The sequence below is a fragment of the Ornithodoros turicata genome, unplaced genomic scaffold, assembly GCF_037126465.1.
Source record: "Ornithodoros turicata isolate Travis unplaced genomic scaffold, ASM3712646v1 Chromosome42, whole genome shotgun sequence".
NCBI classification, from domain to species: Eukaryota; Metazoa; Arthropoda; class Arachnida; order Ixodida; family Argasidae; genus Ornithodoros; species Ornithodoros turicata.
The window spans coordinates 1,068,291-1,140,379 of record NW_026999372.1 but is presented as its reverse complement, the minus strand read 5'-3'; the positions used below and the strand labels follow the sequence as shown (position 1 = coordinate 1,140,379).

The 72,089-nt window shown below is 45.4% G+C and overlaps 2 protein-coding genes across 2 annotated transcripts in view; one reads left to right on the top strand and one right to left on the bottom strand.

Moving 5' to 3' along the window:
* Positions 1-1,864, top strand: part of LOC135374086 (uncharacterized) — a 44,776-nt gene extending 42,912 nt beyond the window's left edge. Inside the window, exons 10-11 of the mRNA XM_064607084.1 lie at positions 435-576; positions 1,511-1,864. Coding sequence (XP_064463154.1) covers positions 435-576; positions 1,511-1,751 — 383 coding nt within the window. The 3' untranslated portion in view covers positions 1,752-1,864. The remainder of the gene's footprint in view (positions 1-434; positions 577-1,510) is intronic.
* Positions 1,865-11,961: 10,097 nt separating this feature from the next.
* On the bottom strand, positions 11,962-40,684 carry LOC135374089 (uncharacterized). Its single transcript, XM_064607086.1, has 10 exons — positions 40,562-40,684; positions 35,848-35,981; positions 35,372-35,516; positions 34,231-34,364; positions 31,335-31,494; positions 23,827-23,956; positions 22,270-22,399; positions 18,897-19,030; positions 16,178-16,334; positions 11,962-12,248 (listed from the first exon to the last, which is right to left on the bottom strand). The coding sequence occupies exons 2-8, from the start codon at positions 35,978-35,980 to the stop codon at positions 18,987-18,989; spliced, it is 876 nt and encodes a 291-aa protein (XP_064463156.1). The 5' UTR covers position 35,981; positions 40,562-40,684; the 3' UTR covers positions 11,962-12,248; positions 16,178-16,334; positions 18,897-18,986.
* Between the last annotated feature and the right edge of the window lie 31,405 nt (positions 40,685-72,089).

Below are 72,089 nucleotides of genomic sequence, written 5' to 3'. Positions count from 1 at the left end.
ACATACATACATACATACATACATACATACATACATACATACATACATACATACATACATACATACATACATACATACATACATACATACATACATACATACATACATACATACATACATACATACATACATACATACATACATACATACATACATACATACATACATACATACATACATACATACATACATACATACATACATACATACATACATACATACATACATACATACATACATACATACATACATACATACATACATACATACATACATACATACATACATACATACATACATACATACATACATACATACATACATACATACATACATACATACATACATACATACATACATACATACATACATACATACATACATACATACATACATACATACATACATACATATATTCGTATGTTCTGTTTCAGGTGGGACTGTACCGAAGTGCAACGAGAAAACAGTGACCGACGCCGACACTGAGTGCGGCACAAAATACAAGCAGGAGCACGACGCTAGTACTCTAAAACCCAATGAAGACAAGAGCAACGAGATGCGCAAGCAACAGTGCTGGTATGTGGTTTTCTACTTGTGCAGTCCGGCAGTTATGATAAAGGAAGTGGACCAATTACTCTCAAACAGAGTTCCAGGTAACGAGTTACAAGTAACTCGTTTGGATTGAGGCATGGAATCCATGTAATGGCATATTCGCATACATTTACTGTAACTAAGTTCCTTTTTTTGGTAACTTGTGACTTAACTCGGTACTTTTGCGCAGTGGTAACTTTCAGAGGAACACGTTCCTTTTTCAGGCAACCTTGCCACAGTAGGCTAAGTTAAGTTCCAAGGTACTTTTAACTCGCTTTTCACTCACGTTCAGATACTTTTTTGTTACTTCCTCTCCGGTTCCTTCAATGCATTGTTTGCCATGAAACGTGACATTCAATCAATGATAGTATTCTGTTCAGGAAGTAATAACCGCTGCCATTGAAATGAAGCTGGACCATTCTGCGGTTACAGGGAGTAAGATGCAAAATGTCCAGAGAAACGTCATCATGATATTGGTGGACAAACTAGAACCGAAACAAATCGGAAGGAGAGGGTTGGGTTCCACGGGTTGCACTCCTCCGCAAGCAACTCGAGGTTTACCTCAGCTGCTCATGCGCGCTGCACGTGCGTAGTGCGAAGTAACTCGTTATTTTTTTACGTAGCTCAGTAGCTGCGAGTTACGCTTCCGGTTGAAGAACTTCGTTATTGACTTAACTTGCAACGAGCCTTTTTTTTTACGAGTAACTTCTCAATCTATGCTCTCAAACATCACACCAGTAGTGGAAACCAATCTTGCAAATATTGGGCCAATGTGGCAACTGCAAACTGGTCCCACATTTTTCTACACACCTTAACCCGGCCTCATTTCGCCACACGCACAACTGACGCTGATTTTCCCGTTACACCAGATCAAAGGCTATGTCAGAGTCTGCATGCATTTGAATGTCATCTTTTCCAGTTCCATGGAATACAGCAAGCACTGTGTTCCCGAAGTGCTAAAAAGGAAAGGATGCAGTGATGAGATTGCTGCGTCTTTCATTGCACAGAGGAAGAAGCTGATGGTGGTAATGTGTGGAACGTCGATGGGGCACTGCGACAAGAGCAAGAGCACTGGCCATATAATACATCCCATACGGACTTTGTCAACATTCATCTTTGTGATGTCGGTGGGAACAAGCGGCTTTTACGGTCGGTTATGATATCTGCAGGGTTAACTTACCATTATAAAGTATCATTATCAGTTTTATTTTCTTTATATTTTCAATAGTTGAGCATCGAGGCACAACGACAGGCAATAAATAGGTGCTATGCGGCAATGCCTTCCCTCTCACTTATGGGGTGTTGGGTACTTCTTCCCATTATTTTTCTTTTTTTGAGGGGAGGGGATATGCAATGTCTAACGATCATTGTTATCGAAAATATACATGACTGACGTTCGGGAAACGCACGTGATCTAACGACGTGGCTCCAAGATCTGGGGAACACATGGCTGCGGCAAAGGCAGGGCGGGAAAGGTAATAGATTGAAGGACTCTTTCCATACAGTGATATACTCATGACTAGACATACAGAACTTGCGGTGAGCACCCTGTAAGTGTGAACAATGAACAACCCTGTGAACAACGAGATACAAGCATCGCGGCTTGTCGCGATGCTTGTAGGAGACTATGGGACACCACTGAGCAGGGACACCACTGAGCAGCGCTCGTGTGACCCGTTCGACCCTCAAAGGCCTGTTGGAGCGTCTACGCGTTAGCCTCGAGAGCGTCAGAAGGATAAATTCTGAATTCCTCTCGAGGACGACGAACTGGAGGGGGCATATGCAATTATGCTGAGCAAGATCCTTCCTGATCGACTACTGCTGGAACTAATGTGGGGGTGGTGTTCTGTGCAAATAACGAGCACGGGAATGATTTCGCCCCCTTATTTCCTCTTTCCTTGGAATACCAGACCCTCACAAATGCCGACGAAATGACAACATCTAAGACAGCCAAATATTCCGTTATGGAAGTCCCCCACCAAAGATGGGGGACTTCACCTCTGACGTCATTTATTTAAAATTTTAGTAGTCCGCGCAACGGATGGATGGCGCTGACGGTCTTTATCGAAGCATCATACTGGAGACTCAGTGGCCCATGGGAGTTACGCTAACTGTTTTTGATTGTGGGTATCCGCCTCTGATTAACGGACGCATGTGCATCTTTCCTGGAGGGAAAGATAATGTTTGTGTGATAGGAGGAGACGCTCCTATTTCCGATACGTTATTTAAGCAACGGCAGAAGGCAGTTGGAGGCGGAACGTCGCTGCACTGCTTTGGAAAATGTAAGGAAATAAACCACTCTTCTCGTTGTTCAATTGCTCTGTTCGTGTAATTCGGGATTACGGCGGATCGAATACGGGACCAATCCGGGTTTGTGGGCCGCGGTTCCCAGAAGATACACATTGCACGCAATATTCAGGCGAAAGCTGTATACGTACTAACAATCTTCGTAAAAAAATATCGGGAACAGTGATAACACAAATTGCGAACATAATTACATTTGGTATTCGGTTCATATGGCACCGTGCCGCGTTGTCAGTGCATTCTGAGTGAGGTTCGGGAGCTACAACCACGTAAATCGTAATCTCGTAACATCGTTGCTGGCACATTGATGACATACTTTGGACGTCCATTATGATCCACGTGCTGTCGTAGAGATCGTCTTCTCGATGCTTTCATGCCGCATCCACAAGATATATTCATGGACGACGTCTTTGGAAAGTCACTGATCGTTTTAGCTGTGGAATTATGACAGGAATCTCGTAATGAAGGCGACGGAAACAACGCAACTTTCCACATACCACAGACAGCCGCAACTTTCAACCCTTTTACTAGGACATCACATCACTGGATACACCCAAAGCTGCATCCCTTCATGTGATGTCCCAGTAAAAGGGGTGAAAGCTGCGGCTGTCTGTGGTATGTGGTTGGGTTATTTGTATTTCTCCTGCCTTCATTATCGGTTTGTACCAACTAGCCAACAGGTCTGACAGACTCATTTATTGTTCAACAAGTATCATTAGTACGCATTTTGGAGCACATATCAGTGTCAGTGCCCATTCACTGCAATGGTAACCAACGCGTACTTTTTAAACACGAGTTACCTCCTGGCAGGATTGCTGGGATATTTCGTTCTTGGGCACCAATCAAACATTATTAATATTATTAATACTCATCTGAACTCAAGTGAGTCTAAATTAGGGTTTTGCTGCAAAACTGAGCAAGCAGAACTAATTTTTATATAGCCATTTCGTTAACGATATCTTCTGGACGACGCATGTGCCATGAAATAATTGTGCCAAATTTCCTCCAAATTGGACCAAAACCATAGGTGAACAAGATCTGAAGCAATGCAGGCCCACACGGCAGGTACACTTACTAGACTAATCGCAATATTGCAGCATGAGTTGAATGCAACAGATTATACGTGCCATACCTGAACTTCACATGTAGTTTCAGCATCATTTTCGTAGAATCTGGGGCATTGTTAATTTAAAGCATGTTCTTGCTTGGTGATTTGTGATTTGGAACAAGTTTGAGAAGTATTATTTACAATTCTGGTAATTCTGTTATTTCTGTTCTCTGCGATGCGTAAACTTGAAATCATCTCGCGGATCACTAAAAACTCTCGGGATCCATCTTGTTTCTTTTCCTTATTCTTCTCCACTGTACTCCCTCTTCTTCAATTTGCATCAGTGGCCTGGAACTGCCTAAATATCACTCATCTCAGCGACGCTTCATCTCTGTTTTTCATCTTCGTCATCTTCGTTGCAGCACATACTACAACTACTACCATATTCTGAACAAACTTGTTATCCCACATTGTCTCATCGCAGAACGGTTCGTGACTGTCATTTCTTATATAAGCTCATACATTCTATCATTGATTGCCCCAAATTACTATCGAGCATCAACTTCTGATTGCCCTCGCCTTCTCTGAGGTCTCATCTTGTTTTTTATCCTCACTCTTTTGCAAAGCTTCATCCAAGCAACCGTTTACAACTAATCCTGAACTCCTCGTCACAACATTATCACACTGACATTTTCGCTCATTCTCATGAGTTTCTTACAAGTATTAGTGCCATTGTTTCTGCTTAACTTCGCGTTTCTCTGTTAACCTTGTTGCCTTATTGTATATTTGAATGTCTTTGTCTTTGTTCCTATATAACCCTTGTGGTGCACCAATAAGAAGACCCTAGTGGATGTTTTTGGGCACCTGAACAAGAATAAAATTCAGTAAATAAAGTTCAGAAAAGTCCTTATCAATAATCCAATTTCTTAATTTAAATATTTTTTCTAGAAAGCTTCTCTACGAGACTAAGTAAAACCTGCAAGAGTTATTTGGTGGATGAAGCAATGGATAACACATGTATATTACAGTATCATAGTACAGCCCCTTGAACTGACTAGGTCATAGGTAACAGTATGCACGCTACATTCTGCAGAACAGTATTTACTCAGAATCATATTATCTTGAGTCACAGTATCAAACTATGTCTCTACCACGGATGTGTGAGAGTATGACAAAGGTACTGTAGTAAGTTATGATGGCTTCCTCATAATATAAACGAACAAAACAATGGTAAAACGTGTACTGAAAATCATGCTGAGAAACCCACCAAAGATAATGCTCCCTAGATTAAACTCATAAAAATTCGAAATGATTTTGATAGCTGCTTTGAAGAATAGCTGAATACCACTCATGTACAATGATCCAGTTCGCATCAGTTCTTTTGCTCAAATACACAGTTTTAATGTTCTCCTTGAACCTCCTGGTGCTATACTAGCATCACAGAGAGTAGTAGCTGGGTTTAAAAAGATATATCGGTAGTGCTAGTGGGGTTCAGCTGCAGCCAACTGTCAGGTTGCTCAAATGTAGCTGACCTACCGTACACGCATTCCTCCGAAGTAGGTTCGCTGTGCGCGGCCACTACCTGGTGCGGAGCTGGCACTGAATAATCAGTACCGCTCGAAGACAGAGTACTGGTCTTCAGAAACTGAAACACTGCTGTCCTCCGTTCCAGCTGGAGTGTCAACAAGATGCAGTTCCGTAGATATCTTTCTCAAAAATGCGAGCCAATGCGCGCTGCATTGGCGTGCTGTTGTATAAATGCGGCGCTTGTCCCTTACTTTTGAAATTTCCAGTCTTCTCGCGGGAACGAACGTACGAACCCGCAGTACACACATTATAGGTCAGATACACTGGAGCGTGACGCCAACCACCGATCGTGCAGCCAGAGGCGCAGCAAGTAAGTATCGAAACGCAGTTATATTCTATCGTGCTATTCCAAAAACAAACACACGCGAAATGCTTACATTCCTCAAATGCAGGCAGTTGTAGCTCGGAGAAACCAGAAACACACACACACAAAGAGAAAAAAAACGTGAGGCGGCAATTCATGACCATGAAAGGTGAAAGGTGTCGATGCCGGTGCGGCTGATTTGCTAACGCGAGCTTCTTTGCTACTGGCGTGTGTACTGGAACGTGTTTGCTACTTGCGTGATGTTATTAAAATCGTGTAAGTATGGCGAGTTTCTACAAAAGCTGTAATTGCACGAGAAGGAGCTGTCTTATTTAGGGGAAAAAGTAATATTCAAGGCGCACGTTACTCCACGTACAGCACGTCCGTATACAGGATGTGCTTTTTCCTTCGATACAGTTTGTCCATTAAAAAAAAAGAAAACCAAGGGTTATAGACATCCCGTTTTCACTGTCATCATCTCTGTTGCAGCGGACGTTCTTGGACGTCTGTTGCTCAGCTGTCCAATAACCAATTACCTAAGAATCATTAACTTTTTAATTGTAAAAGTTATGAAGTTGCCCAGTGAGAACACCTGTTCCTTTCGGTCACCCGATATCGTAGCCATTTTCAGAAACAAAACGCGTTCGATAGACCGTCCGTAAAAAATTCGTGCTATTCCAGCTATGGAGGTTAGCTACAGAGGTGGAGGTGAGCTATGGAGGTGGTGGTGGAGAGGTTCACCCTCTCGCATTGGGGGTGATGGAAAGACGCCTCTCTGAACATGCACCATGAACGAAATAAAGAAAAAAAATGTGTTACTTTTTTTTTTTGCGTACGATCTATCGGACGCTTTTTTGTTCTGAAAACAGCTGCGGTATCACATGACCGAAAGGAACAGATGTTCTCATTCGTAAGTTTTATCATTGAAAAGTTAACTATTTTTAGGTAATTTGTCATTCGACGGCTGAGCAGCAGATGGCCAACAGCCAGGATCAGGACGCATACCAACCCCCCTGCCCCTCACTCCTTCCTGCTGCACACAGAAGAAATGATTCTAGAGATGATTATAGAAAGTCAGGATGTCCATAGCCAATACAGTTTTTTTATGAAAAACCTGTATCGAAGAAAAAATACACCCTGTATATATTCGGATACATGATTTGTTATTAAAACGATGGCACCACAATTAGCACAGTTAAAAGATATTGTATATTGAATGCGGTTTGGAGGAGCCCAGTGAATGTTAGTATGACGCTTGTATTATATCGTCTATCATATTGCTTTTAATGACATAATAGGTAATATGCAAAATTACTTTCACGTCGGGCAACACTGGTTAGGACTTTTTGGTCGGCCATCTTGGTGGAGTCAGGATTTGGGAGTTGCGTATGGGACGCCGGCCGGTTCAGCTGGCGGCCGAAATGAATGAACTGCGACGTTTCCCTATGTATGATGACAACATGTGGAAAAATGACTTAGGCGCTCTGCCACACCTGTCAGAGGATACGTTAGAGGTTTTGTGCTCTTTCGGCACCGCAGTGACGGTAGCAAAAGAAGTCCTACGCCTTCGCCGTGGAATCGTACACACTGCCTTCTTCACTACTCACGAACAACTGTGACTCGAGATACGTGAACTGCTGTTTTGTAGTGGAGCACCTTGTCCACAATATTGACTAGCACGCGCAATCGAGCGCTAGCAACCGCCCGGCATTCGGTGTTTAGTGCATGCGCCACTCACGTGTGTTCGAAGTGACGGCTGTTTTCCTTCTTCACCACTACGGTAAAATGTGCGTCCGCCGGAGTTTCTCGACACGCTTTTGTGTATCGTACGCTATACGTAAGCGCTCTTTCTATGACGTTCTGAGTTAAAAAAGAAGAGAAGCAAATTAAACACTGTGCTATCAGCGCAAGGATGTGAAGAGTGTGTTGGTTGAAATTACACATAGCTATAAACGAGAAAGACAGAGGTGGGCGCGGATAGCCCGTGTCCGTCTGTCTTTTTCTGTCATCGTGTGCTATGAACTTCGTGTGACTAAGTTACGTCTCGCTTGATGGCAATAATCCACTTGTTTAGTGTCTCACCATTTTGAAAACGGTGAAAGGACACCTACAGAAGACAGAACACTGTTAGCATGTAACATGTTTTGCGTGCCAGCAAGGCTCGAGGAGAACAATTGTATTTATTATTTCATTCTGAATAAGCTGCCCTTGTGGAAGCCCTGTTTGCGCGATCCATCCACAACGAGGTCCGCACATGAATGCCTTAGTTAACACAGCATCGCAACATTGCGCGATCGCAAAATTCCCCTCCTATTCAACACCTATCTTTTCATTCGCGTGCGTCACGCGATACGTGACCGTTATGCGCGATCGCTCGATCATAGCCTCCTATGTACGCAATATAAAGGAGGCTATGGCTCGATGAGAGCAGCAGAGGTTCTGGGGAGAAGCTCAAGTACAGTTGGAAGACAAAGGCACAAGCTAACTGACACACGAGACAGCACGTAACACAAGTACTAGCTGTTTTTCTTGCTAGCCCTGTTTCCTTATGTTCGGTATTATCAACGTACGTGTGATCCTCATCACTTAAAAAAAAGAAGAAAAAAACGTTGTATACTGCGTGCGTACCATTCACTGCATTTCACGGCCGCTTCTAGGGTTACTACCAGGCACACTGAACAGACCAACCCTGTTCCCGTTGCAGTCTTTGGTTCCACGTTTACACAACGGAACGCAGCAGTGCGTGGGCATTCTTGTGTCAATAAATAAATAAATAAATAAATAGAATAACTAAAAAAGGTACGATCCCGCAGTGTATGTGCACGTATACAGGACGATACATGCATTACAGCAGCAGCCTAACGCGCGCGTTTCTTGACTCTACCAATATGGCCGCCCTAGTTACAACCGTTACCATGAGATGGCGCGTCGCATTTTGCATATCGCCTATTACCATATGACATGCATCCCAACTTGCACTTGAAGGGATATTGGATCGACGTCAGCGCAAGGACATCTTTTGTCCAATGACACGGGAATGGCGGATAGACGTCACCACAAAGACGTCTTTTCGAATACAACATACTGATGTCTTGAAGACGTCCGTGATGGACGGGGACGTCCATTTTGAGACGCCCATGGGACCCTTGTGGTTTACTTGTACAGCTACATACTCCTGCAGCGGTGTAGCTAGATATTTACCGGTGCAGTTAAGTTCACAGAAATCTGTTTACACAGGCTCTAGTTAAATTTCATTTTAAAAAAATGGTTCGTATGCTATTACGTTCGCTCACGGTCCATGAAGCTCATCTGTGCCTAACTCCAAAACCCTACCTATGAATATGACGGGATTATATTCTGGCAGTTTTCTTTAAGGTTTCCTTACATTGAAAAATAACTTTACCGTCATCTCCATCATTGCGCATTGCTTCTGAATGATGCCTTTTGCGTGACAACAGTGCTAGGCACAGAGAGTAGTGTCGTGTGTTTTCTCTCCAGGGAAGTGTTGATGTCAACTGGATTATTTTGAGCATTATTTTGTCGTACTCACTTGGCATGATCTTCCACATCTGGTCAGCGACTAAAAGCACGCCAATTCCACCTTCACTCTCTGCACCTGGGAAGCGATGTTCCTTAGCTAGATTATCTTCCCTTAGAAGAATAATAGTAGTTGTTACCCAGTGGGCATGTCACAAGGTCCTCACAAATGAACGGTGTCTCAATCGATTCCAAAATATTTTCTTCCTTTGCGGTGCGCACTTGAACAAAGCGCCGACGTATTCGTCGTGACATCTGTTGCCCCTGCGGAAACAAGGTTCACTTTTCTGGCAATGCCTTCGCGCACGAGGCTTCTTTGTCTTCCTCCGTCAATGGTTCCCTGAAGTATAGACGGTGGCCATCACTGCTGTGAACGTCTGAAGCAATACGACAGGATCTATCTTGATGTCTTAGTTACTCCCACTCATGTGCGTACTAGTACTGTAGACTTCTTCCGACTTTTTTTTTCCGATTTCGTTTCCACAAAGGGTCACACATAGACCTTTACCAGCTGCAGTGGCATAGTGGTTAGATGATCGCTTTCCACGCCCAGACTGGGATGTGACACGGGTTCGAACCCTGTCGCCGGTTGCGCTGTCTGACGTTTTCCGGGGTTTTCCGAAAACTTTCCAAACGAGTGTCGGCACAGTTTCAGATGAAATCATACCAGGACGCATACCAACACCCCTGTCCCCTCACTCCTTTCTGCTGCCCTCTCTCCATCTGTCCACGTCTCTACGCCGCTCATAACCACAGTCGCTTCGCGGCACTAACACAGAATAAAAAAAAAGAATCTTGCGTACCTCCCCTGCGTGCAGACCAGGAAATTTTCCCCCGCACATTCTTGCACGATGACCCCTTTGCTTACAGCAGAAATATTGCTCTTGAGCCGCTAGAATGGTTTCCTTTTCTGCCAGAAGGATCACCGCGTCGCATAGCGCCGTGATGCGTTTGCGATGCGTAGCAGTATGAGCGTTCATTCGCCATTTCATGAGCACTGGTGCAGAGAAGGGACTCTGCCCGTAGTGCCTTGAATCCACTGTTCGACTCTTCTGTTTCAGTTCAAGTCTTCGATTACGCTCGAGCGCCATGCCTTTGACCCCTCCCGTCTCGTTGTCCTCATGGGTTCATCGAGTGAACCTGAGAAGTTCCAATGTTTCGACTTCAAGTAGGATAAACTTTCGAATTCCCCTGTCTAATTCCATAGCTCGAACCAACTCTCACCCAGTAGTCTCAACTCTACACTTGTCCCGTCTCCGTCGCCCTTCAAACCGGCTGAGCCGAGCGGTTGACTTCTGATGGTAATAATCCACGGCCACCTAAGTGGGCAACGTGGAAAGGATGGTAGCTGTAAGCATTATAGGAAAGGAGTCCGTTTCCATAGACAATGCTTTGACACCTAAAACGTTTGATTTTGCTCCTGAGCGCTCGAACCTGCTTGGCATTTTTCCCTCGAGGAAGTGTCATCAGCTTGTCATTACTGTACATTCAGGTACTGTCATTCAATGCGACGCTCGTCTCCAAATCTTTCCAACAGGACTTCCATGGAGTCCATTCAGCACGCTTCCGAAGCTGATAAAACTGATATGGCTTCTGCAGTTGCTTCGTCCAGTAACGATCTCAAGTAAATTAACTTATCCGACTGTGTAATGTACGGCTCCTTTCCAAAAATCACTGATATGTCTGTCGCCTTGGCCAGCCGAATTCCAGCGGGACTACTATGAGTTGACGACGCTTAAACCGCAGACACACGCCCGTGTAGTACACGCTTCGTTGAAGCTGGCACTTGAGCGGTAGCCGTTGCCATCAAGCATGGATCCTGCGGAGAATCTAGAACTGACATTCCCTTTATGCAGCAATCTCCATATTTCACAGTCACTTGATATTCAGCGTTCATCGTCATTGAGATGGTCTGCAAATTCCCTTCTGATGTAAGCCCCTCGAGTCTGACGCGTAGACGTTCCAACAAGCTTTCGAGGGTCCTCCATGCAGTCAGAGTGCTGCTCAGCGCAGGCCTCTCTCACAAGCCTTGTCGCGTGGGCCTTTCGAGACGCCCTGTTACGTCCTCTTTACGTTCTGTATATCCAACAACGAATACATCACTGCAGACAAACACTCCGTCCGCCTAGCCTTTCCCAGGTTTTCGGAATCATATTGCCAATCTTTGAAGCGACCACACAGCAACAACAGGCAACGCGGAGTTGAACGATGGGCTGAAATCCACGACACGCCGCGCAGCGAGCGATCCTTCCAGAATCACCTGTTCCTTCACTTGCATCAGTCTCAAGGACGGGTCAGGTCACCTTGGAGAAGCTTCCATATTTTCTCCTCTCCACCGACGCATGTTTTCTACAATGTTCACCGCTGTGCATAAAAGCTTGCGAGCTCTTAGCGGGAGCAAATACCCCATGCAAATACCGAAAACCGAATACCGAGCAAGTACCGAAATACCCCATGAGTAACAGGGAAAATGCTGTTGCAGAATCCCATCAAAAACGTATTCCCAATCTTTGAGCACTGATGTTAAGTGCGACAATACCATCTGTATTGTGATCAAGAGTGCTCAACAATTGAAATTATAAAGAAAATGTGACTGACAATAATCATTATTTTAATGGGAAGTTAATCTAGCAGATGCTTTTGTAAGAGCCGCTTGTTACCACCGACATCACAAAGATCGATGTTGCCAAAGTCCATATGGGATGTATTATATGGCCAGTGCTCTTGCTCTTGTAGAAATCGCAGTGCCCCATCGACGTTCCACACATTACCACCATTAGCTTCTTCCTCTGTGCAATGAAAGACGCGGCAATCTCATCACTGCATCCTTTCCGTTTGAGCACTTCGGGAACGCACTGCGTACTGTATTCCATGGAACTGGAAAAGATGACATTCAAATGCATACAAAACGCTAATCAATTAAACTCTGACATAGCCTGGTTGCAGAGGGCAAGAAGCACAGAGATAAAGATAGACGCACAGAGTCGCATAGATAATCTCCGTAATGCATTTTCACTTTTTCTGCCTCTTCGAAATTTGCCGCAGGTCACCGCGAGCACTGGCATGAAAACGCGCCTTTCGACATCCTACAGCTAGGAGCGACCTGGACGTGTAAATCGCTCATCGCAAGGGCCTGAACCGGGTCCTGTACTATGCTCATACAAAACGTAGTAAGGGTGTTTTGGCCCAGGTGCAAAAAGAAAATCGAGTCTCAAGTGGGGTATACTGGAACTACTTGGTCAGCAAAGTGCTCTGAAGGCGAAGTGGTTTGAATTAAAACCATTTTGTGTGCTCTTCGACATCCAAGTGGGTTTAGACAGAACCGCTGTGGGTTAAACTGGAACCACTTGGAGTCTTCATGCATTGAAGTAGGACCACTTTGAAAGTTAGTCAGTTATCACGGGAAGTGCGCCTTGGCAAGAGGAACGCTAGCTGTAACCACTTGGAAATCAGAAATGGACGACTTTGGTGAAAGTAGGAGCTGGAAACATGGCTAGCGACAGCAGGAAGAAGGCAATCCGACTGAATCCCTGTTTTTTCGTGAACCCAGTATTACATTTTATAGACCAACTCAATCCGATAACAAATAACTGGAAGGTGATGCTGCTGTACATTTGTTGTGGTAACTAACATGCATCTTGTAGATCTGCGAAGGCCATTTCATTCGGGCTTGAAACTGAGTAGAAGGTTGTTGTTATAACGAGAATCACGCGAAAACCCCGAGCACATGCTGAAATCAATATCTCTATCGATAGTCCGTATGCGTGCACATCACTGGCAGGAGCTCTTAACGTGACTAATTTATGTCCAGGGCCGTCGGTTGCTGGGTGCAGCGAGGGCAGTTGCCCCCTCCTGAAGTTTAGCTCTGGTGGTCCCGACAGCCCATTCCGAAAGAGACTCGCTTTTAGCTGTTACCGGCCAGTGTGAAAATACAGTTTAAAAAGTTGAATGCGAAATTCGCCCGAATAGGTCCTATGTACCCGGTTACGGTATACACTCTTAGAAATGAACTTCACCGTATAGCACACTCCCAGCCAATCATCATTTCCAATGATATCGCTATCTGCCCTCATTTGTCGAAAGAGGGAGGCGTACGCCTTTTTTGTGATACGTATGCTGTTCATAATTGTCACAAAAATGGCGTACGCCTCCCGTTTTCAACCGATCAGGGCAGGTAACGATATCATTCGGGATAACGGTTGGCTAGGAGCGTGCTCTGCGGTGAAGTTCATTTTGAAGAGTGTACGGTACTGTATGTGCGGAACCGCTGTACAAAGAGTACCGACACGCCGTTCAGTATGGCCTTGCTCTGACGATAGTGGAAAACGATTTTGTGTCAACTACTGCCGCTTAAATCAGGTGTACACTCTTAGAAATGAACTTCGCCGCATAGCACGCTCCTAGCCAACCGTCATCTCGAATGATATCGTTATTTGCCCTGATTTGTTGTGAACTGGAGGCGTACACCTTTTTTGTGACAATTATGAACATCCTAAGTGTCACAAAAACGGCGTACGCCTGCCGTTTTCAGCAAATGAGGGAAGATAACGATATCATTCGAGATTATGGTTGGCTAGGAGCGTGGTATGTGGTGAAGTTCATTTCTAAGAGTGTAGATGACAGTGTTCTGCTTGCCTGTTACCCACTTTGCTGTAAAATTTGGAATACACACTCTTAAAAATGAACTTCACCACATAGCACGCTTCTAGACAACTATCATCCCGAATGACAACGTTCTCGTCCCTGATTTGTTGAAAACGGGAGGCGGAGCCTATTCTGCGCCGTGCATAATGGACACAAAATAGGCTCCTCCTCCCGTTTTCAACAAATCAGGGGCGAGAATGGTTAGCTAGGAGCGTGCTATGTGGTGAAGTTCATTTTTAAGGGTGGAGGATCGCAGTAGTGCCGCTAACTGCATCTTTATATTATCCGTGAAAGCTTAAGATGAAGTGTCTGTTATCTATTCCTGGCTTTGTGATTCAATGCTGCTTTACATTGCCGCAAAACCAGCAGCGAACTTAAAAACCGGAAACAAAGGTACTATGCTCTTAAGTACGCGTGTATGGCTGACAATAAGTGGGCTACAGAAGTGGAACCACTCGCAAATGGCTATGCAAAGTGGGTGATTTTGGTTTCAAGTGGGTGATTACCCAGTTGTTCTCCAAGTCGTTCTTTTCATAAACCACCTGGGGGATATTTCGTGACTTGCGGTGTGTAACAATGGGGGGAGGGAGGAGAAGGAAATAGTTCTTTCATTTTTTTTCTCGCTGCGTAGTATGTTACGAAGAAGCTGAAGAACAATGACCCTTGTATGTTGTTCCAGCCTCAGAACATCAGTTGTCTCATGCTGCAGAACAGTTTTTGTATTACTGTGCGCTTTGCTGTAGGTGTGTGGTGTAGGTGTAGTCATGTTTTTGCGTCCCTCGTTAGGTTTATTGGAAAGAAGCGTGTGTCTCTGTGCAAAAGCATTATTTCGCGAAGGCAGTTCCAATGAGGTCGCTCGAATAATTACGCTTCCTGAAATCAGCGGGTATTTCATCAGCGCATCTGTGGAAATCGTCGCTATTGGAACATATGCGCTTCAATCGTGAAAAGAAATATTTCTTCTCTCTTTCATTCGTGTGATAAATATTGAAATGAAGATGCTGACGTCTGCCAGTTGGCTTCTTGTAAATGCCAGTGACTGGCTTTATTGAAATATTATATGAAACAAATGTTATATTATTGTCTGCTAATATGGGGTAATACGACTATAACTAATTTGAACGAACTACATGTTCTCCAAAGAAGGGCTATCCGCTTTATGATGAATGCTGACTGCTTTACTTCCTCTACCGAACTTTTTCGGCATGCTCACGTCCCTGCGATTTCAGACATATGTACATACTAAAGCTGGGAATAGACATTTTTAAGGAAGTACGGGAAAGACGTATATACATCACACATAAGAGGACCCCATATCCCATTCGAACGGCAAGAAAGTTCATGAATCTAATCCTAAGGACTAACTACGGTAAACAGAGCATGCCATATCTGATACCACTCTTTCAGAATAAGTTTAACCACCTTCTAAAACAACGGCTGGTCCACATTTCTGTAAGACCAAAAATGGAATAGTAATAAAAAAATGTTGCAGGAGAATTGGGTAGTGCTTTCCAGAGAATTAAAGAGGACTTCAACCAAGAATTGTCACCTGACCAAACAACAAAAATGTGGTCGATGTATCTCAGGAAAATGAGCTGCTTGAAGGGGAAGGATTCAAGGGTATTTTTTTTAATTACCACGTGAAGAGGCTTGTATAACTAAGGAACACGCGGGATCCCATCCCTGTGCCGTGTACATGAAGAAAATGTCTACTGTTAAACTCAGTTATACTGTAGAACCAATTTAAGAAGTGGCAAAACAGGACATTGAATTCGGGACATTCAATTGAAGCGCGTTAATGCGCAGGACATCGTCAGGACGCCATTGTAACATGGTATGTATGAATCCTGGTCAGAATTGCTCCTAAAGCTTAAAACACAATAGGCTGGGAAAATTTGGCTGCCGCTATAGGACCATCTTACAAGATACAGGACAAATACCAGACACAGTGACAGAGCATTGCCAAAACTGGCTGGCCGGTATCTGTTCCCAATAATGGTCCAATATGGGGCCACAGTTACCATATAGGACCACTCTACGCAATATTGGTTTCCAATATTAGAGAAACCTTTGTCCAATATTGGTGTGCTGTTTGGGAGTATTGGTCCACTTCTCTATCACAACAGCGGAACCCCCGTTGCCACATGTCAAAAATCACTTACCAGCACTGTTGTTTGTGCATCTCGGGGCTCATATCTGCATCGTCTGGCTTTCCGTCAGGTTTTCTAGTAGTAAGTCCACGTTCCAGTCTGTATTTTTTGCCGCACTCAGTGTCGGCGTCAGTCACCGTTTCTTCGCTGCACTTCGGAGCAACGTCGCCTAAAAAAAAAAGAAAAGATAGATATGTGCAGGGTGGTCCACCAACCATGATAGAAATTCATAGTAGAAAAACATGGGCCCCGGAGAGACATGCGGTCAAGGGATTGTATGCGGGACACATATTGGTAAAATTTTTATTTCATTTGAATTGACGGAAAGTTGATTTCTTGAATGGAACTCCGAAATTTCCCAAAACAATCAAACGTTTTCGTTTTTTTTTTTTTTTTTGTTGTTGCGGAAATGGGTTCTCCATTGTCACTTTTTCAGTGTAGCGCATAATCCCAATCGTAATGCAATTGTAACTCCCGAAATTAATTCACCGAGACGTGGAAGTAAGCCCTTGGCTCCGCGGGTGACACGCCTGAGGGGGGAAAGGGTTACAAGCCTTACCCACGGAACAAACACTCGCGGTGAGTGCAGGAATATGAGCTACCTTATCAAAAGTGTGGTCACCCGACAGCTCCCCTTCCTGTGGCGTGTCAATGTAGCCTCCTTTCTCGTTAGCTTTGTGGAGCTTGGCGGAGCCTAGGACTCATTTCCACGGATTTTCGGCGAATTTATTTCGTTAATTGCCGTAGCAGTACGAGTGGTATTAACTGCTATACTGAGTAAACGTGACCACGGGGAACCAATTTACGCAAATAAAACATTAGGTTGCCTCGGCAAATTTCGGAGATCAATTCAAGAAATTAAGTTTCAGTGAGTTGAAATGAAGTAAAAATGTTACCAATTTATGGCAAAAGTCATTGACAGAAAAAAATCCCTTGACCGCATGTCCCTCCAGGGCCGACGTTTTTACTGTTAATTTCTGTTATGCTTGGTGGACCACACTGTATATATTTCTACACATTGTGTCTTCTCTGACGTGTCCAGGAATTCTATTCAAGAAACGAGTGCTACTTATCGGCTACTTGACTAAGAAACTACTAGAGAAGCATTACCTGTTTCTTACTCACATAGCAGAAAGGCACCACTTGCTTTTCTTTTATTGCTCGCTCCAAATATAATTTCTGGACACGTTAGAGCAAACACCCTGTATACAAGCGCTATAGAAAATTTATATTATGTCTACGTTACGGCGGAAGCTCCACCATCTACTGTACAAGTGGAAAATGACAGCTGGTCGTATTAAGTGACCTCATAGGGCTTCCAAGAGTTAAGGGAAGCCCAAGGCCAGTAAGGTGCTGGTAAAGTACCGCAGTAAAGTACTGGCTTCGCACTGGGTGAGTCGCTGGGTGAGTGAGTGGTGAGTCGCTGACACGGCGGGAGGACATCGCGTGTCACTTGATCTTTCGGCGCCACTCGCTCAAACGTCGCATGCCTGCGCACGGCTGACGATCACCCGATAAGCCCGAAACAGCTGTGCAGTGCTGGTATGGCTACGTTCAGCATTTCTGAACTCTAATGTAGTTGGTACCTTTTTAACTCCGCCGTCGCTCGTACCCCTTTCCTTCGGCATATACAGTCGACCCCCGTTTATCCGGACTGTGCCGTTCCCGGCGAAATCATCCGGATACCGGGGCATCCGGATAAATGAAACGACCGAATAGAAACGTCCTACAGAGCAAGGTTTAATTAAAACACAGAAATCTCGTCAATGACAGCTGTTACATAGTAGTGTAGGCACTCGAATCCTGCAAACTTTTGCTAATTGCATAGAGTTGAGCCACGCTCTTGCGCTGCTCAAAGAATGTCAGTGCGGAAGCAAAGTGTCAATGTCGGAGCCTTGTTTCTCACCGGCGTCATCGGCACCGTCTTGCTGCACATCATCGGATGCAACAGCAGCAATCACACCGTCATCAGTCATAGCTGCACACGCGTCATCAACCTTATCAACGTCAACGTAGTCAGAAACCGCAGCATCATCTACGGCAGTCGCAGTGAGCCTCTGCATCAGGGATCGCAGCTCAGCTAGGGGAATGTCTCGTCGGCCAACGGGCCGTAAGCAGCAGGCCCCCAGGTTGGAGTTTTCCCCTCTAGAACCGGACAGTTGCTCGAGATATTTCCAAATGGCTCGACTGGTCAACGTGACCCAACGCACACAAATAGAAAAGGGCGTCATCGTGCACGGTTGTCTACCCTACGGAGGAATGTAGGTCCCTGACGTGTGACGGGAATAACCCCAACGCAGCGAAAAGGGTGACGAAGCGGGGTCAGCGTCTCCTCTTACTCACGGTAGTCCGGATATCTGAAGCTGGATTACAAGAATTTTCGACTTTCGTTCCCTGGAACTCTTGTCCGAGTCCGGAAGCGGAAGTCCGGATAAACGAGAACAAAATACATGGAGGAAAATCCGTTCCCGTGCCTTTTGTCCGGATACTGCGGGATCCGGATAAATGAAGTCCGGATAAACGGGGGTCGACTGTATAAGACACCTTCCTTGTTCGAAAGTCGGTTGAAGTACTCGATTTTTTTTATTCGCGAAATAATGTGTTAATGTGAACTGACACCAGTCCTGTATTACAGCGAACCCAAAAATGTGGACGTCTTCATCACGGATGTCACGAAGACGCTACGGAGGACAAATTACGCATCCAGCAGTCTTGCTACTGCGGTACTCACACTTCGAGGTCGATGGGTCACATGCAGCCAATATTCGCTTGCTCCACATTTCTTCGGAACTTGCGAGAATCCAAGCATCGCATCCTTTCTCTACGAGTCGAAGGGGAACGCAGTCCTTGCCGTAAAGCAACATACTGGAAGAGATGGTTGAAACACGAATTCAATTATTTCCTTGTGGTTGTAGCACCATGAAGTCATAGACGGGGGGGGGGGGGGCAATATATACACGATACGCACACAACGCAACTGCAACGTGTTTCACCAATGAACGTAAATGCAAAGATACGTAAATCCCCAGTGCATAAGTCACGCACTGCACATCTGTACGGTCAAAAGTATACAAAATATACCAACATTTATCGCTGTTGGAAGAATGACAAGCCGCCTGGCAAGGGACCTCGCGATGAGCGCTGTTTTAGAGCCTTGATGTGTGTCGCGCGAGAGCTGCCCTTGGTCCGTTAAATTCAATTCAAATTCACCTATCTCATCTATGTTGCATCACGTTACAAAAATAATTATGCCTCTTCCTAAAGACGAAGTACAGGCGCAACGCAGGTATTGTTCTAAGATCCAGGTAGTCCGGCAGAACTACCCACGCAAAACACCCCTCATGCAAAACATCATGCCACACCCCTCAGAAGCCTTCGTTGGGATAGCAATACGTGGACTTGCATGCACATGCATGTCTTCGTTTCGCATTTGGGGGATGAAAATAGGCGATGGGACATTTTTTGACCAGGTTCAGAACTGATTAGAAGGGTACTATGCTGCATAAAAGCGCATGTTTGGAACGCTACGGCATAGTTTGTATGAAAATGCATGAATATAGTGCATTCTTTCAATAATCCGATATCGTCACCTGCCAGAGCACCAGCTTATCCAGGAACTTGCTTCGTTGCACCGTTGTCGTCGATTAATATGTTTTCGTCTTTATCCCGTTAATATTCTAGTTACTTCAGTATATTTGTTGTTTCAATCGTACAGTCCCTATACTGTCCACTTTGCGAAATTGGTTCGGCTTTAAAGTGGCTCGAAGCACACACACTAACACATACGCCAGACGTGCCTGGATAACGAGGGTGTTTAAATTCTCGTTATATCCCAGAAATCTCGTAATATCTCGTTATATTCTCAGAAATATGACCGGGACAAAACGAAAGAAAAAGAAACCTCTTCCACTGCGGCCACTTTACTTCGCCTCTTCATTTATCGGCAGTGTTGTGCCGGTTACTCGAAAAATGAAATCCCGATATCGTTACACGCACCTAAAAGTTGCGGAATACCGCTACCGTTACCTGTAAAAAGTAACGCGATACTTCATGTGTACTTTTGAGGAAAGAAACAAACAGTATCGTTGATGGCGTACTTCACACGTCTTAAAATAATAAATAATAAAAAATAATATCCCAAAATAATAAATCGACGTCCAATGGGTGTTACACGTAGGTCGCCTGAGGGCTAAAATTTGGAAAACCGTTTTTTATAGATTTACTAAAGCCTACTCGATATCCTGCATATATTTTCCTCTTCCTCTAAAGCAAATAAAGCACGAAGCAAGTCTACCGATAAAAGGTTCAACAGCTTTGTCACAAAAAGAACTCAGATTGCCCGGAACGAGAAGCTAGTAAACATATCATATTGTGCATTTTCAAATTGGACGTTGACTTCCTTGACGCACAGATAAAGCTTTCCCACCAAGGCGCATAGTAGACATCCAAACATCACGTCTACTGTTTTGGTTGGTTGGTTGGTAGCAGGCCATGGTCCCTCCATTGCAGCGTACAAGAAATGGCAACGGTCAAGCACCTAAGCGTACGTGGTGCAATGTCATGTGGAATGTCATGACTGTCTGACTGTCATGTGAATGTCAGCGAGGACGGTTCCAGAATGCAGTAGGAGTGACGTCAGTTTGAAGAAAACTCCCACAATACACCAAATGTTCAAGAAGGTTAATCCCAAATAGGGAACACGTGGATGACAGTCTCTTTGCAAGATAACGGCCTCTGTGCCCTCCTTTTGGCTATTTGCCCGGTCTTCGCAGAATGAGTTGTGATATCGGGCAGCTTGTTCGAAGGCAGGCACAGTGGAGGCTTAATGATAGGTCGAACATGAGAGAAATGATCGCTTGATGATTGCCGCTTGCGTTGATCCCGTCGTATGAATGTGTGCCCAAATGTAAGAGTGAAAGGAGGATGAGTGAGAGAGTGTGGCTGGTTTGTCCCTGCAGATGACGCTCCCCGAAAGTCGGTGGGGAGGCGTGTTAGCTTCGCTCAATTGGTAGAGCCCTGGACCGGTAATTCAGAAGATGTGGGTTCGAGTCCTACAGCAGACTAACCTTCTCAGCGACTTTCATCTTTCATCGATAGGTCGAACTCGAGTTGTCGCGAACCCCACCTCGGAAAGTAGCGGCAGCGCTCAAAGATCGCGCCACCGCAAATTTGTAAGGCAAGTTTTTCTTTAGTTACCAGTTTAAAAAAGTAGCGCGATCTCTACTCCGCTACCGAAAAAAGTAACAGATACGGTACCGCCGCTACTAGTAGCGGCGCTACGTACAACACTGTTTATCAGTACCAAGACGGATGGTGTTCACCCTTCAGCGGGTACAGCTTGGGAAAGAATTGTGGGAACACAGCGGTGTCGCGTTCGTTCATTCGAGCAACACCGTATATAGTAGCAAACAGGAACGGACACGTGCTGACAGCCGTACCGGGGAATTTGCGTCCTGGGCAGACTTCTGAGGGAAGGGAGGGAACCTTATCTGAGGGAACCTTATTCTCGTCAAAGTGTGCGACCTCGATTACTTTGTCTTTGCCTGTCATTTGTTGTTACGTGAAGAAGGCGCGACCGTCAAGGGGTGACGACCAATGGCAGACGAGACACACAGTAATCGAGGCAGATTACTTTGTCGACAATAAGGCCTCAGGCAGCACCACCAGCACCGGTATTCAAACCTGTCTCGGCGTGACCTAGACAGCACGTTAACCACACGGCCACGCGAGCTGCCCTCTTTCCAAGCAGCACAACATCTTAGCCCAAATATTGGACCAACATTGATTCACCCTTGGTTCAACGTTGAGCCGACATTGCCAATATTGGTCCAATATTTGGCTCTCCAATGTTGTGCTGCTTGGGTTGTGGGGCTAAAATGCAAAGGAAACCGTGCGCAACCCGCATCCTGTTATTGCAACCCTCTCTCGCTCTCCCACCGTTCCCATGCAGTTTTGCCCTGTGCCATTTCACAGTCGCTTTGTGCGCTGCTACGCGAATCAAGCGATTAGCAATAGAGCTCTGCACATAACAGCTTGCCTTCGAAAGCGCCTCGGTATGATAGTGGTGCTTCGGAGCCCTTATTTCACTGGGAGGTAACACTTACCAGCATCTGGTCGTATCGGGAACCAAATCTGTGGGTTTTCCGGCAGTGAGACCATGTTCTTGTCTGTACCTCGCATCGCAGTCAGCGTCGGCCTCAGAAAATCTCTCAACCATATCTTCTCTTTTGCACTCTGGTGCAATAGAGCGAAATATTATATCGAGATGCATTCGTATACGCTCGAAATCAAAGGCAGTGCTTTGCATTTGCGTAAAAAATAGTATTTTTGCCCATTGAGTCATTGCGCACACCCGATACAGCGCTGGGAACGAAATGCTTTTGATTGAGTAAGGTTCGTTTTCCCCTTTATAGTTCGCAAAAGAAGCAAGTTCACTGCATCGCCCTCTACTACATTTCAAACAAACAGGATGTTTCGTATTCGTTTTCTAAACCCGACAGCATTTGGAGTCACGGGATGAGCGGTAAGTTGATTAGCTGCAAATCATATTCGTGGTGGAAGCAATATGCCTACCTATATACCTTAAACATCTTCATTACGCTTTTCGCGTTGCGTGTTCGTGGTTCCATGCCGAATTTTGTGATCCAAGTATGACGTATAAAAAGCCAGGAATCGTGCGAATACTAGCATACGTAGTGCCGGCATGCAGACACTTTGGCTCTAAGTGACCTTAACAGGAAGTGACCAAAATGGCGAGCGACACCTGTGTTTCTCAACGAGGCGCATGACAGCCTTCTGTAGTTGCGTCTGGCGCGACTCATGTAAAGCTCCAGTCAAATTTAATAGTAACACAGGAGAAAATTCGGTCCCAGTTCCCAGCGCGATAACAGTCACCCTTGGGACACTGGGCGAATGTTGAGTGATCAAAATCCTTGCGTTAAACTAACGAATAATTTTGTTCAATTAAGATTTCCTCATGACCCCAAGGGTAGCTGTAATCGCGATCGGGAACGAGACCACATTTTTTCCAGTGTTATCATTAAGTGTCATACCTCATGCTGTCAAGATTGGGTTAAAAAATGTTGCCAATAAAATCTTACTTAAGTTACTTAAGTTACTATATTGTTTTTGATGGTTGGCAAATTCGTAAAACGAAAAGAATTTTGAAGCTAATAGGCAATTTTAGCAGACCGTTGGTAAGGTTATAGTGTATATCGGAACCCAACACAGTCGCGTGTGACTCAGAATCTATGAACTGGTTGGTCCTCATGATGGACACCTCATGATGTAATATTTCCTTTTCTTGATTGGCGGATGCCGTCACGACGGAAATCACTGGTCGCAATGGGGCAACAACGTGGCTCACACGTGTGAGCACACTCGACTAAGCCACCTTCTGTACTTTGGCTTGACATGATTCCGTTCTGTCTCACGTTGGTTGGCACATTTCGTCCCTTTTCCTACTCTTTTGCTTACCAGTCACGTTTATATCGTGTGAGTTGCTTCGTGAAAATGAAACTTAGGCTGGTTTGAGTCGCGTGTGCTCTCGTTGTGCCCCATCTAAAACTGTTTACGTCGCGCAGAGAAAAAAAATTACTGTGGTCTCTTCGCTAGGTCCTGTCTGGTTGTTACAGTACGTCGCTTTCCATAATATCGCTTACCTGTACAGTTCCACTTGGATGCTCACATTCGGTCCGTATATTCTCGAGAAAACTCTCAAGAAAATCTGGATCACTGCATCCGTGTTCTTTTAGATATCCCAGAACGCAATCCCTGCTGTATTCCATTACACTGGAAAAGGTAGAGAGAGATTATTATTAACATACTGAGGGCTAATAAATTGTCACGTCGCAGTTGATTGCATCCATAGAGTAGACAGCAATGTGCGCGCTTCGCAGGAGAGAAAAACAGTTTCTCTCACTCCTTCTCTCTCGTTCTCTTTTCTCTTTCTTTTTTTTTTTTTGCATTGAAGCCGCTGGCTACATCAAACGTAAATCGTTATACTTCAGCGGGACCAGACAACATCACTTACGACGCACAGGGTAACCTTGACGTCTGGTCACGCCGAGCGCTCTTCATGTTTACAACACATCTTTGTAACAGGGAGCCCTACCAACTACCTGGAAGGAGGCGTTGTTTGTTGTTCCTGAAATCAGGCAAAGCCCCAAATGCCCTGTCCTCTTTTCGCCCAGTGAGCCCACAGCTTGCAAGCTGTGTGGTTAAAATTACGGAGAGAATTGTTTTGCGTCGTCTCGACTGGTGTCTCGAAAAGCAAGGTGAATTCCCTCTCGAAATGGCAGGCTTTCGTCGCCACCGTCACGGATGCAGTGCTCGACGTCCTCTCAACAGTCCAACATGGTAGTGCACATCGGAGGCTCGTTCTATCAGTTTTCCTCGACATCAAGCACGCCTATGATACCGTCTCGCACGTTTGTGGCTGCATGCCTTCGGCTTTTTTTTCTTTTCTGAGTATCTGGTCGACTCTTCAACTGGCTCCACGATTTCTTTACGAACAGAGCTTTCGCTGTCCGCACATCCCTCAGCCAACGCCCCGAACATCTGTTCATCAAGAAGTACCCCAAGGAAGCATTCTGAGCCTTACACTCTTTAACGTGGTAATCACAGTCCTATTAATTCCTCGCAAAGTAACCTTTTCTGTGTATGCCGATGACGTTGTTCTTCTGAGAGTATTAAATCACAACCAGCCATTCAGCGCAGTTTGCAGCTAGCCTTAAATGTACATTTGTACCCCGCGCTACTTGGGATGGACTTTTCGCCGGAAAAGTGCGTCAGGCTCCCTTTCATCCGCAAATTTCCCTCGTTCGGTTGGTGAATAAAAGCTCGAGCCTGTACGTCCCCGTCGCTTCTTTGGTGTGGTCATGGACTCGGACCTGTGGTGGGCTCGCCACATCAAGCACCTTGAAACTAAAGTGCAGCGGCGACATGCAGAGGACATGCCAGGCTGTCAATGGCTTCATAGCTAAGGACGCCACACCACCGGACGCCCCTGGTTTCTGTCTGTGCCACCCACCTTCGAAACTCTTCCGTACCTCCTGGAACGGAGAGATCAGGTTCCTCCTGAAGTACATCCGAGCACATTTTTATGCTGCGTTTTCTATACCCCTGCTGCAGCATACACCGTTGGCGCATCTCGAAATGGGAGGTCCTCTTCGGCATTCGTCATCCCGTCCGAAGGCGTAGTAGAAAGACTTGGCCTTTCACATCAAACCACATCTACAGCTGCGGAACTCTATGCCGTACTTCTATTTCTGCAGCACAATGGGTCGTGTTCACTGACTCCACATTTGCGCTGCAAGCAATTGGACATTATGGCATCTCGTAGGCCATTATCGCCGTTGCTGATGAGTGTGTTGGGGGCTTACAGCCTTGTCTGCGAAGCAAGGCGCGGGCCGGTTCTCCAGTGGGTTCCAGCCCATTGCGGTGGCGAAGGGAATGAACAGGCCGATAGCGCCACTGACGCAGCTCTCTCAAACCCTCGTCCACCTCTCAAAATTGTTTGGTCCCTGGCCAGATCCAACCCACCAACGCTCTGCCCTCAACGTTCTGGATACCATGGGACTTCGATCTTTATTGTGAAGGAGCTCATTATTTCATACTCCGCATCAGCACCAACAATATGATACAGTATCGCTCTTGGTGATGAAACTCCCCATTCATAATCTCGGAAATTTGTTGTTGTACCTCATTGGAGTGGCTTTAAAAAAAAAAGAATATCGTGCCTGAAAGGAGTTGAAGCGGAAAATAGATAGCCAGTTGAGGCTTGGCAGGGAGAGGTCAGTACCCGAGACAGGGAATGAGCACATAGACACACAGAAAAGTTCTCTTAAATACAGCAAAGTTTAATAGACGAGGAATCCATACATGTTGAGAAGCATACTGGGGGAAGTGGGGGAAGGCGAATAAAAGAGGGATTACTTACGCAATTGTCACGTGTGGTTACCTGAACAGTTTACTTGAGCAGTCCCCGCAAGCTGCCTTGCCTTACAGATATGATCCAATAATGCCACAATACGTGTCCACTACGTTGTTTCTAATGTATCAAACCAGCGCATGGGATTGTTTACTGAAAGTTACTGCAGGAATCATAATGGTCGAAACATTTGGATATAATAATAGACGTGTTCCCCTCCACACTATAACAAAACGGCCCATTCATCTTGGTCGTATCTCAAAGAACACAGTCATCCCGGCGACATACCAAGGCCATAACGCGTTCACAGGAGTGATATACCCAGGAAGGTCAAATCTGATCCTCAAATCTCGTCCTGATCGTGTCAGTATGGCACTCTATAGGGTATATATCTTCCTTAAGGAGGAATTTAGTGCAGTGTGATCAGGCGCGGATGTAGGGAAGTCCAGGGGTCCGTACCCCCTAGGGTTCAATGGACCAATCCCACCATGCACATGGCACTTGTCCATAGCGCCCCCCCCCCCCCTCTTTGGTAAAATCCTAGATCCGCCCCTGAGTATGATGACACATGCCAGGCACAAGTGCGAAGACGGCGAGCCCCGCTGGTCGTTGACGGCCGGAGATAACAAAGTGGCGGTCCAGATGGCGTCCGGATTTGGTCAGGATAGACGTTAACGAATAAAGGTACGGGACAGCAGGTGTGTTACCAAAGGCAAGGGAGACGTTTGTTAAGGGTTTAGCTTGATTGCGGGCCTAATTAAAGAGTTTATAAATGTTGATGCGTCGTTGCTGGCCGGAGGACTCCCGCAGCTTCTCTCGCGCCTATCGCTGTTGTGGACAGACGTTGCCACGATGATAAATTCTCAATTTGCAGCGGAATCTATTAAAAGTGACATTGGGGAGAAATTAATCTCCATGAGTGTTTTCGTCGACCTGTCGAAAGCATTCGATCTAATCAATCGTGGTATCCTACGTATTACAAAAGTTTCAAATGTCTCGAATAAGACCTAACCTACCCCGCAGTTATTTAAATGATCGTAGTCAGTACGCAGTAGCAAACAAACATAACTCAAACATCCGTCCTACTGACACAGGATGGCCTCAGGGCTCGCTCTTAGGACCACTTTTATTTCTGATTTACGTAAGCTACTTACCAGACTGCCTCCCAAAGCAGCGCTATCTCTATGCCGATGATACTACGATCTTCTTTAACGCGAACACTCTAACCACGTTATACACTAAGGCTCATCTCGTCCTGGAGAAGCTACACTGCTGGCTGAACATGTTTGCAGGGAATTATAAAAATAAATAATCGTCTCCTGTCAAGGGTTCAAAGCATCAAATTTCTCGGAGTTGTTTTCCGTGAAAATCGTCACTGACACGAACACATCCTGTATGTTCGTGGAAAAATATCGCCTGGCTTATACGCTTTAGCCCGACTTGGCAACCTGGCTTCCATTAACGAGTTTCTTACTGTGTGGTACGGCATAATCTACTCACATATCTCCCATGCCCTTGAACTATATGGTATCACCTATCGGCATAATCTTCACCCGCTTCTTGTGCTACAGAAAAGTGGAATTCGTATCATGCTAGCAATAAGCCCCAGGGATTCAATAACATCTGCATTGAACTTTCTGCGAGTTCGTGATATTCATCTGGCTGGATGGCGCCGTACAGATATAGCAGGCCAAAAGAATGATTTATTGGCACGCGCGTTTAGTCTGCCACGTCGTTCTCCTCACAATATTAATGCACAAAATACTCTACAGCTCTGTAAACATTCCCAGTTTTTTAGCCAGTCGTCATGACACGAATTACGCTTTGAGAAATAACACGCGATTCTTGAGGTCTCTGCACCGAGAACTAATTTGTTTTGTTTTTTTTTTTCTCTCTTTCAGATCCTACAGCTGCAAGGTCTGTAATAATTTACCAGCGAACATCAGAGTGCCACTTCTATCCATCTATTTATAAATAAGGCTCGAAAATACTTCCTCTGTCACTAGTTATATCCGTAAATTAGCCCATGTTTATTGTGCAATTAATGTATTGTTGTAATCAATGTATGTAATTAATGTGCGTGATGTAACTATTTTTCAGTGTCCAAAAGTGCCTATTTATGCAGTCTGTGGTATCGAATACATTTGTCCTCTCAGGACTGTAAAACATGTTCCGCCTTAACATTTCCTTATCTAATTATGTATTCTACCAAATCGTCTACCAAATAAATAAATAAAGAGAGAACGATTGGTAGGTGGCAGTGATGCCGCCGCTGCTGTCACACACAAAACTTTTACACCCTGTTGAGTGTAAGGTGGGTGTTCCATAATTCACACCTCTTCGAATGTAGAAGTTCACAGGTGAAATGAAATACTCTTACCTCTCAAGGTGTATTTAACAACACACACACACATACACACACAGCTCTGAAAGGGTGCAACATCTACTTAGCGGATGTTCGGCTTGTTGATCTACACTGGTAATTGAACGATACCCTATAACAAACTGATTCAGTTTTTGGTGTGGCGTAACGTGTGCAGCTTTGGTTCTATGGTAAGTGTATCATGCACATCAACCAAAGTAAATGGATAACATGAACATGTAATGCATTGTCTCCTCCCAATATAGCAATTACGAACTGGTGTCAAAGACCAGTATACGGTCTGATATACGGTGATGATGATGATGATGATTCAGGTTTTCTTGGCGCATAAGCAACGAAGGCCATAATGCGCCAAGACAATGATAGGGAAAGTACTAGTTAAAAGTATAGTGATTCAGCTAAGATAAAACTGTACAGTTAGAGAATAAAAGGACATAAAGCTAAAACTACAATGCGTTTAAAACACTGATATACGGATAAGGATATACGCGCTTAAATTTAGAAATCAATTTGAAGCATCACATACATGGGATGGCCAACTTAGAAAGGCATTTCCTTTCTAAAAGCAAAACAGATTATATATTCATTCCCTGTCTTGTAAGCGTCTGCGAATTCGATTGCCCTGCTCGCATTGCAGTCAAAACGAAGGGTGAGATGTCAAGTTTAATTTGATTACGCACATAAAAAAACACTGAACTGTGGAATTGTATGGTGTATCAACTCACCATCAGGATAACGTTTGTGTTCCTTACTTGTTTTGGCATGAGGGAAAATTAAGACTCAGTATACACGTCATTCATATTGCATGATAATATTAAGCATTTTACAATAGGGCAACGCAGCCTTAAACCACTGCACCCTTATTACACCCTTAGTACACGCTTAACACGTCAATATAGTTGTCCACGCACTTCACACACATCTATGCGAGGATCAGCCTCGAAGGGACGTAATATGAGTGTGATCTGGGTGTATTTTGTAAAATACACCCGTCTTACACTAACGTAGGTGCAAAACAGTAGTGCGCACGACCTCCAGGCTGAAGAATGAACTGTCCTCAATTCAGAAAACATTTTAGGACAAAGCGCGTAGGGCACGGAAATCTAGCGGTCGCGATACACTCTTGCTGTCTTGACTCGCTGGTGAAGTCAGGTCCCCTTCAACGTTGGCGTTCTTGACTATTCTGGCGGGAGTTACAAGTCACGAGAAGAATTCACATCAAGTCACCATCAAACCCATATTAAATCACAAGAGGAGCGATTGCTCCCTCCAAGAAACGTCAAGTGGCAAAGTACTCCACCGCAACCGCTTACGACTAATGTGGAAATCCAGCCTACGGACCATCTGCTCTCAAAGATATTTTATAAGATATATAGATGTATAACTATAAAGATATATAGACTTCTCTGGAGACAATAGGACCTCGATCCTCATTGTGAAGAGGCTCATTATTTTATTCCCAACATCACCGCCTGCAATGGGGTAGAGTATCGCCTCTGTCGATGAAACTCCTCATTCAACATCTTAAAATCAAGTTGTTTCTCCTGTACATCCAGCCTCAGAACATCGATTGCAATCGTTTCAACAGATACCGCTTGCGTCGCCGTGTCGTATGAATGTGTGTGACAGTGAGAAAACATGTAAGAGTGAAAGTGGGATGAGTGAGAGAGCGGAGCGGATCTGGTTTGTCCCTTCAGATGACGCACCCTTGGGGGTCGTTGGGGGGGTGTCAGCTTAGCTCAGTTGGTAGAGCCCTGGACCGACAATCGAGAAGACGTGGGTTCGAATCCTACAGCTCGCGAACCTTTTCAGTGACGACCTTCTTTCATCCTCAGCGTGTTCTGGGATACACATCGAAAGAAGAGTACACAATGACGCTGTGGGGACATCCTGATGGGAGTGTGTGCGTTCATGGCGTATGTCCCTTTAACTCGTCACCAATGGCCAATTAAAAACCATGTCAATAGTGAGGACGGTGCCGAGCAGATGATTCGCTGTTGGAAATATCGCAGGTCCCGCCATGAGGCATTTCCCTTATACTTCCTTAGAGGTAGATTGGATTTTCTATCCTTCTACATTTGGACATCAGGATTGTGTTCTGCGATGCTTTTAAGTTGAGTTAAGTTGGTTTTCTTCAGTTTTTCATGTCTGTGCTGCAACTGTATTGTCATCTAGCAGACGAGTTACCTACGGAGGTAGTGCTGCAAATCAGCGCAAACAGCGTCTGTTGCAGCTAGTTCGATGTCTATTGTACCCCGTTTAAGCGTTTTTCGGGTTATGAAGTCCAGAATGGACTGAATGAATGATCGTGTCCGTAAACAGCAGTTTTACACTGGAAGAAGCCTAGTGAACTTATCCTGCATCTCCGTGGATGTAACAATTGTAAACCCCTTCTCTGTAAAACCAGTATTTTGTACAAAGAAAATACCACTTGGCAGGCAATCCTCGAGGAAACTACAGCGACGACCATACCTGTAATTGCGTAAGCAATCCCTCTGTTCTTCGTCTTCCCCGCTTCGGAAGTTTATGAATCTATAGGGTTTTGTCATGTACTGAACTTTACTGTGTATGAGTTTGTGTCTCGTCCCTGTCTCGGGTGTGGTACCTCTCATTATTCTGCCTCCGGAAGTGCAAGGACCGAAAGCTCAGTCACAGTCAAGCTTCCCATTGTCTCCGGTGTTTCTCAGTTACTCGTCCATTCAAACACGTAGTATAGTGCAACGCACGGGAAATACCTGAGGAATATTTCCTGTAGCCAGGGGTAGAACTGATGAGAACAGTTTTCATCCACATTCATTACCATGATGTCGCAGCGCGACTTAAACGGCCGCTTGCACGCGGAAAATGCCGCTTACCAGCAATGTTCTTTGTGCATCTCTTCCAGGCTCTGATCTCTAGGTTGTAGGTCTACACGACGTTTCGGAACTGTTGGTTCGTGTGCTTCTTTATATCTTTGCTCGCAAATGAGCCTGGCGTCTGATAAGGTTTTATCATTGCACTGTGGTGGAGGGACGCCTGAAAACGAAATATGTGGTATAAGCAGAGCTCCCAAACAAACATGCGTCAAGGATTTAGAAGAGATTGTACTCCATAGGATTGTACTCTGTCCCAAATGTCAGTGGCCCTCTCCGTCTTCCTTTAACTCTCCTCATCGGATATTCGAAGTTTATTTGAGAATCCCTCAAAAACGTTTAGTAGTAGCTTTCGTCAATCTCAGGCCAATAGGAGAATATTTCTTCTCAGAAGAAAACGCTGCGTTCAACGTCCGTCTCGCACCTCCCCCTCCAATATTGTCCTGTTTTCGTCCTTTTAATCTCAATAAGGTGTACATTAGTCCTCAATCTTGCTACTTCAGATGTAGAGCATATTGGTACGCGACCTGTATATACAGGGTGTCTTTTTTTTATGCGATACAGATTTTTCATTAAAAAACTATAAAGGCTATAGACATGCTGTTTTCACTTCTATCATCTTTGGGCCAGCGGACGTTCTTGGCCAAATGTTGCTCGACCGTCAAATGACTAATTACCTAAAAATCGTTAATTAACTTTCTCATTATAAGAGATTCGAAGTTATCCCAATGAGAACATATCTTCCTTTCGGTTACCTGATATCGAGGCCGTTTTCAGAACAAAAATCCGTTAGGTAGATCGTCCACAAAAAAATCGTGAAGGAACACCATATTTTTCTTTATTTTGTTCATGGCGCACCTTCGGAGACCCGTCTTTCCTTCACCCCCAACGCGAGAGGGGGAAAGAGCACACTGCCGCCTCTTGCGTCCTGGAAAAATATTAACAGAAAATGCAGCCCAAGATAAGGGCAGTTCCGACAGCGTCGCCCGATACATGTGTTTTTGTTTTGTTTCCGCAAGTTAAAACTCTTCTTCGACACATGAGGCGGCACCGTGGCGGCATCTTCGACGCATGAGGCTCCTTCACCATCTCACATTGGGAGTGAAGGAAAGACTCGTCTCGGAAGATGCGCAATAAAGAAAATAGAGAAAAAATGGTGTTCCTTCACGAATTTTTTGCGGACGATCTACCGAACGGATTTTTGTTCCGAAAACGGCAACGATATCAGGTCACCGAAAGGAACAGGTGTTCTCATTGGGACAACTTTGGAGCTTTTATAATTAAAAATTTAATTAACGATTTTAGGTAATTAGTGATTTGACGGTTGAGCAACATATGGCCAAGAACGTCCGCCGCCCCAGAGATGATAGAAGTGAAAACAGCATGTCTATAGCTCATAGTTTTTTTATGAAAAATCTATATCGCCTAAAAAAAGACACCCTGTATTGTCCGCTGGCGGGACAACGCAACCTAAAAGTGTAAATACCGAAGAGGGCAATACAAACAACATAGACAGGCAGCGAATCGAACTTCTTTTTTACCCACGAACGACAGGCTTAGAAAACATGACAAACTACATCTCTCTGCTTCAAAGTCCAAAGGCCAATACGCATGAGACTTTTTTTCCCCTAGCGAGACGACGCACACACGCGAAGGACGCAAGCGTGTGCAGCGTTTGCGACTGCCTGAAACGCATGGAAAGTCTCTAGAACGTGCGATCTCGCGTGCGACGCCGTACCTGATTTTTATTTCTTTACAACCCATGTTGCAGCAATACGGATGTCGCCTGGTCGTCTGAAGAATGAATATTTCATTGCTTCGAGTGTCCTTAGAGTCACTAAATAAGCTTCGCTTCAGAGAATCGACACTGATTTCCAAGGGAGAGCAAGAGCGCCATCTTGTTTCCGCACCACTCCTGTACCATCCCCAGTTGAAGGTCGAAGACGACTAATATAATGCTCACTGTGCGATAGAGAAGCGTGTATGATTATTGTGCGATAATCCATGTATTGTCAAGCAGAACGTCCCGAGGGTGTGAAGGAGAGCTCGAGGCCTACAACCTTGATGAGCTGCTTTAAAGAGAAAGGAACATTTAACCTGTGCACGATAGATAGCATCGTGCACTAAAGTGCGCGTGCGCGTGGCTACCGTGGCGTGGAAACAAGATGGCGCGTGCTAGCTCTTGGAATTCAGTGTCGATAAGTGAAACGAAGGTTATCTAGTGGCTTTAAGTGTCCTAGTGGCATTGCAATTCTTCTGCAATCACTTGACGGGAGTGCGCGCCAGGAATAGCAAAGTAAAACAAAATTGAAGCAGGGAAGTGAGGGAAGGAGGTTGAGTGAGGGACAGCCTCGGGGACGTCATTTCATATGCCAAAGTTGCAGAATGATGATGCTCTGAGGATTAGATTTTGACATCCCAGGGATACCATCCCTGTCCCCATCCGATGACCTTAGAATAACCCTGGGATGATTGTTTTCTGGGGTGCTGTGGGGTTCTTGGTAGTTCCGGGCTCCGAGGCCGAGTGAAGTGAACTGTTGAACTAATGTGTTGCTCGTCGGTGAACTTGTTCGTTCAGTTCACTCGAATGCATCGTTCAGTTGGAAGGGTTCATTGAAGAACGACACATCAGTGCGCCCAAACACTCCCCCCTCCCAAATGTCAGTGACACCCCCTTTCTGACCTCTGTAGCCCCAACAGGATTGTCCTTGCAATTTCTGCTTTAGACACATGAGGGTAATGATATGTTAAGCTCTAATGACGTAACTATAATACTTACCCCAATTTTTTTCAACACCCCTCCATGCTTGGTATTCCGGATAAACCACTGCTCCCAATTGAGCCACGGAGGCCGGTAAAATGGCAAAGTTTTCGGAACCATCCCTTCTGTAATACTCACACTTCGGTTTGGACGATGGACAAGTTGTTTTCATTCTCGTCTCTATCGCCGTACCAGAACGTAGAACAGCGTCGGGGTGGCACCCTTTTTCTTCTAGGAGTTTCGGAACGCAATACTTGTTGTATTTTAACATACTGGAAAAGATAGCATTTACACAGCCCTTAAAGGGACTATCGCATCCGTCCCGGTCGATTCCGAAACTGTAGTGCTTTTTTACTCCGCGTTCATCACTGATAATAACGCCGAAAACCCGACGCGAATTGGCAGCGTTGTTCCTGTGTAGTTTGATATAAAACTTGGCAAGAGCAGACGACGCATTCCTGGATTCCCTCTCTGGAAACGTCACACGGACGAGGCCAATCACTGCGCGCCCTTTGACATGGAGAATACCAATCACGGAGCGGCCGGAGGGACCTTGGTAGCCTTGGCAACCGACCGACAGGCGGGCAGCGAGGCGGAATGCTAGGGGACGGCGTCTTCTCTGTTACCGGCTCGCGGAATGTTGTTTCTGGTTAACGTTGAACGTGTTCGTACAGCCAGGAGCGTAACGCCGTGTTTCACGTAACATGGTTACGTCTGCACTCACACTGGTAAGCGAAAGTCAGCGTATTTACCGAGGACTTTTCACTCAGTATATTGCGATGCGAACGACAAGCAGACGATCTCGGAGACAATCGCCTGCGCTGCGCTCCAATTCGTGCGCCTGGCTTACGTCATCATCGACGTGGCTGCAGATGGAGTGCGGACCTTTAAAACTCGTTTACTTAATATGTAAGCTTTTTCGGAAGAGAAATTTGGCGAAGTTGACTCTGAAGTTGCGAGGAACATTACCCTTTCGGTATCGTACATACGTTCCCGGATGCGATAGTCCCTTTAAATGACAGAGACCTTCTGATGGGCAACGTAGCCTGACATAGCCTTCGATCGGGTGTATTTAAGGTGACCTACGACCGATGAAGCAACAAACAAGATTATCGGGGTTTCCGTCTAGGGATGCTACATTTACATTAGAGTGGTTTTCTGTTCGCTTATTGTGACCTTCCATTAGCGTGGCCTTCACTTCCTGCGATGGGTAATACTTTTTGTTTCCTTTTGATGGCACCGCTCTAAGACCATGGCCCGAACATGAAACAGCGCTTACCAGCAGAGTAGTTCCACATCCCCACTTGGTTCAAGTGGGTCACTAGGCTTTCGAGTATTGACGCCGTGTTCCTGGTTATATGTTTTGTAGCAATCAGTGTTCGCGTCGGATATTGTTGGGGCGTCGCACTTTGCTTCAAGGAGGCCTGAAAACGAACAATATGATATGCGAACACATAGGATACAAAGCAGACCTCCGCATAGATCTACAGTGGAAAGGTGTAATTGCTAATATTGTCATCATTCATCAAAGCCGTATCGATTTTCTTAATCGAATCTCAGAGCCTAAGGTTTATTCCTCGTCTGAAGTTCGGTTGAACCAGTCGATCTTGTTTTTTTTTTTTTTCATGAAGTAGACTGACACCAGTCATGTACTACACTGATTCTAAAATGTGGATATATTCATCACCGACGTCACGGAGACTCTATGAAGGACAGATTATGCGTCTAGCAGTCTTGTAGCACGGTTGTACTCACAGTTCCAGTTTGATGGTTCACATGCAGCCTCTATTAGCTTGCCCCACATCTTTTTTAAACGCGCAATATTCCTCTGATCGCATCCTTTTTCTGAGAGCCGTAAGGGAATGCAAGCCATGCCGTAAATCAGCATACTGGAAGAGATGTATACAAACGAATTGTATTGTTTACCGTTATTTACTGTTGGGCTGGAGCGCCACGAAGCCGTATACGTTGTGAGTAAGAAGTACTCAATACTTCGAATGAATGTAAACGCAAAGACACGTAAATCCCCAGTGAATAAGTCATCAGTGATGGCCACTAACTACTTCTACAGTAGTTTAACTATAACTACTAACTACTTTGTGATTGAATAGTTTTAGTTCAACTACTTTTCAGGGGAGTAGTTAAAACTACTTTTTTAACTACTGCAATGTAGTTTAACTGCATCTATAACTACTTAACGATGTCCACCAACACCAATCCCTTGTAGTGTTCTTGGACACCTAAATATGAATCACAAGCAATAATAAACTTTGGCTCAAGCCATTGCTACGATCGTCAAATACAAAGCTTGCGGCGGGATTCTTTCTGTACCTACGTGATAAACTAAGTTGCAGAATTATTTCGCAGCAAATGAGGCTTCACTAGACAAGCATTAAAAGTGAAGATTTAGTACATATGCACGACACAATTGCTCTGCACCTCCGTTCTCATCAAACAAGTAGCTCAAGGTAAAAGTCGGAAGCACAATCGTGCCGTAAAGCTTACGGCACAATCGGAAGTTGGCGCCTTCAGTAACCTAACTACTGTAGTTAACTACTTAAAATAATAGTTTAACTAGTAGTTGCCACTAGATTTCTGCAAGTAGTTGATAACTACTTTTTAACTACAATCAGGTAGTTTAACTAGTAGTTTAACTACATGTAGTTTACTACTGGCCATCACTGTAAGTCATACAGTGCGCATCGGTACGATCAAAATTAGACGAGATTTACTAAAGGAAATTAATTCTGCCGACACGAATTAACGTTGATAATTATCACTGTTGAAAGAATGACAAGAAGTCTGGGTGGGCGTCGCGCTGTGCTGCTTTTTGCGGCAGATGTCCAAAAGAACGCACATAAAACACCAATGATTCTAGAAAAGGATTGCTTCAGCACCTGATTATGCGTCGCGCGAGAGCTGCTTGATCGGTTAAATTCAATCCGGTCACGGCGGGCTCCGGAGGTGTTGCTAACACCCTGTACTCGAACAAGCTCGAAACGGCCGTCCACAACTGGTTTTCTGGACGCTTGACGTGTAACCCTATGTCCTCACGTGCAGCCACGGTCATTCTGTTCATTTCTCTGTTTGTTAACTGTACTTGCTAGCTTTGCACTGCGGCTAATACCTTGGGACGTTGATGTCACCCCGAGAGTCACTGTTGGTATCGAGCCTAAAGTGTGTCACATCCCAACGCTGTGTCGATAAGAGCCAGCAAATACGAAAGAGGAACTGACTGTGATGATCCATGCTTACATAATGCAAGAAATTTACAAGTCATTGCTCATAAGTTTGCACCAACAGTTGCCGATTCCCAAAGTAGTAATGTTTCCTAAAAGGTTTTCAGCTTCCTTTCGCACATTCGCTGCACACCGTATTTTGGAGACGAAGAACTGCAAAAAGGTATCTTCTCAAACTAGATGATAAGTAAATGTAAAACCCAGCAGCGGTTGCCAATGCTAGTAACAGACGGTTAGGTGGTCTGTGCAAAAGAAAAACAGTGCGAAATTGTGTGTTGAGAATGACAACCCAGGAAGCACACCAATATTAGCCGAATATCGGGCCAACGCGGGCTGCGTAGTTTGCCATATAGTTCCCATATGGGTTGCCAATATTGGTCCCGCGTAAAAAGTGTAACTGCAGGCTCTCGCCATTGGGCCAATATGGGCTGCCCATATTGGCAAATCCATTCTGCCCGTATTGTGCCAATTCTGCCGTGATAATATCGATATGAGCTGGCGTAATAATAATGTTTTTCTTTTTTTCGGTATAATATCCAGAAGTAAAAGTGACGTTACTTAATTCGTCGTTCTTTTATTTGTTTCGTGCTGATCTTCTAACTGAACCACGTTGCATCGCGTTAGAAAATAATGCCTCGTCGTAAGAACGAAGAATAGGCACAGTGCCAGTCTCGCTCAATGAGCCAGGTAATCGAGCAGAAGCAGGGTCATGGAGAACATGCTTCGTCATCATGCAGAACATCCCTCAGAAGCCTGCGTTCTGATCGCAATATCGTGACTAGACTGTGGACTTCCATGCACATGCATGTTTGTCGTTTATATATGCTTTCCTACGTTTACAATGAAAAGCAGTCTTTGTCCAGGTTTCGAACTGATTAGAAGGATGCTATATGCTACATAAGAACGAATATTTTGAACGCATAGTTTGTATCAAAAAACACGAATACTGATTGTTTTTTTTTTTTTCATAATTCGGTAGAGACAGATGTCAGAGAACCAGCTTATCCAGAGTCTTGCTCTGGTGTCCCATTGTCGTGGAATGTTTTGCTTCCCGACTTCTTTGGCTAAATCGGGTTGGAATCTAGTATTTTCGACGCTTCAGAAATATTGTTGTTTCAGTTGCATTGTCTCCACTGCCCACTTTGCCTTCCCAGTGCCGTGTTCAGTAAACTTTTTTCCCCCACCCTATAGGTGTATTTTGTCCCACTGCTTCAAATAGCTTCTTTAGCACGAGTCGCATGTAATGAAGAAGTAGCACGACAGTGGGGAAGCACAACAGATGCTTGTTTATACCCATACTATGGCATGTGTGATTTTGCAGCACGTTCGCTGACAGAATGCTAAAAATGCAGATCGCTATTTCCAAGCGCAAGGAAAAACATCGCGTACTCTGAGCGCTTTCACTACAAGTTCTGGAGATTTTTAGTTTGCAGTTTGATGTACATTTGAGGGTTTTCAGTGCACACTCATCCGTGCTCTAGTGATAACTATTGCTTTGTACTCGTTGAAATGTGCGATGTTACAGACTGCAATGCCTCAGATATTCTCCCCACAATGTTAATACTCTTTAATTCGATGGACGTGCCGTTCCTGCTTTGGTCGACACTGGTGCTTCTCTCTGCTGTATCCGTTGGAGGAGCTATACAAATTGGCAACTCCTTTCACCAGCCGCTAATGAATATTTTCATAGGGGAACCCGTTTTGCCAATCGCAGTGCACACCACCAGGCTTAATACTGAAGTCGTCTACTACCCGGCTAAGTTCCTACTTCTTCCTATGCTTGTCATTACGACGTATTTCTCACTTCAGACTGTCTGTGCAATGACAACGTATTCGTCGACTGTACCCACAGCGAGGTGCGTTCATCTGCTATGCCGAACTACAGCGATCTTGCACGACCTGGTGATTTATTTTAGCTCTCTCAAAGGCACTTTGAAAGAGCTCGCCGTTATGGGCCTCAGAGAGATGGACAACATCACAAATAAGGCACCGGGGAATATGCGTCCTAGGCAGACTTCTAAGTAAACGGAATTCTAAGGGAACTGTGCCGACGTATGTCCGACAGCGTCTGAGGAAAACCGTGCAAACAGCTCAGCCAGCACAGCAGGCACCAGGACTGAAACCCTGGTGCCTACATGTCCCGACGTGACATGGACAGCACGTCTACCACTCAGCCCCGTGAACTTGTCGTCTCTTGCGCCACCTCTTGTGGGGCTGAAATACAAACGCAATCGTCCGGTTATTGCGATCGTCCCTCGCTGTCCTGTCGCGCCCAAGAAGTTACGTCCTGTGCTATTTCACAGTCGTTTTGCGCGCTGCTACGCGGGCCAAGCGATTAGCCGTACTGCTCTGCACATAACTGTGGCGCTGTGTATCACAATGCTGCTTCGGAGCCCCTGTCTAAATATGGAACAATACTTGCCAGCATCTCGTGATGTGAAACAAATCTGAGGGTTTTCTAGTACCGAGACCGTGTTCCTGTCTATATCTTGCATCGCACTCAGCCTTGGCTTCAGATAACGACTCCAGCATATCTTTTGCGCACTCTGCTGCAGTGAAATCTGGAAATATTATATCGGGATACATCGGGATACAGAAATAGAAAGCAGTGCTTGGCATTTCCGTACAAGAATTAGTTTTAGGAGTCTGCTAATGCCCTCCTAGGGATTGCCCTTCAGCATATGCTATATTGCAATCGATTTCATCTAGAGAAAGTAATAGATACATTTTTTAAAATATGGTCACATTTAGCTGGGACACCCTGTATATAATTATTTATATAAATATAGAAGCTGACAACGAAGGTGTAGGAAGTAAGGAAAAGTTATTTATTTAAAGCTGGAAACTGAAGGGGCTACATTAACGTTGCGGCGGAAGCCTCGGCTGGATATATACTAAGGATCTGGGACATACTAAGGATCTACACGGATCGATAGCACCAGGATCCATTTGGTACGTGGTACATAGTACAACATACACTCTGTACTAGTGCACGCGGTACTTGTTAAGAATTGACACAACGCGGGGTTTCTGCATAAAGGTGCCAATTGGTCATTGAATGTAGGCTGCATCATCAGGCGGCAAGCGCGTTACTCTCATCTCACAAGGACACGCACTCAGACTCTTATCCATTTAAGAGGAACGCTTCATAATCGCCCGAAGTAGGCGAAGATGCAAAACATGTACAGTCAAAAAGCTCCCGGCTATTGAAAGGTTTTTACTGGACTCACCTGAGAAACAGAGTGATACAAGAGCAAGGATAACTAGCTTCATTTTAGAATAACTTGCTTCGTCCAGCACCGACCCAGCATGTGTAGTGTACTGTTCAATCAGCACATGCAATGTTCCATACCCGCACGTGCCTATACGTACAGTCATACGTGCCGACAATCATAACAGTAATGATAATGATGATTGGGCTTTATATAGCTGATAACCAACAGAGAAACTGAGACTATAGTGTGCCAACACTATCATAAGCCATAGTGTGGTTCATAGCGGGTTACTTATAAAGCACCATAATCATCATATCTGCCATGGAATTTTGCAGAGGCAAAGTTCCCTTCCAACAGTATCCTGACCTCGCAAATGGCTATGCGATACCCGGTTTTGTGAAGTACGCATGTCCTTCCATACTTCCTCGTTTTACTTGCAGTGCACATTTGCCTCAAAACCACGTCTCCGCATCTCAGCTGTGCTCTGCGGCCGCCGAGTTCGCAGTTTTTCAGAACTGCAACAGGGCAAACACACGCTCAAAGTCGTGTGCGCATACGACAGGCCTGACAGATGAGATATGATTTTACTAAGAGGTTTTCCGAAGGGGACCAGAGAAACACATCTGGCTCCACTCCTAATTACGTGTGACCTCATCGCCCATTACCTACAGTGGCGATGGAGCAAGGGCCAGCGCAGTGAACTCGTTGTGGGCTATTCCTATGACGGTGACCTTCTAGTTGCAAACACTGGAGAACATGCGTAGCAGAATCCGTCCCACACAAATTTTAATTTGAGACACTTGACATTAATTGATTAATTAACATTGATTAATGGCAGACACCTGTGTATCTGGTTGACTCCACGTCGCTTTTCTGATTGACGTTTTCTTTATTGCTTCATTTTATCCGGATGTCGACACTGCTCTTTCTTAATTTTGTTGCCGTTCTGTAGACTTTCTACAAAAAGGTGCATACCGGGTATAGACAAGAAATACAGTTCATATTGAGTCCTTTTGGACGGCAATCTACCACTTCATTTTGCCTCTGTATGACTGTTTGGTGCAGGTTGTCCATGGAGGTTCCTTTAATGGAAAAGTTGTACACCGTTTGTCCTTTGCGATTCTACATGTAACAGTCCCGTAATCTGTAATCCGATTACTGACCACGCGGCTCACTCCGGGCAGAAACCCATACTCCAAGGAGAAGTTCCAGAATCGTGATACGCGATCTACACGAGCCACTCACAGCGCTAACGAATGGCCAGCGCGGCAAAAATGTCCGATAAATTGCGCATGCGCAGACCGATCTTTCTTAACCTCCCCTCCGTTTTTGTTCGTGCTCCCCCCCCTCCTCCAGCTTCGCATATTCTTTTTGGCTGTTGGTAGACCTGCGGTTAGGAGTACATGTCCCACATGAGTCGACAGCACAGTTGACACTTGAGCCTTCTGTTCTTTTTTTTTTTCTTTTGTCTTTTTCAAATAATAACCATGTTCAAGCATTTTGTCCGGCTTTCAAAGCGTATTGTTCTTTGAGACCGCCTGTTCTGAGATGCTACATCATATCCATCTGTGTACAATCCGCAGTAAGCGTCTCGTTGAAATTTAAGTCATTGAGAGGTATTGTTCTTCCGAAACGCTTCTATTCGGTGTTCCTGATGTCAACAGCACAGTCGACACGGAGTGCTTCTCAGACGATATTCTTGTTCAACCCTATTGTCCGCGCATTATATCGCTTCATTTTCAGGAGGTGAGGCTGCTCTGTGTTGTTCTGTTACGTGTGTTCACAGTACAATGTAGTATGCTAAGAGTGGCTGCTTTTCTGAGACACTATGCTTATTGAAGCATATATGCTTGGCGAGGCGTACCGTTGTGTACTGTTGAAAGCGTTTGACATGTAAACAAAACACGGGATATTGTTTGCAAGGTTACCCAAGCAGCAAGCCAATATTGGTCCAATATTGGACCCATATGGGCTGCCAAGCTTGTCCATATTGGACCAATATGGGGAGTGCAGCAAGGCTCCATATTCGACCAATATGGGCTGTCCATATTGCCAAGCCCATTTTGCGCCAACATCGCCAATATTTCTGTGATAACACCAACGGGGAGACCGTGTAATAATAAAGCATTATCCGAATTAATATCCACCACTGATATTACTTCTCTGTTCGGTTTTCTTCTGATTTTTGCAGATCTCATTTATCCATGTAGCATACAATTAAAGGAAAACACTGCATCGCCCCAAAGACGAAGAACGGATGGTACGCCCGTATTGCTGACAGACACAAGCAGTCCCACGCTGCGCAGGCAGGCAGCGTTTGAGCGGATGGCGTCAGAAGGTTACGTAACACGTGATTCCTCCCGTCAGGGTGAGCTAACTGACCACTGAGAGCCCAGTGCAACGCCAGTTATGTATACTAGAGAAAAAATAGCCGGAGCTCTTTGGCCGCACGTATAGCACATGTTTGTAACTCAAACGTCGCCATGCCAGTACTGGACAGCTGTTTCGGCCTTCTTGGGCCTCATCAGCAGTACGCAGGCAGGCAGCGTTTGTGCGGTTGGTGTCAGAAGGTTACGTAACACGTGATTCCTCCCGTTAGTGTGAGCTAACTCACCACTGAAAGCCCAGTGCAAAGTCAGAGAAGTATACTAGGGAAAAATAGCCGGAGCTCTTTGGCCGCACGTATACCATATGTTTGTAACTCAAACCTCGCCATGCCAGTACTGGACACCTGTTTCGGCCTTCTTGGGCCTCATGCACAGTACGCAGGCAGGCAGCGTTTGAGCGGATGGCGCCGGTAGGTTACGTAACACGTGATGCCACCCGCCAGGGTGAGCTAACTCGCAACTGAAAGCCCAGTGCAAAGTCAGAGAAGTATACAAGAGAAAAATAGCGGGAGCTCTTTGGCCGCACGTATTGCATATGTTTGTAACTCAAATGTCGTCATGGCAGTACCGGAGAGCTGTTTCGGCCTTCTTCGGCCTCATCAGCAGCACGCAGGCAGGCAGCGTTTGAGCGGATGACTTCCGAAGGTTACGTAACACGTGATTCCTCCCGTCAGGGTGAGCAAACCCACCACTGAAAGCCCAGTGCAAAGTCAGAGGAGTATACTAGGGAAAACAATAGCCAAGTGTGAACAGATTTCTAAAAAGTGTATCAATCACTTTTTCCGAGATGAAATCAATTGCAATATAGCATATGCTGAAGGGCACTCCCTAGGGGCTATAAAAGCTACGAAGTTGCTCCAATGAGAACATCTGTTCTCTTCGGTCACCAGATACCAAAGCCGTTTTCAGAACAAAAATCCGTTCTATAGATCGTCCGCAAAAAATTCGTGAAGGAACGCCATTTTTTTATTTATTTTATTCCGTGCGCATCTCTAGAGACGCGTCTTTCCTTCGACCCCAAGACGAGAGGATGAAAGAGCACACCATCGCATCTTGCGTCCCAGAAAAAAGATTAAAAGAAAACAGAAAATGCAGCCCAAGATAAGGGCTGTCGCGATAGAGTCACCCGATAGATTTGTGTTTTTGTTTTGTTTCCGCAAGTTAAAGCTAATCTTCGACGCATGAGGCGGCACTGTGCTCTTTCAATCTCACACACTGGGGGTAAAGGAAAGCCGCTTCTTTGAAGATGCGCAATAAACAAAATAAAGAAAAAAATGGCGTTCCTTCACGAATTTTTTTGCGGACGATCTACCGAACGGATTTTTGTTCCGAAAATGGTTTTGGTATCTGGTGACCTAATAGATCAGATGTTCTCATTGGAGCAACTTCGTAGCTTTTATAATTAAAAAGTTAATTATTGAAAGTTAATTAGGTCATTGCCTTAGGAGTCTGTTAATGCCCCCCTAGGGAGTGCCCTTCAGCATATCCTATATTACAATTGATTGCATCTCGGAAAAATTGATTGATATATTTTTAAAAAATCTGTTCACACTTAGCGTGGACACCCTGTATATATTTATATACGCTACAAAATGGAGGTTCGAACGACCAGGATGTTGTATATAGATAGGGGAGAAAAGACACCAGAGACTGAAGTAGGGAGTAGGGGAAAGTTATTTATTAAGCTGGCATTTAAACTAAGGGTCTGGGGAAGGCTACGTTTCGGCGGAAGCTCCGCCTTCTTCGGGAAGACTCTGCCTCGCAGTGGAATTGTACCGGCTGTGACGACACTTTTGTAACCCTTTAAAAGACCTTGTACATAGATTTTCGTCTCAGTCCCGAAGAAGGCGGAGCTTCCGCCGAAACGTAGACTGAGTGACGTGGAGTGAAAAAAAACCATAGGCTACTTGGCTGCACGTTGAAGATATGTTTATAAGTCCCAAACGACGCCACACCAGCATTGGACAGCTGTTTCGGCCTTTTTGGGCCTTCATCAGCAGTGCGTAGGTAGGCGACGTTTGAGCGAGTGGCGTCGGAAGGACACGTGGAACGTGATGTCCGTTAGGTCCTTAGGAAAAAATAGGTTGATTTCTGAACTAATTTAACCATAAAATTATTAAGAATAGCGCTATTCCAATTCAGGGCAGCACTATCGACATCGTTAAGACAAGAATGTTCCTTGTCAAAAAAAGAAAAAAATACAAAGCGTCAACAAAGGAAAGCATGCATGTCGGGGCATGTCAGGACAAATCGTACGACGCTTGGCAACAGAGGAAAACAAACACAGAGACACTTGAACAGAGTAAAAAGACACTCACCATCATTTTTCACGTTCACAGCATTCCCTCATTGTAAATCCGTTCGTCACAAAATCCACCTGCATCGTCGAACACCATTCACCAGTGACGAACCACACATCCGCACCCCATCAGGGTCAGACAGAACCCCACCGCAGCTACGCTCTTCCACTGACGGCCAACGCAATTGCCAGGAGCAGAATTAGCGCGCCCACACCCGTCAGTGTCCAAGAGCAGAGCCGTATATTAAAAGGGAGTCTGGCCATTAATGGGTCATGCGTATACCTGAAGCTCCACCCACTTTTTCAGCTTTCCGACCAATGAAGTCTTGAAATATGGGGCGCTATCAATCAGCCTATCCTCACTATTTGCCCCCATATCCAACATGGGCAGCGCCATTTTGGGTGGCAAGTGGATTGGATGGGATTGAAATGGATACCTCTCGCAATCTGCAAAAGTAGTGGATTGTTGGTCGCAAATTTGATAAGCGCCACCTAGGGAGCGTAAGGCACGTCGGGAATTGTCGTCTGCTTCCGTCGTTGTACCGCTGCCGGCAGAACCACCTACTGGGACACATTCTGTTGTCGGTATGATTTTTAAACAAATGTACATGAATAGTTGGAATATAAGAGGCAAGAATGTTTATATCCATGAAATCCAGCTGTTAAAAATAAGATTGTACAGCACAGCGCCGTTTTTGTTATGATTTCGTCGTGATCGCCGTGTTCACGAGGCCTAACACCGGCGACAAAACGTATTATTTTCAGTTAGATATCGATGGATCAGCATAAGTTGAAACTGATTTCCGAGAAATTTATATTAGGATGTACATTTGCAGCATAAAATCAGGTTAGTCTGTGAAAATTTTTGGTCACGAAATCCCCGCTTCACTGTGCTTGTTTTCGTCGCCATTTTGGGTGGCAGTATGGTGTCATGGCGACCCCCTTGGTAAAAAGCAAATCAATCAGAGGAGCGAAACTGTGATTGACAGGTCGAGCCTCTTTTTGTGACTCCTCCCAATGGCTAGACTTCCTTTTAATATACGGCTCTGTCCAAGAGGGAATCCTTGCGCCCCCTGCAGGCCGTTGTCATTGGTCGTGACGTCATCCTATTGTCTCAGGGCTACACTGTTTTTTCCACTAATGCCCCTCTAGACAAGGTCATCCTGAAACAATAGTCTCGCGGTATGACGTCATCATCCAGGGGCGTGGCTCAAGGACACCTACGCTCTAGACAGGGGACCTGTTATTTATTGAATCACTATCCCAAGATTATTTCCTTTATTCTACTATAATGATTGCATAGGGAACTATTGCAGAAAAACACCACACATGAGAGGAGATTGTAGGAATTAAGCATTTCATTCCCAAAGTCTTACTGTACAGGAAAAAAAAAAGGTTCAGCAAGACATGTCCATCCCGTCCGAGAGCTAGGCTGCTAACTGAATAATGACACTTTGTTCCTCCTGCATAAAGTCACACACCTGTCCCCCTCGCGGTTACTCTCTGAACTAAATGAATTGCAAAATTATTAAGAATAGCAATACAGTCAACCCTCGATTTATGAATTCCCTCGTTTTATGAACAGGAGCACGAGGAACCAAACTTTTTACATGCATTTTTTGCTCGTTTTATGAACCTCGATATCCGAATAATGAATGGAATCTCTGGGAACCAACTAGGAGTTGCCCAGCGTTTTTGCCTTCAATTTATGAACGGATATGGTTCCGAGGTCAACACAAATGTTCAACGGGATTATTGCGTGTCTTATGAATGATGCCGGAACGGACCAATCTTTTTCCAGGTATTGCACACCAGCAGCATGGCCGAGTCGGCTAAGGCGTCCGCTCATTGGCGGTAACCCAGGTCGTGCTGTAGACTGGGAGGTGGTGGGCTCGAATCCTACCGCCGGCTGTGCTGTCTGAGGTTTTCCCAGGGCTTTTCGAAGACTTTCCAGACGAATGTCGGCACAGTTCCCCCTGAAGTCGGCCCAGAACGCTTACTAACCCCACATGTCCCCCACTCCTTCCTGCTGTCCTCTCTCCATCTGTCCACATCTGTACGCCGCTTATATCCACAGTTGCTTCGCGGTGCTAACACGCAATCAAAAAAAAAATGAAAAGGTATTGCATCCTCGGTTTCTGACCCCTGGAAATCCGAACAACAAAGGGGTTTTCCAGGGACGCATTACGGACGACCAAGTGTATAACAGAAGGCATTGTCGAAAGCAAAATTACACAATATACATGTATTGCATTATAAACACAATCCCAAGTCACAAATACTGTTTCGTCAGCCGATAGAACTGACTTAACGGAATTTTCGATTTATGAACGATTTTTCCGGGAACCGAAGGTGTTCATAAATCGAGGGTTGACTGTATACCCATTCAGGTCAGCACTATCGACATCGTCAAGAATGTTTCTTTTCAAAAAGAAAAAAAAAATACATGTAGAAGGAAAGCATGTCAGAACAGGCCCAGGCATGTCATCACATGTTTGTCAGACAACAACGGGGAAAAACGAAAAGAAACACTCCAACAAAGAAGAAAACCAGTAACAAACTATTTCTAAGCACACGCACTCCTCTTATTCAAAAACAGTGCTCATCATAAATCCGTCCATGGCAATACACACCATTTTTCTATTGCTACACTTTTTTCCAGTAACGGTCAACGCATTGCTACAGACTGCGTGACGTCATCGCATCCTGTCTGAAGAAGACAGCGGCAAAGACAAAGACTCCTATTGAATCGCGAGATTATTTCCTTTGTCTTACTCTTTATGATATTCATTCTTACATTAAAATTCAACAAAAAGCACCGTGCATGTTAACGATTTTCGCCCCCAAAGGCTCATCATGGCCATTAGAATCACATCACCAGTAAACTACCACTGCTCTTTTAAAATAATAAGTGAGACCACTCAACATCATCACCAGGCTCATGTAATACATGACCCTTTCTATGCTCATACATTCGTTGTCTGAGTCTACACCTGCGAGCAAAAAGGCGCGAACGCCGGGGGACAAAGTTCTATTCGCGCTCGACGGAGGACTACACAGAACGCCTTTACGGGAACATGATGGCTTCCTATACTATATTAATGATTATTGCAGTTTAGAAAAGCTACTACAAAACTATAATTTTAGGAGCCTATTAAAACTCTACTTTCTATGGAAACTATAATTGCCCTATTACTTGGATCGCCATTAATGAATCGTTCCAATTTTTTCTCTCTTCCAATTTCAGCCTTGTCATGCAGTGAAGCAGACTCACATCCAAAATAATTAATTTATACCGAAGGTGCCGTGCTTCAGGAATTCCTATCTTGCGCTCAGATGCACGCGTTTCTGCACGAATACCTATAACAGCGAACTTCTTCAACATACCGAGGTCCTAACAACATCTAACAAACAAGCAGAGAAACCCACTTCTCAGCTGTGCCATGCGACTTTCTTCTGCGCAAAAGCAGTGATTTGAGGAAATAGCAGCAAAAATTGCGCGCACTTGTCCTTGACTTAAAAAAACTGAAGCATATCTTAATAAACTAAGAAAAAGACACCCATTTCTGGTATCAGATAATTCTTGTATAATGCTACATGCACAGCCGCATTGTCCCAAAGCTACATATACAGCCGCATTGTCGCAAAGAAAGCACAGAACAAGGGCACACAAATTCCTTTAAGCGAGCAGGGAAAAGGCTTAAGGCCTCAGGAATAATCGCACTGTTTTATCACTTAAACAGAAGCAGAGCTGACACTGTAGTACCCTCGCAATAAATCTTTGATTCCAGCGCCAGCAGAATGTATTCAGTTAAGGCTTCGGGTGTGTAAGGTCTGCCCAAGGCGTGTTGATGGGAGCGCGCTGCTCTGTTGGGTACCCAAGCTTGCAAGCAGCGATGCTGGAGTGATTATTTTATTTTATTTTATTTTGAGTCATTACCGGCTCACCTATTTAGTGATGACCTATGAACACATGTTAAGTGGTTTGGTTTAAAAATGATGAGAGCTACAGTGTGTAGCGAATGATGTTCACATTTACCCGTTCTGCTCTATAGTATTCTTGCAAAATATATGGGTGCAAGGAAATAAAAGAAAAAAAACGAAAGTGAATTCACTCCTGTATAATGATCGCTGCGTAGAAGCACGGCACCGTTTTCTTCGATGTATAGCGAACATGCATTCCTTTCTTTTTTGCTTTGCGACGGTCGACTGGTGATATGCTATTACATCCGGAACGAAGACCTTTGGGTCCGCATACATGTGTGAGCCGTCTTTTGACGCTGGTTGGATAATTATTGACCTGAGGAATAATATGGATTTATGTGGCTGTGAATAGACTTTGTGTTTGTGAGTCTGAAAATGTGAGTGTGTCTGCGTGTCTGTGTGTGTACGCGCGCACGCGCTGGGACCCCACTTGACAAGTAAGTGTTTGCCTCTTCGTGTGACACGAGTGATACATTTATGTACTATTGCGTGAAACAGTGGTTTAAAAAAATAATGGTAGTCGCGTTTGCATTGCTATCTGTAGGATACGACGAGCGTTTTTAAGGGGGAATGCTCCGGCTTGGTGACGTCTTCTTCTTTCACTAGATGGCGCGCGGGAGAAATTTTTATGCTTTGCTTTTTTTTTACCCTCCTTGCTCTCCTTTACGTAAGTGACGGTTTCCTCCTCGTAAGGGCGGAGCCGTCGAGAGCACGCGGGCTTCGGCCTGACCTTGAGCTATGAATCACGTATGGTTTGCTGCTATATTTGTCCATGCTTTATTGTCTTTAGCGGCGGCGCGTGTTTGAGATGTGGCGTGTGGCTCAGCTGCTTCGATCGTCTCGGCTGGTTTGTCATCTCTTCGTAGATTTGCTGACAGTTTCGCGAATGGCTTGAAGTGATAATCCATTTGGACTTGCTTACAGAATGAGGGACGCTAATTGGGAAGGCGGAACTGAGCAAAACCGAGCGACCAACTTGTGTCTGATTTTTCGTTCTTCGCAATTTGGGTGATAACATTGTGTACATTTACAGCATGCGGATTAGGCGGTACAAATCTATCAAGTAGATTTGCGTGGCGTATTACAGAGAAAGCCCAGGATTCTCTACCTGTCTGCTGCAGTCCCAGTTGGTGAGCAGCAATAAAGGTAGGAAGGGACATAGTCGCTGGCCATGTCTCCTGTCTATGTTGGTATCCGGCTTTCTCTTCAACTGCCCACGAGTTGGAGATAGCGAATTTGGGGAACCAAACAACCAACACACAGTACATGCTGCACAACGGCGCATTATCGCTATGATTTCACGTGCCATGCGCCTCACCTCATTCTGAGAGTGCGTGCCTGTTTAAGAATAGTGGAACACAAAACAAAGAAATAAAAAATAAAATACACACACACACATTGCCACATACACTCACGCATACACGTAATAATGGAATGACGATGGAATGCGAAGTTCACGGAATGTGTGAGCGTTTTCAAGTGCACTGGAAAATGAGTGAACACGAAGTAATCTTGTTCTTCCGTACTGTTTTTGCACTAATGAAACGCATCAATGGTTCATTAACGAGGTTGAAGAGGTTGGAAAAAGTAAGCCCACTTCGCATATGTAACCACAAAGGTCAGAATGGAAGAACAACAGGCGCCTGCGAGAGATTTGTTCTGTTCCCGCGGACAGCCTCTGCTTTCGAAAATGCATTTTGGAACAATGTACAGGGTGACCTCTTTTATTCCATACATATTTTTATATTATTAACTAATACTAAGCGATTTTTTTTACTTAGGGTGCACACGCCACCGCGGAAGACATGACACAGGGCGAGCACGTAAGCACAGTTCGTTAATTACCTTTCTGAGTAGCGTTCTCTGTTTCTTCGTTTTTTTTTCGTTTGTAATAATGCGACATAGTCGATTGCAGCCAGGCTTCAGGAACTTGATTATAGTGTAAGATGCTCCGGTGCGAGTCTAGAGCACTGCTCCGTCAAGAGAGGCGATGCTGTGGAACTTGAAAGCAGAACGGAAAAGGGCAATCTTCTTCTGAGATCCAACATGATGACTGAAATCCAGAAAGCAGTAGACGTATTCGCAGACAGATCCGATATGCTGCTCCTCGACGCAACAAGTAATGCAGCTGAGACCTACATGAGCATGGTGGCGCGTACAGTCGGTGGCAGACGCATTGACTATGCAAGGGGTAAAAGTTACGGTAACAGATGTCGCGTCGCAGCTCTTGCATACAACATGAGAGGTGCGAGATGGCACGACTTCTATCTGCGCAAGTTCGTCGCGAAAAGTCCATCATCCGCTCTGAAGAAACTAATAACACCAAGACAAAAGCGCAACGAACGGAAATGCAAAAGAGCGTTGCGGTTCGACAGGGCTCCAATATCGAGAACACCCAAATTCGCAAGCACCGTTGGGGACAAGGACTATGGAGGACAATCTCAAAAGCCAGATCTGGACAGGACAATTTTTATTGAGAAAGCCAAAGACTTTGTGCGTGGCATACAGATGACCAGCCAGGAAGCTGACAGTCTGCAGAAGTCTACACTAGAACAGAACAAGTCTGATCTATGGCACTCACAAAGAAAGATGAGGATACCATCAACCTCAATACATAGTATATGTCGCCCACATAGAAAAACATTCAAGCACTCTTCTTTAGTGAAGGCCATAATGTATCCCAAGTCGTTCCGCAGCAAAGATTGTCAGTACGGCATCGACCACGAGGAAGACGCAGCATCAGCATTCCAAGCCAGATACCCGAACGTTGAAGTGAAAAAATGTGGCCTTTTCGTCGACCCTGATATACCTTACGTATGCACCACTCCTGACCGCCTTATCGACAACGACGGAATCCTCGAAATAAAATGCCCTGCAACAGCACAGAATTACATGACCATCGCAGAAACCGCTCGCAACCATTCCATCGGCGTAAAAATATCGAAAGACGGCAGCTTATACCTTCCAGAATCACACAAGTACTTCTATCAAATACAAGCTCAGCTAAACATTGCGAAGAGGAGCTACTGCAAACTCGCAGTGTGGTCGCCGACGGACCTCAAGTTGTAACCATCGAGAGGAACCTTGCGTTCTGGCAAAAAATATTGCCTAACATTAAGAACTTTTATGTAGGATATATGATTCCTGAGCTAGTTGATCCACGAGTCACGAGACACATGGAACTACGGGATAAAGCAGTGGACATAAGCGAACTGGACGAACTTTTTTAATTCTGTGGCAACTTCATCATCCTGGCAAGCTGCATAATAATGTTATTCGCGTGCAGCGAGTGTAGATATCGTGTGTGTATACAGTCAGTCTAGACCTATACGTATTTGGTGCACTGTACTTAAAATACTGTCTTTTAAATACAATTAGCGGTATTTTGGCACTCTACTTGATACGTTTTGTTTTGTGTATTTGTACGCTATTTAAAATGGATTTCATGGTATTTTGTACTCAATAACCTAATTACATATTTTGGATCTCCCTCTCAAACTTTCTGTGTCTCGTCTTTCATTATCTTGCTTGTTCAGTGGAAATTTCCTGAGTCCCTAGGGCTTGACCTGGACATTGGCCCTTCCTGGAAGCCTCCATTTAGAGATCTTGCCCTGTGTGTACTAATCCTTGGCGGGTGAGGGTTCAATTATGTGTGCCCTGACGCCGAATTCTGACCTCGCCGGGCAGGGACCTGCTAGAAGTTTGCTTTGTTTTGGTCACGTATACTTAGTGGAGTTATGTGGTACCTCTTTGTCATCTTTTTGGGACTTGTCTTTAAACGAGTTCTATCACACAGCGGCGGCTAGCGTATTGCGCGGGGTTTAGGTGATTCATGTCACATAGCAGCGACTTGCCGCATTGACCAGTGACTTTTTGCGTTCAAGGATAAATAGTATCTTAATTGTATTTCAAATACCATTTGAAGTATTTTACTCTATCTTAATTACTTCGATTTTCGTGTTCTTATACTCTATCTTAATTACAATCTAACGTTAGTATTTATTGTATTTACTTAAATACATTTTCGAGTACCTTGTACACGTCTGACTCAGTCTGCATGCAATGCAATCTAATGCATGCACAACTTCATACGCTCCTGTTGGTGAGCGCATTGCGGGAGCAATCGGACAGTGCGTGGCTGGCGCTTCCCTTTCATTCTTTTTGCAATAAATATATCCGCCCTCACCCATCCCCCAATCGAAATGTTGTGCAAATCACACCATGGAGATAGGGTGACGGCAGGAATATCCCCATGACTTGCCTGCGTCTGTTATTTCACGTATCATAATCGCACAATTCAACATAAGTTCACGGCCGAAAATATGATGTGCTGCCCCATCGGTGCAAGCACGCGAATAACTGTGGATGAAGCCGTGTGGTTGGTCTCACACAAATCCTGTAGCTAGACCCGGAAAAACTCAACGGACATCCATAACGAGCAAGGCGCAAGCAAGATGTACTTTGTACATCTTGTGTACATCTTGTGTACATCAAGATGTACAAGCAAGAAGTACAAGATGTACTCTTGTACTTACGGTCACCCGCATGCATGTTATTTGCGCTCACCTGTGTGTACGTGGTGCAACTAAGCAGAAATGAATAACACTTGTCTATGCAGATGAACAGTCCATTTAATTGGCTTTAATTTTGTCCTCTGACAACTAGTACAGATCGCACCGACACTTAAGAAGGACCCAGAGTACATAGAAATGGACTTACGAACGAAGAGAAGCACATGCACGATAAAATTCCATAAACAGATGGTCTGATTTATGACGAACACAACCTGCTGTTGTATATAACACAGCCGCACACGGCGTTCGAAAAGTCCTCATGAGTGGAATGCTACACAATAATAATGGTACACAATTCACGCGTCTTTCCGACACACTTGTTCAAAATCAAGGCACGTCTTCTCGTTCTCAAGCCACATTTCACGGCGATCCTTCCCGTAGCGGCCGCTTAGTTACATCCTCGACACCTCATCACCCACACATCGACTTGTGTTGGTTGCATGACATGTCAGCACATCTTGACCATGCCAGATTCAGGTATGAATACTGAAAAATATATCGCTCCATATTTGGGCTGAAGCATACACTGGGTCGTGAACCACTGTAATAAAACAAGCGCACTCCCGAAAACATCACGCAACTGACACACAGAAAGTACAAGTCGTACCTTCTCTTCAACACCTATTTGTATCGTGCATTACGCCACGATTACGCCAATTTATGTCCTACTGATTGCAGCCGAGGTCGCAGTAACAGGCCATGCGTGAGGAATATCGATGCACGACGCTGACGCCGGATAGAGCAGGCAAAGTCATTCACCATGATAAGACACGCGCCGTTCTGGCCCGTCGCCAAGGCAGGTTGAAACAACAACCTCACGCAGTGCACGTAGCCACGTAGCCGTTGGCCTTCCCTCTCGCTCTCACACCTCCCATCTCGATGTATCCCCTCTCCCGGAGCGGAAGCCCACTGGGGGCAGCACAATGCAGCCTATGCTAGCAGACGACAAATGTCCACACATTTGTCCCGTTCATCTTGAATAATACGAATGTTAACGTTGCAACTTAGCTTGTACTGTCATCAGGGGACACAGATGCACGTCCTGACATATTTTTCAGGCGTTTATTTCGTCGCTGAAAGGTCTGAGGAAGTAATTTCTGCTGCTCCCATAGGACTCCATGTATTCGCATTCACAGAAACAAAAAATCGTCTAAATTCGCCTATTTGCTGTATTCAGATAAAAAATATGTCAGGACGTGCAGAATTTGCCCATGTATTACCAGCTCGGCGTACTGCTCCATTACTGCAGTAGTTTTCGGGATGAACTTTCCAAAGCAATGCCCATAGAGAATACATTGGGTTGATTCCGCCTTAATAGAATTGCCTCGCGAACCCGGTGAGGTCTTTGTTTTGGAGAGGGTGTTTTATGAGTGCCCGACATCCGTCCTGCTGTTGTTTGTTTGTTAGTATGTATCTGTCACGTTCGTGGCGCTGTTCAAGCGTTGTTTTCTTTGCAAAAATTCAGAATTTATGGTATTAAGCTGTCCGAGTGGAAGTGACTCTCCCTGCTCGCTTAAGATAAATTGTGTGTCCTTTTCCTGCGCTTTCTCCACGCAGGGACAATGCAATTGAGTATTTAGCATTATGCAATAATTATCTGATAGCAGAAATGGGTGTCTTTGTCACCGTTTATTAGCGTGTGCCTCGTTATTTTTTTTTTTTTTTCTCTTATAGCTATGCGAGCAAAAGTGCGTGTAATTATTTTCGCTGCTCTTTTCTTATTTTCTCTACTTTTACGCAGAAGAAACCCTCCTGGTAAAAGCTGAATAGTGTTCTATCAGTGGAAGTGGGGTTGTTTGTTTGATTTTGTTGGGTGTTCGATATCTTGATGAAGCAAGCAGTGCTTAATTTTGCAGTCATGGGTTTTTGAGCAGAAATGCTGGTATCTGAGCACGGAGTAGAGATTCCTATATTTCTCTGCTTCCTAACAAACTTTGTACGTCGTTTTCCGATCAAACCGCGTTTAGTTTACGCGAAATAGAAAAATTAAGTTGTGTATGCTCTATATGATTTTCTGTCGCAGGCTTAGGCCTTTTTCTCGATGAGCAGTATTTTGTATGCGATGTCGCATGTCTTGACGTGTTCAGTAGTGTCTTGCAAATTTTACCGTTCGCTAATATCTTGTTGCTGTCATGTTGTGCTAGCCGCGTATAGCGATAAGCGGTGATTCTCCGATTATTCCTGAGCGGTTCGACTTAAGCCTTTTCCCTGTTCACTTAAGGAAATTTGTGTATCCCTGTCCTGTGCTCTCTTTACGCAAGGGCAATGCGACACTGTATGTGGCATTATGCAAGAATTATCAGGTGGCAGAAATGGGTGTCTTTTTCTCAGCTTATTAGCGTGCGCTACGGTTTCTTGCTGTGACAGCTAGTGGGGAACAAATGCCGTGTAATTTTTCGCGGTTCTTTTCTTCTTGCGCTGCTTTTACTCAGAATGTAGGTGAGGGGGAAAAGTCAGCATTCAGGTAGAGCAAGAGAAAGCCGCTCGGCAGAGGAGAGTTCATGAGAATGGAATTTGTTTGTTTTTGTTATATGTATACGTATGTATGTATGTTCTTTTGTATGTATACAGTTATAAGTATTTGCGCAGAAATGCTGGTATGTGAGCGTGGAGGAGAAATTACAATATAGCACCTCTCCTTGTGCATTAGTGAGCTGATGACTGTGTGTGCGTGCTTTTTTCCTGATTTGTGACGTCATCATGGCATGTTGGGGCTTGTTTAGCAGTGTTGCAATTTTACCCACCGCTATTATCTTGTTGTTATCTTGGGTTAGCCGCGTAGCGATGTGCGGTGACTCTGCGATTATTCCTGAGGTCTTAAGCATTTTACCTGCTCGCTTAAAGGAATTTGTGTGCCCTTGTCCTGTGCTTTCTTTGCGACAATGCGGCTGTGTATGTAGCTTTGGGACAATGCGGCTGTGCATGTAGCATTATGTAAGAATTATCTGATACCAGAAATGGGTGTCTTTTTCTTAGTTTATTAACATTTTTTTATTAACATCAGTTTTTTGAAGTCAAGCACAAGTGCGCACAATTTTTGCTGCTCTTTCCTCAAATCACTGCTGTTGCGCAGAAGAAAGTCGCATGGCACAGCTGAGAAGTGGGTTTCTCTCCTTCTTTGTTAGATGTTGTTAGGACCTCGGTATGTTGAAGAAGTACGCTGTTATAGGTATTCGTGCAGAAACGCTTGCATCTGAGCGCAGGATAGGAATTCCTGAAGCACGGCACCCTCAGTGTAAATTAATTATTTTGGATGTGAGTCTGCTTCACTGCATGACAAGGCTGAAATTGGAAGAGAGAAAAAAAATGGAACGCTTCATTAATGGCGATCCAAGTAATAGGGCAATCATAGTTTCCACAGAAAGTAGAATTTTAATAGGCTCCTAAAATTATAGCTTTGTAGTAGCTTTTCTAAACTGCAATGCAATAATTATTAATATAGTAAAGGAATGCCATCATGTACCCGTAAAGGCGTTCTCTCTAGTCCTCCGCCGAGCGCGAATAGAACTTTGCCCCCCGGCGTTCGCGCCTTTTTGCCCGCAGGTGTAGCCTCAGACAACGAATGTATGAGCATAAAAAGGGTCATGTATTACATGAGCCTGGTGATGATGTTGAGTGGTCTCACTTATTATTTTGAAGGAGCAGTGGTAGTTTACTGGTGATGCGATTCTAATGACCATGATGAGCCTTTGGAGGTGAAAATCGCTAATATGCATGGTGCTTTTTTTGTTGAATTTTATTGTAAAAGTGGACGTCATTAGGATTCGGACAAAGGAAATACTCTTGCGATTCAATAATTAATAGGAGTCTTTGTCGCTGTCTTCTTCAGACAGGATGTGATGACGTCACGCAGTCTGTAGCAATGCGCTGACCGTTACTGGAAAAAAATGAAGCAATAGAAAAATCGTGTGTATTGCCCTGAACGGATTTATGATGAGCACTGTTTTTGAATAAGAGGAGTGCGTGTGCTTAGAAATAGTTTGATGCTGGTTTTCTTCTTTGTTCAAGTGTTTCTTTTCGCTTTTTTCCACCTTGTTGTCTGACAAACATGCGCTGACATGCCTGGGCCTGTTATGACATGCTTTCCTTCTACATGTAGTGTTTCCTTTTTGAAAAGAAACATTCTTGACGATGTCGATAGTGCTGCCCTGAATGGAAATAGTGCTATTCTTAATACTTTTGCGATTCATTTAGTTCAGAGAGTAACCGCGAGGGGGGCAGGTGTGTGACTTTATTCAGGAGGAACAAAGCATCATTATTCAGTTCGCTGCCTGGCTCTCGCATGGGATGGACATGTCTTGCTGAACCACCATTCTATTTTTCCTGTACAGTAAGACTTTGGGAATGAAATGCTTAATTCCTACAATCTCCTCTCATGTACAGTGTTTTTCTGCAATAGTTCCCTATGCAATCATTATAGTAGAATAAAAGAAATAATCTTGGGATAGTGATTCAATAAATAGCAGGTCCCCTGTCTAGAGCGTAGGCGTCCTTGAGCTTCGCACCTGCATGATGACGTCATACCGCGAGACTATTGTTTCAGGTTGACCTTGTCTAGAGGAGCATTTGTGAAAAAAAAATGGTGTAGCCCTGAGACAATAGGATGACGTCACGACCAATGAGAACGGCCTGGAGGAGGCGCAAGGATTCACTTCTCTCTTGGACACTGACGAGTGTGGACACACTAATTCTGCTCCTGGCAATTGCGTTGGCCGTCAGTGGAAGAGCGTAGCTTCAGTAGGGTTCTGTCTGCCTCTGATGGGGTGCAGATGTGTGGTTTAGTCACTGGTGAATGGTGCTCGACGATGCAGGTGGATTTTGTTACGAACGGATTTACAATGAGGGAATGCTGTGAACGTAAAATATGATGGTGAGTGTCTTTTACACTCTGTTCAAGTGTCTTTGTCTTTGTTTTCCTCTGTTTCCCAGCAGTCGTACGATTTATCCTGACATGCCCCGACATGCAAGCTTTCCTTTGTTGATGCTTTGTATTTTTTTTTTACAAGGAACATTATTGTCTTAACGATGTCGATAGTGCTGCCCTGAATGGGAATAGCGCTATTCTTAATAATTTAATGGTTAAATTAGTTCAGAAATCAGCCGCAAGAGGGACAGATGCATGACTTAGAGGAGAAAAAGCATTACGATTCAGTTTCGTGCCTGGCTGTCGGATGGAGTAGACACATCGTTCTGCGCTCCTTGTTACCCGTACTCTGTGTTGATTTGTTGAGTGCCTAGTCCTCTTATTACCCATTGATGGAGTGACGTGTTAGGATATTTTTTTCTTTTGCAAGTCTCATTTAGTAAGGCTTTGGAATTCCTACGATTAGTTTTCATGCACTGTGCTCTTCTGCAATAGTTTCCTATGCAATCGTTATAGAAGAATAAAGGAAATAATCTTGGGATAGTGATTCAATAAAATAGCTCCTCTGTCTAGAGCGTACGCATCCTTGAGCTACGCAGGAGCATGATGACGTCATACCGCGGCTTCATTGGAGATTGACCTTGTCCAAAGGAGCATTAGTGAAAAAAAAATAAACAGTGTAGCCTTGGGACAATGGGATGACGTCGCGACAAATGAGAACGGCCAGCAGGGGGGCAGCAATGCTCTTCCCTCTTAATCTTTCGCGGGTGGCCGCCGCAGAGGGCGCTGAGAGCGCGCGCGCATGCGTAGCGGACGCGGCGTGTGGCCCCAGTCAGTTTCTCGCTGGCTGTCGCGGAGAGCAGACGTGCACTCGGTTGCTCAGCAGTCCCCGCACTAGCTCAGTTTCTGCCTGCCTCTCGGATGGAGCAGTCGCATCGGTCTGCTCTCCTGTTGTGGTGGGTTGATTTGTTTGTAACTAATTCTTTCACAAACTTTGTCCCCACTTTGTTTGCGATTTTCACGCCGGTGCACGTCGGGTGCTGGTTGCTGTTGTCCGGGCATCCCCGCCATTTTCTGTCTTCTTCTGCCTTGGGAACGAGAGTAGCGCCTGCGTGATTCTTAATAATTTTGTCGTGAGATTAGTTGAGAAAGTAACCGTTAGGGGGTGCAGCTGCGGAGCTTTATGCAGGAGAAAAAAAAACATTACGAGTCAGTTCTCTGCCTGGCTGTCGGATGGAGCAGTCGCATCGTTCGACGCTCCTGTAGTGGTGGGCTCATTTGTTGTGTAACTAATTCTTTTTCTTGTTAGCTATTGATGGTTAGCATAAACTTGCTTTCCCAGCCTCTGTATTACGAGTGTTTTTCTCCTCGCATGTCCAGAGCTGTCCTAACCTGCCCAGACATGTTATGATGACGTCACAGGATGTCCGGAACTTGTGGTCATAGCTGCGATGCTTTGCAATCTGCCTCTGTGCTCCGGCGATGGTCAGCGACCGTTCCAGACCGCTTTCTTCAATATGGCGTCGTTGATTGACTAAACTTCTTCTCTCCACTCTATCTATTTCTTTTTCTTTTTTATGTAGTGCTTCTTCTCTTGTAGTGCACAACGCTCGGGTGGTCTGGACACGAGTTAGATGCTCCCCAATTATTGTGGTGGCTCCCTGGAGGGTGCTGATTAATGGGGAGGTACCAATTAGCTCTAATTGTTAATTAAACGTGTCCAGAAGCCTTCTAGCGTTGTGCACTATGAGAGTACGTCCCATACTACTGCAATCTACACTGATGGGACCAAAGTAAGCAGTGGTGTTGCGGCCGTTGCCCTTGAAGGTGATTCTATTATGAATGCACGCCTGAACACGAGCGCCACCGTTTTCACCGCTGAGCTTTACTCGATTCTCCTGGCTGTGCGGCACATTCAACAAGGCGACCTTCAAAATTCAGTTATTTACTCCGATTCGCTGAGCTTTGTGCCTACGCTGGTTTCATGCTATGACAGCAAGAATCACCTCGTCAAGCGAGTACGAGCGCTTGCGACTCAACATTGTTCCCGAGGCTTTTCATTCGGTCTCTGCTGGGTCCCCAGCCACACTGGTGTCCCGGGGAATGAACGAGCCGACCGTGAGGCTCGGCGAGCGTTGGCACAAGGGGAGTCGGATCTAGGACTACCCTACCAAGACATCCTGCCAGTATTAAAGAGAGCTGTCTACGCACAAAGGCAGCGGGAGCGGGACATGGAAGAAAATAACAAGCTACACGTCACACAGCCACACGTTTTCCCCCCGCATTGGACTGAACACATCAACAGATCCTCCGAAGTTCTTTACGCGAGATTGAGGATTGGGCAAACATGGCTCACGCATCACCACCTACTCAGAAGCCCGGATCCGCCAGCTTGCGCGCACTGCGGTGACAGCTTGACTGTCTTGCACGTACTGACATCCTGCCCTCACTTCGAACACCAACGCCAACAGTATTTCACCGCATTCTACAGATACCATGTGCCACTCCACCCAGCCCTTCTACTGGGTGAGACTCCTATTGTGCCGTTTGATAATGTCATCCAATTTTTGACTATGTGTGGGCTGCTAAGTCAGATGTAGATGTTAACCATTGCTCCGCTTTTATCCAATATCACCGAACTCCTCATGTACATATCTCATCCTGGATCACCTCATCCCTCACAGTTTTAGATAGCTTTTAGCTACCATACTGCCATACTCACTTGTTATCGTCATTCTCATCTCTCTCCTATCCTGGTCCATCTCATCGCTCATACCTGTAGATAGCTTTTAACTACCACACACACTCTCTCTCACATCATCTCTCCCATAATCATCTCACACCACCACACACTCACCATAGTTTTGGCGCTCGATGGCCTTTGCTGCCTTTGTGCCATTAAACCCATAATCTCTCTCTCTCTCACTCTTTTCGGCTGTGGTTCGAGTCACGCAGGCTCCGCCTCATGGCGTGCGTCATATATGTCACGTGAGGAGAGAAAGAGAGAGCAAGGAATGGCGGGAAGTCCGAAGACGAGGAAGTCAGATTGGTATGTGCCCGGCGGCAGAACTGTTTGCAAGTAGGGCAAATTGTGCGACTTCTTTGGGAGTTCTAATTTCAAAAAAGGAATTAAGAGCGGTTATATGTACGCAGACCGTCAGACTGAGAACAGGATAAACATTCACTTAAATGCTCCGTTGAAACAGCACTTCCAGCATCTTACGAACTATTATTTACGACGTTGCTGGCGTGCCGCTGTCGGAGGCGTTTTGACCATTCCCAGTAAACCATTCATATCCATAGGACATCCCCATAAGATCGCGAACGTCCTGAATCTCTCGACAACCATGCGATATCTACTGGATGTCTCAGAACGACATTCGCGTTTCGGTTTTACTCATGAGTAAATAACAAATGTCGTAGGTACATCTGCAGGATATTGCATTTTTGATATTTGACTGGAGAAAGCAGCCTGGAGATCCCTGGGATATCCATGTAAGGTCCAGTACACGAGATTTTGGGCACCGGTTGAACGTCACAGGGATGTCGCCTGGAGACATACAGATAAATGTGAAGTTTATGACGTCTTGTTCTGACAGCCACATTTTTGTTGTACTGAAAGCAAGCAAAAACTTCTGTAAACGCTAGCTGGATAGGGGGGAACAAGGAAAATCGTTATATATTTTTATCGTTCGCCTGCTGTTTGCCGTGAAAGTATTTATCTATGCGTAACGGTCGTCAAGCAACAGTAGAATTCGATCAGTTTGAGAGCTCCACTAAACAGCTAATCGCATTATAGACAATAGGTTGAATTAAAAACATAGTATTTGACAGGAAGGAATGTGAGACACGTTACTGATTACGCCTTGATTCTGCAGAGACACGGGTTAATTGGAAAGAAGCACCTCCTCACCGCTACAAATGTATCACGGTGCAATACACTCAACGAATGTGCCCCAGCAACTTGTATTTCAGTATATGCTCTGGCCAATTTGTCAACAAAGACTGTTGTGCTGTGGCCTCCCTTCAAAAATGCGTACGCGGTGGAGGGGGCAAAAGGGTGGACCTTAGTGGACCGTGTGTCGGAGTGTGGCAGAACGCTGGCGGGCACACTACAGTTCCTGGATTTGTTTTTTTTTCCCCTGTTGTTGATGTTCGAGGCGTTCATTTCAACAAACATGTGATAATTAACTTATGTAATATGTTTGGTAATAAATATGTACTTTCCGTTTATATCAGCGATGCGTCGTCATCTCAGATATGCATTAACTAAAAGTATCTGCAAGTTAATATTAAATTTTAAGTCAGAAGTACTTGTGACGTCCAGTTTGTGTCCAGATATCCACAAAAATACCTTGCGGGGACATATCCGGAATGACAAAGGAGGGTGAAAATGTATATCTCACGGACGTCCTGTAGATGTAAGTTGGATCCTCACGAAACTCCAGCAGATATCCGAATATCCGGAATTAGATATCACATAGATATTGCCTGGATGTAAATGGTTTACTGGAATTATGGCTTCTCGAACTCAGCATCATTTATGCGGTGCACGTCGCTTTTCACATTTATTTTACTTCACAAAATAGTATAGATTATCATAGCTATATGTAACTTTTCAGTATGTTTCCTCTCATATTAACCTCTGTGAAGTAGGGTAGGGCCCTGTGGCTACCAGTGGTAAACATTCGTTTCATCAACTTCTCTAATTTATTGTTGTTGTTGTACGTGCTTCCGAATTCAAGTGATAAGTATTAGCAAGAGCAGATAGAGAGAAACTCTTTCATTAAATAAAATACATTAATCATATATATATATATATATTGCTCTCAGGCTATTGTTTTGCTATTTTCTTTTGTGTTTCTCGCGATTCGAGCACACACTTGAATCGAGCATCACACGTGCTTGCTCACACGTGTCGCACTTAGTCTAAATTGTATTATACCACAGTTGTCCGGGTGTTAATGTGACGTCACAGAAGACAAAAGTTCAGGGGGTTCAGAACAGTTCACTTGCGATTTGCACTTGTTGATCGAAAAATTTTGCGAAGTTCAGCAGCAGGCACTTTTGTTCCTGTTCGGCAAATGCAGATTCCCATATTGCGTTTTCTCCCCTTTCTTCTTTGATCTAATAAATATGTCCCCTCTCCACACACACACACACACACACATCTTGCCTGCGAAGAAAGGACTAGTCAACGAGTTACTCTTGTTGCAATCTGGAATGATATGCTGGTTTAACAAACGAACCAAAGCTTTCCTTAACGGATGAATTATTTTGGGTGACAGATACCCAACGGTGTCGCAAATCGGCGTCCCTGTTGTGGTAGGGGGAGTGCCAGTGCCGTGTATTACGGCTTTGGCATGGGGACCCGGTGAAACTTCAGTCACTTCCCAGTTTCGCTCGAGAGGAAGAACCACCTGAATGCCCTCAGTGTGGGGAACCACTGTCGGCTTTACAGAAACTCATCTCATGTCCATCCAGCAGCTATGCAGTCCCACGCGTAAAACGCATTTACCTTATAGAGCTACGAGCACATGTCCACATACCCCATCTCTCCGCAGCTAGAAGAATTCCCAGAGGCCAGCGCGTGGGCAAAAGGGACCCTCTCACGTGACATATGACGTTCGCATAGAGGCGGAGCCCGTGTGACTCGAACTACAGCCGAAAAGAGTCTCCCGCCTGATACGACTACGAAGTGCATCAGGCAGTAAAAAAATCAGCTATATATAGGGTAACATAGCTAAACATTAACAGCTAAAATATCAGCTAAGACTCCTGCGTGCGAAGGGGGCTCTAAGATAAATGTCGACACAGTTCTCTTTGAGGTCGGTCCAGGACGCACGATCCTCCCTGCAGCAGTTCTGACATTGCCCGCCTGATACCGCTACGAAATGAGGCAGTAAAAAATCAGCTAAACATAGGGGAGCGTTATCAGCTAAGGGTAAAAAATTGATGAGGCATTAGCTAAAATATCAGTAAAGATATCAGCTAAAATGTCAGATAAAATATCAGCTAAGTATCAGCCAGGATATCAATAAAAAGCAGCTAAATATCAGCTAAGATATCAGTTAAAATATCAGCTGAGATATCAGTTAACATATCAGCTAAAGCTCCTTCGTGCCCGAAGGGGTCTCTAAGATAATCTTATCTCTAAGGTAAGATAAGATGTGTGAAGTCGGTCCAAGACGTAAGATCCCTCTGCGGTAATTGTGATATTGCTCACCTGATACGACTACGAAGTGAGGTAGTGACAAATCAGCTATATATACGGTAACATAGCTAAATATTATCAGCTAAAATATCAGCTAAAATATCATCTACGATATCAGCTACGATATCAGCTAAGACTGCTGCGTGCGAAGGGGGCTCTAAGATAAATGTCGACACAGTTCTCTGTGAAGTCGGTCCAGAACGCACGATCCCACCTGCACTTGTTGTGACATTGCTCATCTGATACGACTACGAAGTGAGACAGTAACAGATAAGCTACATATAGGGTAATATAGATAAACATTATGAGCTAAGATATCAGTTAAAACATTAGCTAAAATATCAGCTACGATATGAGCTAAGACTCCTGCGTGCGAAGGGGGCTCCAAGATGAATGGTCGGTCCAGGACGCAGGATCTCCCCAGCGGTAGTTGTGACATTGCCCACCTGATACCACTACGAAGTGAGGCAGTACCTATTCAGCTAAACATAGGGTAGCATTAGCAGCTAAGGGTAAACGTTATCGTTTAAAACGTCATCACGTCAAACGTTATCGTAAACGTTATCGTTAAACGACGACACCGGCAAAATTCGGTAACTGCAACTGATGAGAAGCAGCAGCGGCCATTCTCGGCCAGGGCTGGGCTGGACTGGGCGAGGCGGGAGGGTGCGGTCAGCCTGCTCTGAAGTGGTGGCTCGGTGCACCCAGGGGGGGAAACAGAGGGGACGGTGGCACAGGAGAGCGAGGGGGCGTCCTAACCCTCTTGCTCTGGGATTTGGGTAGTCCAAGAGGTAGGACTACCCACCACAGAAATCATACGAGCATCCCTCAGTAGTCTTCATTGGGAAGGTCCCTGTACCACGGTAACCGCCAGGATTATTGGCTGCAAGTGCGGATTTGCGGCGATTAACCATATGCCGTTTACTTTTCCCATGAGGGTTTTGGTATCTGTGTAATGTGTTTGTGTTCTGGCTTTAGGCCTTTGTGTACTCTTTCCATAAACATTTACTGAAGGCTGCAACGAACTGTCTGGCGCACAACTGAACCGATCTAAGAGCGATACCCTCTACATTAATGCGCAACCCTCCCGCGTTGCCACCTATTGCGTACCCTCAAAAACTCTAGTTCCTCGGTGTTGTCTTCGATGGTAGTGGGGTATCTCGTGTAAAGTGGCCTACAGTGCTTAAACGTTCCTCCACTATTCTCCGTGAACTCAAGTCGGTAGACCTGCCCCTCACTATCCGTGCCCGCTTACTGACCTCATGGTGCTACAGCCGTCGGTGGTTCCTCGCCGCTGTATGTCTGCCACCTGCAGTCATTCGAGCCGCCATAACTCGCAACGCATTCCGTTTCCTGTGGGCTGGTTCAGTTGAATGGGTCAGGAGGTCACAGCTGTATTTCACGGGTGATCGGGGTGGTTTTGGTGTGCGGTTATCACGGAGCGATGCCTGGCGCTGGAGACCCGTGCTTTCTTTGAGACACTTCACAGTTCTGATGATCCAGCGTGGGCTGTGGTGCACTATTTCCTCGGTCATGCCGTCACCGTTCACCGATATCACTGACAGCCGTCCGAGAGCAGAAGTTCCTTCCCCCTTTTTACAGCTTGCATAGCTGCCGTCACAGGTGTATGCGAGATGTCCCCGAACGCTGACGTCTCTCTTTGGGAAGCCAGGGATTTCTACGCCGCACTCATGCAGGTGCTGCTGGTTTCCTCCCTACCTGGTGCCGTGGGTGATTCTTACGGACGCTCGTCGGGAGAGTCTCCAGTAGAAGCTGGCTCATGGTGTTCTGCCGCTCAGTGAACGTTTACACCGCTTCCATATCTGTCGCACGGATCACTGTACGTCTTGTGGCACCTCGGAGTCGTCGGAGCACTGCTTCCTTCAGTGTCAGATGCCGCTGCTCCTTTGGCGGATGTTTTTGATCTCCCAAGAGTCGAACGGGCCATTGTAAGGTACATGGAACCGTTGCCGGTTGCGGCAAGGGATCTGAAACATTTGGCATGTATGATTGCGGAAAGAAATTTCCGAATTCGGATATCCCGGTGCCGGTTAGCCTTCGGTGGCCCCGACGGAGTTTAGGTCTGTTTCATGCAGTTCGCACTGGAATACGGGCGCCGGTCACCAGGGAACACGCAGTGCTCGGCCCAGTCGAGTGCTCCCGTCGCTGGCTTTGCTCCACTCGGATCTTCCGCAATGACCAGGGTGAGTGGCACATTCTGTTCTATAGCCAGTTTCCTAGACCTGTACTGTCCTCTGTTGTGACTCCCCCGTAAATCATTGATTGTTTGCATGGTATGGCCCGTACAAAGAGCAATCTCTCTTATACCCCTGTCACACGGGCATTTTCGATCCTGCTCGACCGAACCTGCTTGAACCCAATGCAGATCGGATGGTGCTACACGGCCGCTTCCAAGCAGGATCGAACTTTGATCCTGCTTGACTCAGGACAGTTCCCATAACAGGATTGAGAATTTCAAGACGGCTCGACGGCCGCCATTTGCATCCCCGACCCCGGTGAACTGTCATAACTTAAGACGGACATGCGCGCGAAGCTACAAATGATGCTTACATCGGTATACGATAAAACCACTAATATCGCTGTTATATAGGAAACGCGAAATTAATGAGTTCCGTTTATTCATTTGCCTATATTATCGACACCATCAACCATTCAATGCGCATTGAAAGTGGCCGTGTAGCAGCGTCAAAACTCGAGCGTGCTCGGGAAGTTCGATGCAGATCGGATTCGAGAAGGATCGAAATGCCCGTGTGACAGGAGCATTAGAAGCGTTCTTATCCTGCCTTTCAGCACAGTTCGCTTCTAGTGTTCCTGTTTGTGTAAAGGAGCCTACCTCCATAGGTAGCTCTACTGCTTGATGACAATACAATTCTTTCCGTTTATTTCCAGTCACTGTCTTCAGCCGTCTTAGGCTTTCCGGAGCAGGCTGAGGTCGTACCGCGCCACCTTTGCTCCCGCGTCTGGTATTTCGGCACTGCATTCTAGCCCGCAATGCCGACTGCGCGAAGGGTCAACAGCATGCTCTTCCAATACTTTTGGAACGGTCTTCCAGAACGTGTGCAAACTGTGCTCATGGTGTGGGCGACGGAGATGGGTGGCTGGCGATTCCCGGATGTGCGGCTCTTCTGTGTCGCGCTGGCTCTTGCCTCTCTTTTTGCTATCCTGCGGGATGACACCCACATGTCATACGACCTCGCCATCTTCTTCCTCCGCACGTCTATCCGGGATTTCGGACGCTTATATGACCACACTCCGCCTCACATCGAGAGGCTCATGACCTTCTACAAGGTTGTGAAGAAATTTGCGGTTCGCCTCCGCTCACAGCTACCGGGCACGGTCTTCACCACCTGGTATGCGCGGCAGCTCTACGACACCAATTGGGAGGTCAGCTTCCTGGTACAGAGCACACAAGCGCAGGCGAATTGGCGTTGTGTGTCCTTACCCCTGATCGAGTCCGCAAGGGTGGACGTTCTGTAGCTGCTTTCGCACGAGGTGCTGCCTGTGAGAAAGAGGCTTCGCCGCTTAGGATTGTCCCGGACGGATACGTGTGCCATATGCCGCGCCGTAGAAACCCATCGCTGTGTGTTTTACGATTGCGTCAACGCAGCAGCCCTGTGGCGAAGAATGGATGCACTCTGTGGGCTCCCCGGCGTTTGCTTCCACACGGTTCGTTTTCTTGATCCGCTTCCGGTGCCGAAGCGGAAGCAGGCCGCATTCATCGTCTTGGTAACCGAGCTGTGCTACCATCTGTGGTGTGCGCGAACACAGTGCGTGTACGGTGCCCAGCCCGCGAGCCTTGTGAGCTTGATGATGACTGCCCGCGTTACCCTCAAGTCTCGACAACAGGTAGAACTTCGGACGCTCAGCAGGGACTCCTTTCGCCAGCCCTGGAGGAGCCACTGCGACCTGTTTGTTCTTGCCAACGGTAACATTGAGGGTAAGCTGTGATCCCGCCACCACACAGCGCCGTGGTCATGTTTCCGTTGAGTAGGACCCAAACGGTGGTAATTAGTTTTCTGTGCACTTCTTTTGTCTATATTACTGCCTTTGTATATGGATTATCTTTCCATGTAGTTGTGTAGTTGTGTTCCATGTAGTTATGTAACTCTGTGTAGTTGTGCACGTTTTAGGCGAGTGCGTCCACTCAGTTCATAGGTTCTTTGGTTTGCATTCTCACAGCGTTTGTTGAATAGCTTGAGTGATTGTTTTGTTTGTTGACGCATATAAACACACATTTACTCTTTCCAAGTATGGGACAGTTATAAAGTCGCATAGGAAGAAGTACAGAGAATGTCCCTCCGTAGAAACGGGCACTCGCAAGGTGCTGCTGGAGGTGAGCAAGGAGGTCCCATATTTCATCCCCGCTCGTGGGTTCCACGATATGCGCCTGTACTCAGGCATGCGGAAGCTTTGCCGTCCTTGCAGCCAAGAAGAACACTTTGCTTCCAAATACGCGACACCGAGGTGTAACCGATGCGGTGGCTATGGCTACCGAGCTCTTGCGAGGAACGCTGCCGGAAAATGCGGAGCTGATCACTGGAATACCCGCAGTCGTGTGACTACATGTGCCAGTGTCGCCAACGACCACGCCGAGCCAGTGGAAGATGTTCCTATAGTGATATAACTTCGCAGGGCCTTGAGCAAGACGAAGCGTCAGGGATCGAAGGTGCATCAAAAGAAGTAGCCTCTGCGACCTCTGAAGGAAGGAAGGAAGAGATTGGCCATTGCCCAAGGAAGAGGAAGCCATTGGCAGCGACGCCTCTTCTGAAGCACTAGGGGAATCCTAACGGTGCCTCTGGGAGACCAGGTCGGTCAAGACAGTGATGACTTTCACACTTGTCTGTCAATTGATGATGACGGAATAGTTGACGAGGTGCCAGGTATGTCGGCGGCGTCTGATGAAGACGATGTTGTCCTGCCCAAACGCGCCTACTCGTCGAGTGGGTCATAGGAGTCAGCTGCGCTTTCGCAGAAAAATGGATGGAAGACCGACGTCTCCAAGAAGTCCCATCACAAACGGAAGCTCAGACAGGTCACCAAGCGTCCTGAGGAACCCCGCCTCCCCTTGACTCTTGGTCACGAAAATAGTGACGTTTAATGTAAGAGGCTTGCACCAACACAGGAAGCACTACTGGTTCTACTTCAAGAAACACATTTTAGCAGCTGCCCAGAGGCTGGAGATTTTTTAGAATAGGGTTGGCGTCACGTCAATTTTGTTTTCACCGCGGTTTCGCCGATCTGTTCGCGGGCACTCTTTGGACTATGAGGGAAGAATTGTCTCAGTGGACGTGTGTGTGCGGGGACGGGATCAACGTATATCGTATCAGTGTATGCACCGAAGCACAACCATGAGACCAATGATTTTTTTTTTCAGATGCGCTGACCCCTACATTTGAAGAAAAATGTTTCTTCTACTGACCGACCTTTTTTGTTTGTTTATTTATTTTTTGTGCGGTGCCAGCTGCGAGTTAAAGTTTGTGACTGTAGCGCCAGTGCCTTACCGCAGCAAAATAGGGCGCTTTCACATATTACATACAAACATTCCACCACTTCGGTTTTCGTTTTCAGCAGACGGCCACGAGAGTACAATACAGCAAAATATCAGGTAAATATTAAATGTGTTTATTACTTGTCTTGCGTTTTCACCTGCTTGAAAGGTTTTTCCTGAAAGGTTTTTCACCTGAAACGGTTATCTCACACCTTTCTCTTACAACCGTGTACGGTGAGCGCAAGCTCGCTTTAATGTAGCAAAATTAATGTCCATGAACCGATTAAACCGGGACCGAAAAAAGTAACGGCTCCAATCCCTGTAAATGTTCCAACCGCTGACCGATTCTTTCTGTCTGTGTGTGTGCGGGGTGGAGGGTGTTCCCCCTTAGACGAACCCGAACCGAACCGAACCGATATGCCTGAACCGGTACAAGCTGATAATTTCGGTACAGCGGAGCTAAACCCGAGCCAAACCACTATGCCTGAACCCGAACCGGACCGAAAAAAATACCGGTTCCGATCCCTGATTCCTGCACGACCAGATGACATTCTGAAACAGCAATTAGAAGTTCGTTCCGTTATTTCAAGTACTTGAGAGTGCCTTTGGGATTACGGAATGCCGCTCAGACATTCCAATGCTTCGTAGACTAAGTCGCACGGGATGTTCCATATTGCTTCTAATACATCGATCAACTGCTGATGGCCAATTTGGATGAGGAGCAACACACACAAACAAACGCTTCCCCCACTACGGTATCGTTGTCAAGCATGCGTTAGATCACGCGTTCAGCACCTGATCACCAGACGGTGCTGCTGGCCAAGCATGAAATCTGACTCTCGTCCCAGGCAGCAGACAATATTGGGCACATAACCACTGGGTGTTGGCAGTACCCGTTTTCCCACGAGTTTCACCGTATTGGTTCAAACCTGGCAACATGGGACCCACATTACCAAGTTTCAACCAGCAATTGGGAAAATGCCGCCAGTATGGGCTCCATGTTGCCGAGTTTGAACCAATATGGGAAAATGCCCCCATATTGCCCATGTGCACCCCATATGGACTAAAAATTCAGAAAATGGGATGTACCCCTAATGGTACTTGTACCAAATGCGCAGGCAGCACGGCAAGATCGGAAGTTCAAGCGTGTGAAATGCGCAAGTCAATTCGTTGTTACATCCATGAAGTTCCCGCACATGATACACATTGTTCCAGTCAACATACCTGGCAATCCCACTGTAACATGCACTGTAACTTAACTGGCACACTTGCAATCCCAACGAATGTCTCTGACGGATGCTTGCCATTGGTAGTTCCTCGGACTGCCTGGATCATCGAGCAAGACGGCCACGGCACCTATTCTTTGTTTTTAGGACGAGGCAGTCTTTTTTTTAAAGCGATGCAAGGTGGATCAATCAAAATATCTTCAGAGAAAGAAAAGAAAAGATGAGAAAAATTTTATTACAGTTAGTGGTGGATATTACATCGGATAATGCGTTCTTATTACTACTCATCTTTGGCATTATCACGGAAAACTCACGCAATATGGGCTTGGCCAATGTAGGCAGCCAATATTGGTCCAATAGGGGGCCTGGTTGCACTTTTTATGTTGCACCAATATTGGCGGCCCATATGGGACCTGTATTGGCCAACCTGGCAGACCACATTGGTGCAATATTAGGCCAATATTGGAGTGCTGCCTGAGGTCTGTC

What these genes read in the sequence shown, in the direction of transcription:
- LOC135374089 (XM_064607086.1), bottom strand. Translation starts at nt 35,980, where the DNA reads ATGCTGATTTACGGCATGGCTTGCATTCCCTTACGGCTCTCAGAAAAA. An exon ending in ATGCACAAAGAACATTGCTG is followed by an intron (nt 23,957 to 31,334) that starts GTAAGCGGCATT and finishes TACCTTTTCCAG; the next exon opens with TGTAATGGAATACAGCAGGG. An exon ending in CCCGATACGACCAGATGCTG is followed by an intron (nt 19,031 to 22,269) that starts GTAAGTGTTACC and finishes CATCTCTTCCAG; the next exon opens with TATGTTGCTTTACGGCAAGG.